The sequence below is a fragment of the Raphanus sativus genome, chromosome 9, assembly GCF_000801105.2.
Source record: "Raphanus sativus cultivar WK10039 chromosome 9, ASM80110v3, whole genome shotgun sequence".
NCBI lineage: Eukaryota > Viridiplantae > Streptophyta > Magnoliopsida > Brassicales > Brassicaceae > Raphanus > Raphanus sativus.
Window position 1 is genome coordinate 8,365,596 of NC_079519.1, and position 68,211 is coordinate 8,433,806.

At 31.8% G+C, this 68,211-nt stretch overlaps 6 protein-coding genes and 4 long non-coding RNA genes across 12 annotated transcripts; 6 read left to right on the plus strand and 4 right to left on the minus strand.

Moving 5' to 3' along the window:
* Positions 1 to 2,573: 2,573 nt before the first annotated feature.
* On the plus strand, positions 2,574 to 3,289 carry LOC130500328 (uncharacterized). The gene is made up of 3 exons (XR_008938933.1): positions 2,574 to 2,846; positions 2,991 to 3,124; positions 3,219 to 3,289. It is a non-coding gene; the product is annotated as an uncharacterized LOC130500328 (long non-coding RNA).
* A 1,590-nt stretch (positions 3,290 to 4,879) lies between these two features.
* On the minus strand, positions 4,880 to 5,568 carry LOC108838679 (putative lipid-transfer protein DIR1). The gene is made up of 2 exons (XM_018611567.2): positions 5,189 to 5,568; positions 4,880 to 5,072 (listed from the first exon to the last, which is right to left on the minus strand). Coding segments are annotated over exons 1-2 (306 nt in total). The 5' UTR covers positions 5,494 to 5,568; the 3' UTR covers positions 4,880 to 5,071.
* A 7,232-nt stretch (positions 5,569 to 12,800) lies between these two features.
* Positions 12,801 to 14,412, plus strand: LOC108832629 (uncharacterized). Its single transcript, XR_008938269.1, has 6 exons — positions 12,801 to 13,141; positions 13,309 to 13,366; positions 13,460 to 13,624; positions 13,727 to 13,966; positions 14,111 to 14,244; positions 14,342 to 14,412. It is a non-coding gene; the product is annotated as an uncharacterized LOC108832629 (long non-coding RNA).
* Positions 14,413 to 18,373: 3,961 nt separating this feature from the next.
* LOC130500357 (putative lipid-transfer protein DIR1) lies at positions 18,374 to 19,063 on the minus strand. Its single transcript, XM_056995331.1, has 2 exons — positions 18,683 to 19,063; positions 18,374 to 18,566 (listed from the first exon to the last, which is right to left on the minus strand). Coding segments are annotated over exons 1-2 (306 nt in total). The 5' UTR covers positions 18,988 to 19,063; the 3' UTR covers positions 18,374 to 18,565.
* A 10,313-nt stretch (positions 19,064 to 29,376) lies between these two features.
* Positions 29,377 to 30,548, minus strand: LOC108826399 (uncharacterized). Its single transcript, XR_008939014.1, has 3 exons — positions 30,175 to 30,548; positions 29,739 to 30,090; positions 29,377 to 29,657 (listed from the first exon to the last, which is right to left on the minus strand). It is a non-coding gene; the product is annotated as an uncharacterized LOC108826399 (long non-coding RNA).
* A 49-nt stretch (positions 30,549 to 30,597) lies between these two features.
* On the plus strand, positions 30,598 to 32,064 carry LOC130500400 (uncharacterized). Its single transcript, XM_056995435.1, has 3 exons — positions 30,598 to 31,072; positions 31,301 to 31,586; positions 31,726 to 32,064. The coding sequence occupies exons 1-3, from the start codon at positions 31,004 to 31,006 to the stop codon at positions 31,764 to 31,766; spliced, it is 396 nt and encodes a 131-aa protein (XP_056851415.1). The 5' UTR covers positions 30,598 to 31,003; the 3' UTR covers positions 31,767 to 32,064.
* Positions 32,065 to 43,921: 11,857 nt separating this feature from the next.
* On the plus strand, positions 43,922 to 48,552 carry LOC108828644 (FHA domain-containing protein PS1). Its single transcript, XM_018602390.2, has 6 exons — positions 43,922 to 44,289; positions 44,383 to 44,558; positions 44,680 to 47,136; positions 47,214 to 47,349; positions 47,663 to 48,027; positions 48,107 to 48,552. Exons 1-6 carry the CDS (start codon positions 43,977 to 43,979, stop codon positions 48,356 to 48,358), a joined length of 3,699 nt encoding a protein of 1,232 aa, XP_018457892.1. The 5' UTR covers positions 43,922 to 43,976; the 3' UTR covers positions 48,359 to 48,552.
* A 788-nt stretch (positions 48,553 to 49,340) lies between these two features.
* LOC108823600 (probable long-chain-alcohol O-fatty-acyltransferase 3) lies at positions 49,341 to 53,628 on the plus strand. Of its 3 annotated transcripts, XM_018596840.2 has the most exons (4): positions 49,361 to 49,460; positions 50,748 to 50,868; positions 51,869 to 52,000; positions 52,100 to 53,628. In XM_018596840.2, exon 4 carries the CDS (start codon positions 52,549 to 52,551, stop codon positions 53,566 to 53,568), a length of 1,020 nt encoding a protein of 339 aa, XP_018452342.1. In that variant the 5' UTR covers positions 49,361 to 49,460; positions 50,748 to 50,868; positions 51,869 to 52,000; positions 52,100 to 52,548; the 3' UTR covers positions 53,569 to 53,628. The 3 variants fall into 3 exon arrangements, with proteins under 3 accessions (XP_018452341.1, XP_018452342.1, XP_056851346.1); XM_056995366.1 differs by having other exon boundaries at positions 51,869 to 53,628; XM_018596839.2 differs by lacking the exon at positions 50,748 to 50,868 and having other exon boundaries at positions 49,341 to 49,460; positions 51,869 to 53,628.
* LOC108823599 (probable long-chain-alcohol O-fatty-acyltransferase 1) lies at positions 49,431 to 50,618 on the plus strand. The gene has a single exon (XM_018596838.2). The coding sequence runs from the start codon at positions 49,431 to 49,433 to the stop codon at positions 50,463 to 50,465; it is 1,035 nt and encodes a 344-aa protein (XP_018452340.1). The 3' UTR covers positions 50,466 to 50,618.
* A 2,772-nt stretch (positions 53,629 to 56,400) lies between the features above and the next one.
* On the minus strand, positions 56,401 to 56,931 carry LOC130500373 (uncharacterized). Its single transcript, XR_008938991.1, has 2 exons — positions 56,715 to 56,931; positions 56,401 to 56,638 (listed from the first exon to the last, which is right to left on the minus strand). It is a non-coding gene; the product is annotated as an uncharacterized LOC130500373 (long non-coding RNA).
* Between the last annotated feature and the right edge of the window lie 11,280 nt (positions 56,932 to 68,211).

Sequence of the window (68,211 nt, forward strand, 5' to 3'; positions counted from 1 at the left end):
GATAAATTTTCTTATATAAATATTTAAAAATTATTTTTATATATTAATTATTTTTAAATTTGATAAACGCTTATATATAAAGTAATGTGTTCTCTACAAATATATTATAACATATGCATGCATTTTGATCACCTATTATATATATTATTTTAATGAATTTATGTATGTTATTTATATTATGTATATTATCTGCATATATTTATAAATTAATATATTTTATAATTAATAACTATTTAAAATTTTATTATTTGTACTATAACACATGCATGTATTTTAATCGAATGTTTAATTTTTTTTTCAGTTTGTCTCTTATATATGTTTTCATATGATTAAACTAATATTATTTCAAATTTATAGATATGACATCTAACTATGGATAAAACGTGAAATTTAGTACACGTATTTGTTTTTCATTTGTTATGTTTGATCTGTGTTTTATAAATAAGTAATAAATATTTTTAAATAATTTAAAATACAAATTTTATAAATATTAATAAATATTTTCAAATAATTTAATATTTCATTATATTTATTAAAGTGACGACATTTATTATTATTTTCAACATGATATTTATTACTTATTTATAATAATTTATATTTTATTTACATACTTAATTTTTATTTTAAAATCAATATTTATTTAAATATAATAATTTATTAATTTAGTTTGATCTGCATTTGTTCTACATGATTTGCATGATATGCATTTATTTTGCTTGATCTGCATTTCTATTTGAACTGCATTTTTTGAACTGCATCACCCATTCGAAGCCTAATTGTCTGTAAAAAGATATATTAAGGAAATTTCCTAAAATACCATTTTCATACGATATATTAAAGTGACTAAAGCTAAATCTTAAGGGATACAAGTTTTGTAACTAAACAAAAAAATAAAAAGAAAAAGAAAGAAGAGATATACATGCTCAAATTGTCATGGGTAAATACAGTAATTAATACATAATATAATTTGTTTTAAAAAAACATACATAATATACTTTCTATGTTCTAACCATGACATTGCAATGTTTATTTCTCTGCTTTACATTTTTATGGCTATTGCTCCTAATTTCCTTATTTTATTTTATATTTTATTTGTTTGTCTAGGTCAGATATCGTATTATAAGTATGAACAAGACTTGGGTTCACCCCCTATGGTGAACTCTTAAATTCACCTCAAGTCTTAACATCAATCAAAGTGCCATGTAGGATTAGTTAAAAAAGAAAATAAAATTAAAAAGAAAAAAGGAAAAAAGGTGAAAAAGACGTCGACTAATTTTTTTTAACGTCATCCATGATTTCTTCTTCACCACTTACACATAATATTGAAAACTTATTTGTCACCCACACAGAATATTGAAAACTTTATTTGTCAAATTAGTATCTACAATCTTATGTCCTTATACCCTAAATCTAAACCCAAAGCACTAAACCCTAAATCCTAAACCCAAAATACTAAACCCTAAGCCCTTGGGTAAACCCTAAACCCTTGGGTAAAAAGATATTTCAAAGGTTTAGAGTTTATCCAAGGGTTTAGGGTTTATCCAAGGGTTTAGAGTTTAATGTTTAGTGTTTATTAGGGTCTATCCAATGATTTAAGATTTAGTGTTTTGGGTTTACTAATTTGACAAACAAAACTTTCAATATTCTGTGTGGGTGATGAAGAAGAAACCATGGATGGAGTTAAAAAATTAGTCGATGTTTTTTCATCTCTTTCCCTTTTTTTCTTTTTAATTTTATTTCATTTTTTTACTAATCCTACAAAGCACTTTGATTGGTGCAAAGATTTGAGGTGAATTTGAGAGTTCACCATAGAAGGTGAGGCCAAGTTTTGTTCTATAAGTATATAAAAAAATTTGGGATATCCGGACATCGGATGGAATCGAATCAGGTAATTGTCACATCGGATCACGATTACAGTGAGATGTAAACTTATGTAACTATTTTCTTCTGTGCCGTTGAGATGTCGCATCATGCATTACGGAATATGGCAATGTTAATGCTTAGTGAAAGTTAACAAATGCGTAGACTCTTGGCTCTCTTAAATCAAGCCATCGTCCAAAATGTGTAAATAAACGGACAAATGTGGGGATCTTAGTTGCATGCACAAGTCTCCCGGTTGGTGAATGATAGGACTTTGTTGGATATTAGTCAATGTCAATATTTTTCGTGTAAAATAAGTCCAACTGTCCAAAAGACTATTCTTGTCATGTCACAACATGTCTTTGGTTTTCTGAACCATCTGCCTCCTATGTTGCAAGTCACAACAGTAAAACACAGAGATAATTTCACTGGAGAAAGTTTCACAACTTTTATGATATCAAACACAAAACTTTGATTCATAATCATGAGAGAGTGAGCAGTTCTCTTCTCTTTTTTTCCTCAGTTTCTTAGTTTTCTTCTCCTTGGGAAAGCCATATCATGCCGGTTTTGGGGTAGCGCAAGAACATGGGTCCTCAACTCCTCGTGTTTTTATCAATATTTCTTTAATATTTTAGGGTCTTTATTTTAGAGCCAGCCAGTAGTTTCATATTAATTTCGCACTATCACTTCTTTTTTTTTTCATATCAAATCCATTATAAGTTTATGTTTTGATTTTTGTAAACTAGATGTGGTTTAAAAGAAGGTTACAGATGTGGTCATTGAAGCCATGAACGGACTTCCAACGTTCGCCACGAGTCAAGGTGGACCGGCTGAGATAATCACTGATGATGTCTCTGGTTTCCACATTTATCCCAACAATGGTGATGAATATGTTTCCAGGATTGGAGATATCTTCAGCAAGTGTAGTACAGATGGTTTGTATTGGGATACTATCTCTAAGGCTGGTCCAAACGTATCTATGAGTGGTAAGTAAACTTCAATTCTAAAATGCAGTCTTCTTTCCTCGGGTTTTCTAATGAGGTCTAAGCATGGTCACATTCGTCTGGCCAAGCAAATGGCAACTGTCACCTTACATTTGCTTATTAATAGGTTTTTATCGTCTTTTGCAGCTACACATGGAAGATCTATGCAGAGAAGTTACTGAAAATGGGAAGCATATATGGATTTTGGAGACAAGCGAATGAATTCAGAAGAAAACTAAGCAGTACATTGACATGCTTTACAATCTCGAGTTCAAACATTGGTAAGTTTCTTTTTTTTAATTAATTATCATCTGAAGATTTACTATTGATGATATCTACAAAACTAACCTTTATCATCGGAGTGCTTTCTTATAGACCAAGAAAGTGACTATCCCGGAAGATAAAGCTCTACCACTAAGATTGGCTTAACTATGTAGCCTTCTTCCCAAGAAACCAACATCTCTTGGAGGAGGAAGTAGGCAGACAGAAGTCACAAAAACGCAACCAAAGAGTAGAGGTGATCAAGAACAAAATGAGGTAAAAGAGGGGTTGCTTGCAGCTGAAGCATCAGAGAGGATGAAAGTTTTAAAGACTTCTGAAGCAACACAGAGGCTAGAGAAGATGAAGATAGCGTACAGACAACAACGGAACCAAGGAGCTTCGCCAATTAGGAACTTGTTTTGGTCAGTAGTGGTTTCTCTCTACATCTGTTCCACCTTGAAGCAGAGGTTCTTTGGAACTTACTCTGTTCAAAATGATCAAGAATTGAAACAAAAAGCTGTAAATTCGTAATGAATGATATTAGTGTATTTTAATAAAAAAACTTTGTGAATTATGATTTTTATTATAATGTTTTTGCTTACCAGTCACCATATTTGACAACTTGAAATAACATGTGTTCATATTCTCTACAAATATTGATTATGAAATTTTTTTGAAGATATATTTGAATAAATTTCTTAAGATTATAAATAAAGCAATGAATCAGTCCATATGATAATAATTTGAGATAGCTATATGGAGCAAACGAATGCAGAGACTGTATGTGAAGTTTCACTTTTGTTCTAGGTCCCAGAATAAATGTGGTAAGGTGGAAAACTGTATATCAATGCTTTAAGACCGATAGTGATTATAAATAGCATCTTCCAAGCAAAGCTTTAGATTGAACAATTAATTCTTCCCCTCTAAATAACACCCGCCTTCCAACACTATATACTTTGTTTAGTCTAACACACCTAGTGATTTGCATGGATTGCCACATGAGTTTCATAAAAACCTTGCTGGTTTTGGTTTTGAAGTTAGAACCAATGTTCGCTCTAGCTATAATCCTAAAATCGTTAGAGGTGTGTATTTTGTTTAAAATCTTGATCTGCGGCTTTAGTATACATTAGGTATGTTTAGTTGCTGAATCTCTTATTAAAATGAGATTTACTTGATCGTTCAGTCCTCTCTTTTCTCTTATTAAAATGAGCTTCTACTTGATCCACCAAACAAGACATGATATGATTTTGCATTCATCAACAAAACATGAAACTTTAATTTTAAAACTACAACAACACAAGTATTTTTTAACATCCCCGCGCTTGCGCGGAGCTTCGCCCCTAGTTTAGTATAGCACAAGGCTCTCGTACTTTTAAAGCCGGGCCTGGCCATAACGATTCACATGCTAGTAGTTCGCCGTTTTCATTTAAGGTGTACAACATAGAAATAGAATTCAAGGATGACTTGGTCGAGACGTTTTCTTTCTTTTCGTCAAGCTTCTTTCATAAGAAACGTTTTTTATCTGACTTCATATATTCTGCAGGCATTTGTGATTTGTGAATCTGTGATAATGTAAATTTATTAGAGATGCATACATATTTGTGTATGTTGCAAATCAGACTCTTAATTTTACGAAGCAGTTAAATTCCAAACGATTATGCAACTATATTGTCTATATATTTTTTTTTCAGTTTTAATTATGATTTTGGATCTGTCCAGGGAAGAGGCATATAGAGTTAGTTTTTGGAAATTCAAGAAAGTATAACACAATGGAGTAAGCCAAAAGCAGTAATTTATTGTTTTTCATTAGTACATAGAACGTGGTTCTTTTATTTAGAAAAGGTGACTGAAAAATAATTGCAAAATCTGGTGGTTTATTCGAATAGAACAACAAAAGACATATTATAACTTAGAGACTTAATCTTGTGGCAGGCCGGAATGTGTCAAGTCCAGCTCAGTTCTTCAAATCTACGTAGAGAAAGAACAAACAAAATCAACGTAAGACTTTCTCTCTTTACTCAAAACATGTTCCAATATTATTAATGTTACTTCTGAATTTTACCAAAAAAGAAAGAGAATTTTACCATGGCAAACAGGAGGGTTTCTTAGTAATGCCACAATTGGCCCCTAGAGTCTTGATTTTTGCTGAGTCAATCCCGGACCTGGTGAAGTAAGGGCAGAGACATTCAAGATTAGCGGTTTTGGCCACCGCGCAGCATTGGGGAGTGGGAGGTGGTGGGTTGTTTCCAGTGACAGCCGGACTGCATTTCTTCAAGTCGTTTGTGTTGACGTTACATATGGGAATACTCTTAGCTTCTTCAATCATCATCGCAGCGGTTACAACCATCACAAGAGCTGCGATGAGGATTTTAGTGTTGTTCTTACCCATTACGTCTTTTTTTGTTTGTTTATCTTTACCCTCTTTTTCTCTCTCTCAAGTTCTCAACTCTGTCGTGAAATCCTTAATCTAATGAGCTTCTTATATAGCAACCGCAGAGCCATGTCACGGGTCTTTTGTGTAGAAAATTAGTTAGCAAAGGGACAAATGTGCTAGACCTTAGTTTCATGCAGAAGTCTCCTCTAGAAACTTCTCCTTTTCTTTTCATAAAAAAAAAAACTTCTCCTTTATGTGACTCAATGGGTTTTGGTCTTTGTATTTTGGCTTGCACTTGTCACTGCAACTCATATAGTATATTTTAAAAATATAGCGAGAAAGAAAGAAGTGATATAGCTGTTTTGTGATGTAACACCAGAGATCTGGTTTGTGAACTTGTATCTGCTTACAATGAGAGGTAAATTTAAGTGGTATTCAAATGTAACGTCAAGTCGTCTTTTGAGTCTAAAATGTGTAGATAAGCCGACAAATGTGGGAGACCCTAGTTGCAGGCATATAGACAACTGGCAAATGTGGGAGACCCTAGTTGCTGGACGAGATTTCTCCAATGTGTTTGTGTTGAGTAACAGGGCCGTCTCAAAAAATTTCAAGGTGATTATTTTAAAAATATTAATTATATATTTAACGGTATAATGAAATAGTTTTTAAAATTAATAATTTTATCTATATATATTTAAAGTTTTTATTCAAATTATAAACTATAAGTTTGAGAATATATCTAAACTTTGAAATTTTAAACCAAATTTATGTATTTAATTTTAAAAATGTCTTAGCATTTTTTATTTTTAGATTCAGACCATATTCAGAGGCCCGACCCTAATAGAAAGCTGTAAAAGCATAAGTTTCCAGCCTTAAAAAAATATATAAAAATCCCGGCCAATTTTTTTTATAAAATTTCATTAGTCTAGTGGTAATTTTAGGATAGTTGGAATCCTTGCAGCCGAACAACGAGTTGGTCAAAAACAGCCTTTTTTAAATAGCTTCTGGTCCTCATAAATTAGGATCGCTACTGCCTGTTCAACCGTTCTAATAGCACATGCTATTAGTCAGTCCTATTGAGTAACAAATGGGAATGCTTTCAGGTTCTTCCATTAAACTAGGGCGACGAAAACAATCACCAGAGTTGCTACAATGGGTCTGGTATTATTCTTATACATTCTCTCTTTGATTCTCCTCCTCTCTCTTGACTCTAGTACTCTACCTTAGAATCTTAAATTTAAAGACCCTAATGTAACAAGTTGATTCTAAGAGTATGATTATCGCTGCCGATTTCTTAAAAAACCTTGTTTTTGTTTTTTGTTTTTCTTTTTAGTTTGGATTTTGTTTTAAAAAAAAATTAAAAACTAATTAATCGCGGCCGTTACGTGTTAATGGGATCCGCAACAGTGCAAGAAACAGACCAAAATCGATTTTTATTTCATATTTTTGTGATCCATCGCAAACCTTTTTGTGGGGTCCACACACTAAATAACCCACCGGTCTAAGTGAAACCTAGAAAGAGCGTGTGATGTGGGTCGTTGACTCTCTGGTCCTAGTCAAATTGGTCTTGAGTTGAAACGTCTGAAAATTGCAATTGGAGGGTTGTGGTAATTACTGGCATCTTTTTCTCGTTCCACACATTTAAATTGAATGAAAGTTTTGATAGGATTGATTGTTCCAATTTTGTATTCGTGATACCTTATATACTAGGTGATTCTCCCGTGCTCATGCACGGGAATAAATACATATAAACTAATCAAATCATAATAATTATTAAAAATTTACATTTGATTTTTTATAATTTTAAGTAATTTTATTACTTATATTTATGATGAATAAAGAGAATTGTATTAGGTATCATTATATGGATATAAAAATCTATATATTTGTTCATAATTTTTTAGTTATTTGAATTTATATCATAAAAATAATATTAAATATCATTATGTTCTCATCTTAATTAGATATGCAATTCTATGTATAGTAATTTGGATCAATTCATGTATGGTATCGTTGAGCTCTATATTTGGTTTCAAAGTAAACAACAATTTTTAATTAATATAAAATTAAATTTTATTTTAATTATATTTAGTTTGGTTCATTCTATTAGATTTGTAAATATATTTATACAAGTTTTTATAATTGTATATATGTTTTCTGAGAAAAAGAAATATAAAGCTGAAATTGCGTTAATAAATACTTCTAATATTTTAATTTTTTAATATATCTTATTTTGGATAAAATTATATAAAATAAATTAATGTGATAATAGATTAAGAATTGAATAAGCAAACCAATTCAGAAATATTTAAATTCATTGATTAATTTCAAATTCATAAGATAGTTACACCCAGAAATTCAAAAGATTGTATTTATACATATGTTTTCATTTTAATTAGTTATCTTATTTCAAACATAATATTTTGGACAGTTCAAGTGTTCATTGTTGGGTATATTTTCGCATCTATTATTTCAAACTGAACACCTTTTTTTTTACTTTAATAAGATTAAAGTTGAATTACAATTTTTAGCTTAATTTAGTTCAGTTCATCTTTTTATATTTCTAAGTATATTTTATAAATCTTATAAAATTTGGTAAGTTTATTTTTAAAAATATAGAAACACACAGAAAATGTTGTAGTTGCATTCATGAACATGTTTTATAATATTTAAAAATTCATGTACATATATGAATATTTATAAAACAAGTAAATCCTAATAATTGGTAAATCATTACTTGTTAATTGTGGATACATTTTTATAATTTTATCAACAAAAATTAGGTAAATTTTAATTTTAATTTATAAATTTTCTTAATGATATTAGATGATCACTTTACGTTGTTTGAAATTAATTTTCTTTAAATCATTTAATCAAAATATAATCATTTTAAAATATGTTTTCTTAAAAAATTGTCTTAACTATTTTCTTTTTTAAATTATATGTATACACCGATGTATTTTGAAAATTATTAGATATTCACTTATTTATGTTTTTAGGGAAAATATAAAGTAAGAAAAAATAAATTCGTTTTTGTATATAAAAATCTATATATTTTTATAGATATTTCCTTTTTATTATATATGGGTTTATAAGATAAATAAACTATAATAAAAAAGATAATTGAAGCTTTATTAATAAAAAGGAAACTAAACAATTTTTAGTAATAGGTATAACTAAAATTAATTCATTAAGGGTATTCGTGTAATCAACCATTATGAGAATCAACGTGAGCGCGACACATAGGAAACTGACTTCTCAAATAATATTATAGAGATTATAATATAATTCATGGCATTTTTTATGCGTGATTTTTTTTAATTTAAACCATTGTTTAGAAATTTTATTAAATGTATCTTATTAAAACTAATAATATATACAATCATTGAAATACTTTAATCATAATATTTTGATGTCTTTTCATTTTAAATATAAATATATTTATTTAAAATATTCTAACAAATCTTTTTAATAATATTTAACAAGATCTTAATTTTCAAAAATTATATTTAAATATTTTCACTAATTTTGAAATGATTTTTGAAATATTATTATACATTAATATATTCAGTTATCGTTTATAAAAATATATCTTATTTTTATCTATTATATAATCATAATCAATCATATTAAAAAAATTAATGTATTAACCTAAATATGATAAAATTGTATTAAATGATAGGTTAGCATTAGCAAAATATAAAAAAATGTATAAAAGTGAAAACGTATAAAATCTTTATAACTCCTTTAATCATGATATCTTATCATCTTAAATACATATATATACTATTTTAAAAACTTCAAATAAATCTGTTGAAAACTATTTTAACAATATCTTAATATATATGCTATATTCCGTGTAATAGAACATAGAAACTAATAATGCGCAAACATAAATCGTACACATTTATATGGTAATAACCAATGGCACATGATGTAATAATTTTAGTAGACTAAGGGTTTTTTAAAAAGGTGTGAGAGTGCTTATGAGGCTGCCACGTATGAAATGACACTCACGTAAATCACATATCAAGTGAAGGTTATTTATTTTTAGTGCTCCTAAAATAATATATAGGGGATAAAAAATGAATAGGATTGCATGCAGGATGAATCTGTGTAAAAAACAATTGTTCCGCAGGAACAAGGAAAAAAGGAGTGCACCATATGCAGAGGCACAATAGATACCGTCTTTCAATTTTCTTTTTGCGTGAACTGTTTTTTTTAGTTATTTTTTTTCTTTTTTCTTTACCTATAATGTATTTATACACGTTATGTTCTATCTAGTATGAAAATAACTACACTAATTTTTATCTTTTAAAAAAAAGACAGATATGTTACAATATATCAGACAAGTGCCTGAAACCGAAGAGTAACTAATGACACTCTCATGACTCTTTTCGGGGCAACATTTTAAATAATAGAAAACATTTTAAGTTATAGTTTTTTATATTGTATTAACTAGATTTTCATATTTTCATGTTGTCTCCTTTACCTATAAATATTTCGTATTAATTTATTTTTTCTTTCACAAATTAAAATTCCTCTTCAAGTGTAAGTTTTTATTGTTTTTAATTGAGAATTCTAAGATAAATTTACTTATATAAATATTTAAAAATTATTTTTAATATATTAATTATTTTTAAATTTGATAAACGCTTATATATAAAGTAATGTGTTCTCTACAAATATATTATAACATATGCATGCTTTTTAATCACCTAGTATATATATTATTTTAATGAATTTATGTATGTTATTTATATTATGTATATTATCTGCATATATTTATAAATTAATATATTTTATAATTAATAACTATTTAAAATTTTATTATTTGTACTATAACACATGCATGTATTTTAATCGAATGTTTAATTTTTTTTTTCAGTTTGTCTCTTATATATGTTTTCATATGATTAAACTAATATTATTTCAAATTTATATATATATGACATCTAACTATGGATAAAACGTGAAATTTAGTACACGTATTTGTTTTTCATTTGTTATGTTTGATCTGTGTTTTATAAATAAGTAATAAATATTTTTAAATAATTTAAAATACAAATTTTATAAATATTAATAAATATTTTCAAATAATTTAATATTTCATTATATTTATTAAAGTGACGACATTTATTATTATTTTCAACATGATATTTATTACTTATTTATAATAATTTATATTTTATTTACATACTTAATTTTTATTTTAAAATCAATATTTATTTAAATATAATAATTTATTAATTTAGTTTGATCTGCATTTGTTCTACCTGATTTTCATGATATGCATTTATTTTGCTTGATCTGCATTTCTATTTGAACTGCATTTTTTGAATTGCATCACCCATTCGAAGCCTAATTGTCTGTAAAAAGATATATTAAGGAAATTTCCTAAAATACCATTTTCATACGATATATTAAAGTGACTAAAGCTAAATCTTAAGGGATACAAGTTTTGTAACTAAACAAAAAAAATAAAAAGGAAAAGAAAGAAGAGATATACATGCTCAAATTGTCATGGGTAAATACAGTAATTAATACATAATATAATTTGTTTTAAAAAAACATACATAATATATTTTCTATGTTCTAACCATGACATTGCAATGTTTATTTCTCTGCTTTACATTTTTATGGCTATTGCTCCTAATTTCCTTATTTTATTTTATATTTTATTTGTTTGTCTAGGTCAGATATCGTATTATAAGTATGAACAAGACTTGGGTTCACCCCTATGGTGAACTCTTAAATTCACCTCAAGTCTTAACATCAATCAAAGTGCCATGTAGGATTAGTTAAAAAAGGAAATAAAATTAAAAAGAAAAAAGGAAAAAAGGTGAAAAAGACGTCGACTAATTTTTTTTAACGTCATCCATGACTTCTTCTTCACCACCTACACAAAATATTGAAAACTTATTTGTCACCCACACAGAATATTGAAAACTTTATTTGTCAAATTAGTATCTACAATCTTATGTCCTTATACCCTAAATCTAAACCCAAAGCACTAAACCCTAAACCCTAAACCCAAAATACTAAACCCTAAGCCCTTGGGTAAACCCTAAACCCTTGGGTAAAAAGATATTTCAAAGGTTTAGAGTTTATCCAAGGGTTTAGGGTTTATCCAAGGGTTTAGAGTTTAATGTTAGTGTTTATTAGGGTCTATCCAATGATTTAAGACTTACTGTTTTGGGTTTACTAATTTGACAAACAAAACTTTCAATATTATGTGTGGGTGATGAAGAAGAAACCATGGATGGAGTTAAAAAATTAGTCGATGTTTTTTCATCTCTTTCCCTTTTTTTCTTTTTAATTTTATTTCATTTTTTTACTAATCCTACAAGGCACTTTGATTGGTGCAAAGATTTGAGGTGAATTTGAGAGTTCACCATAGAAGGTGAACCCAAGTTTTGTTCTATAAGTATATAAAAAAATTTGGGATATCCGGACATCGGATGGAATCGAATCAGGTAATTGTCACATCGGATCACGATTACAGTGAGATGTAAACTTATGTAACTATTTTCTTCTGTGCCGTTGAGATGTCGCATCATGCATTACGGAATATGGCAATGTTAATGCTTAGTGAAAGTTAACAAATGCGTAGACTCTTGGCTCTCTTAAATCAAGCCATCGTCCAAAATGTGTAAATAAACGGACAAATGTGGGGATCTTAGTTGCATGCACAAGTCTCCCGGTTGGTGAATGATAGGACTTTGTTGGATATTAGTCAATATCAATATTTTCGTGTAAAATAAGTCCAACTGTCCAAAAGACTATTCTTGTCATGTCACAACATGTCTTTGGTTTTCTGAACCATCTGCCTCCTATGTTGCAAGTCACAACAGTAAAACACAGAGATAATTTCACTGGAGAAAGTTTCACAACTTTTATGATATCAAACACAAAACTTTGATTCATAATCATGAGAGAGTGAGCAGTTCTCTTCTTTTTTTTCCTCAGTTTCTTAGTTTTCTTCTCCTTGGGAAAGCCATATCATGCCGGTTTTGGGGTAGCGCAAGAACATGGATCCTCAACTCCTCATGTTTTTATCAATATTTCTTTAATATTTTAGGGTCTTTATTTTTGAAATTCTTATAAACTAAGGATCCAATTTCTAAGATCTTTCACTAACAACATAGGTAAAAAAATCATATATATATAATGAGGCATTTTTGCCTCTCCTAAAGGTGTCCACGTATGCGTTTTTTTAATGCTTATGGGCCCCACATTCGGTTTGGTTTTGTGATTTATTTTCGTGTGATGTTCGGTTTGGTTTGGTGATTTATTTCTCGCGTTTGTGATTGAAATTAGGGGTTAGTGGTTTTCTTTTTTCGCCTCTTCCACTTCGACGACTCCGCTGATCTTTCAGTCCAGAGACAATGAAGTCTTCTCTCACCTCTTTGGCTCCCCTATCATGTTCAACGTATTCCTCTTAATTTCGCCAATAAACGTGATTGCCATTTAACCTAAAAACGTTGTGTATCTCTCCGTTTCCTCCACCTCAAATCTAAAAATTGGAGAAGGTTGAGAATTGGATGAACCTTCACAAAAACTCCCAGTTAATCTCCTTTATCAACCGTAGAAATAATAATCCTTATGTTGTCAAGAGGCAGATGACTAATATATGCTTCAGTACGATGAAAAGCATCAGAAGGTACAAACTTTTTCAAAACACAACAAAATCCGATTCTTTACTCTTTAATTAAATCTCATATTCCCTATTGATCTTTCTTCTTTTTCCTTCTGTTTGCTAATGTCTTGTGGTGGTGGCTTTGTCTCGCTGCAATTGACTCTTTGCTCACCATTCACCTCCGGTTACAGCCTTCCTGTCGGCCCTTCTTCCCGAGAACCATCACCGCCGCGGTGGAGACAAAACCTGGTATGATTCCCTATTCAATCAAAATAAGCTTTAATTGATGAGGAGATCTGAACATTTATAAAATAAAAAGCTCGATGTTCATTTTGTGTATAGTTTCAGCAGATCTGAAAAGAGAAAGACAAGCAGCAAGACACAAAGCAAGGATCTACCACAACCAACAGAGACCAAAGTCCGCCGTGAAGGTGGTGTGGGTCGGGTGGAACTGGAGTGTTCTTTCCAGGCAGTCATGGTACTGCTGTGAGTCAAGCAAGAAATCAGGTTAGAGCCAGCCAGTAGTTTCATATTAATTTCGCACTATCACTTCTTTTTTTTTTCATATCAAATCCATTATAAGTTTATGTTTTGATTTTTGTAAACTAGATGTGGTTTAAAAGAAGGTTACAGATGTGGTCATTGAAGCCATGAACGGACTTCCAACGTTCGCCACGAGTCAAGGTGGACCGGCTGAGATAATCACTGATGATGTCTCTGGTTTCCACATTTATCCCAACAATGGTGATGAATATGTTTCCAGGATTGGAGATATCTTCAGCAAGTGTAGTACAGATGGTTTGTATTGGGATACTATCTCTAAGGCTGGTCCAAACGTATCTATGAGTGGTAAGTAAACTTCAATTCTAAAATGCAGTCTTCTTTCCTCGGGTTTTCTAATGAGGTCTAAGCATGGTCACATTCGTCTGGCCAAGCAAATGGCAACTGTCACCTTACATTTGCTTATTAATAGGTTTTTATCGTCTTTTGCAGCTACACATGGAAGATCTATGCAGAGAAGTTACTGAAAATGGGAAGCATATATGGATTTTGGAGACAAGCGAATGAATTCAGAAGAAAACTAAGCAGTACATTGACATGCTTTACAATCTCGAGTTCAAACATTGGTAAGTTTCTTTTTTTTTTTAATTAATTATCATCTGAAGATTTACTATTGATGATATCTACAAAACTAACCTTTATCATCGGAGTGCTTTCTTATAGACCAAGAAAGTGACTATCCCGGAAGATAAAGCTCTACCACTAAGATTGGCTTAACTATGTAGCCTTCTTCCCAAGAAACCAACATCTCTTGGAGGAGGAAGTAGGCAGACAGAAGTCACAAAAACGCAACCAAAGAGTAGAGGTGATCAAGAACAAAATGAGGTAAAAGAGGGGTTGCTTGCAGCTGAAGCATCAGAGAGGATGAAAGTTTTAAAGACTTCTGAAGCAACACAGAGGCTAGAGAAGATGAAGATAGCGTACAGACAACAACGGAACCAAGGAGCTTCGCCAATTAGGAACTTGTTTTGGTCAGTAGTGGTTTCTCTCTACATCTGTTCCACCTTGAAGCAGAGGTTCTTTGGAACTTACTCTGTTCAAAATGATCAAGAATTGAAACAAAAAGCTGTAAATTCGTAATGAATGATATTAGTGTATTTTAATAAAAAAACTTTGTGAATTATGATTTTTATTATAATGTTTTTGCTTACCAGTCACCAGATTTGACAACTTGAAATAACATGTGTTCGTATTCTCTACAAATATTGATTATGAAATTTTTTTGAAGATATATTTGAATTAATTTCTTAAGATTATAAATAAAGCAATGAATCAGTCCATATGATAATAATTTGAGATAGCTATATGGAGCAAACGAATGCAGAGACTGTATGTGAAGTTTCACTTTTGTTCTAGGTCCCAGAATAAATGTGGTAAGGTAGGAAACTTTATATCAATGCTTTAAGACCGATAGTGATTATAAATAGCATCTTCCAAGCAAAGCTTTAGATTGAACAATTATTTCTTCCCCTCTAAATAACACCCGCCTTCCAACACTATATACTTTGTTTAGTCTAACACACCTGGTGATTTGCAGGGATTGCCACATGAGTTTCATAAAAACCTTGCTGGTTTTGATTTTGAAGTTAGAACCAATGTTCGCTCTAGCTATAATCCTAAAATCGTTAGAGGTGTGTATTTTGTTTAAAATCTTGATCTGCGACTTTAGTATACATTAGGTATGTTTAGTTGCTGAATCTCTTATTAAAATGAGCTCTACTTGATCGTTCAGTCCTCTCTTTTCTCTTATTAAAATGAGCTTCTACTTGATCCACCAAACAAGACATGATATGATTTTGCATTCATCAACAAAACATGAAACTTTAATTTTAAAACTACAACTAGATTCTGACCCGCCCTTTGAAAGGGCGGGTATATTTTCTGTTTTAATTTTTGTGAGAAATTTAATTTTTAAATTTTTGTTATTTTTTTAATCATATTTGTGTTTAATATTTTAATATAATTTTTATAACTATATTAAATATGCCAAGTTCCATAACTATACACTTATGTCATATATATTTCAGAAATTAATTTTATACTTTATTTCTAAATTTTGTAACATATTATATTTTCTTAGTAGGTACTTAACATAATTAGTAAAGAATATTCGTATCCAAAAATGATTCGGAATGGACCCGAAAATCAAAGTCCCATAATCTATTATATCTGGCATATATACTCGGACGAATTTTAAAATATTATATCCGAAAACCAATATCAAATCCAACCCGTATCGAAAACTGAACAATTTTTTTGAAAAAGTATTGAATTTTATATATATATATATATATATATATATGTGTGTGTGTGTGTGTGTGAATAGATTAATATGGTCTTCACTAACTTTAAGTAAAAATCACATTTAATAAATATTTTTAATCGAATAACTTATTTGAAACCCGTTAAACTAAAACCCGTAAAATACATTTTTATGAATAATACTTCCATAATAATATCATCTGATCATATTCCTAATTTAATAGAACACATAGATTAAATAATTTAATTTCAATTAGTAGTTTATCACCTCTTTTATCACACTTACATAGGTTTTCTATAAATCTATCTTATAAAAAAAAGGCAAAATTTGTATTTATATGTTGGAAACAACAATATCAATACAATTTAAACACATTATTTCAATTGTGCAGTTTAAAAATATATAAATATACCACTCTAAATACAAAGAAATAAATAGTCATTTTTTACAAAAGAAACAAATACCCAGTTATATTCTTTTTACCCCAAACAATATATGAACTTACACAACAAATCTCAGACAATTATTAGATAAAATGTGTTTAATTTTGGGAACGTAAGTGCTGTTTCGACTCTTTCCAAAACAATCTGGATCTAAATAAAACAATTATGTACCAAAAATTCAACCTATATCATAAGCCATACTTCATGGGACTGAATCTTATCCCTTCCATCACTCTTGTCCAAATCACCAGCCACTTCAATAGACCAAATTGTGTCAGTTGGCATAAAACTCCTGCATATAAAACCAAAGCATGAATAATTATTGTCTCATGAAACCAAACTCCAGTGAGGATTTCTTTATTCTTTCCCCCCCCCACCTTAACCTCACGTAAACAATGGATATAAACTCTATATCTCTGTCTGTTCAGATCCATGACAGTCCCAAAAAACATAACGTGCCAACACCAAAAGACAACCACAATATATTAGTGGACCCAACATATGCCATTACTCTTCTGCACTGCAACAATAAAGAGATGCACTGTGTAGCTTGGGTCGAGCCTACTATACCTTTATTGTCAAAATAAAAACCAAGTACAGATATAGCCTTAAATTGTATAGTAAAACATGATCCATATACCATTAAACATGAACAATATTTGAAATTCGATTCCATCAGAGACCATTTAGAACCATCAATTGTGAACCAATATCTTATTAGAATTATAGCAAATTCAACAGAGAAACATAGTATAAGGAAAGCAATAAAACACCAAAAGGGACCGTACAACTGTACTCCAATACAATGTTGTTCAACAAAAAGAAACTATAGTCCAATACCTGGTAGCTCCTCTTCCTCGTATTTCCTTTGAATTTGTATCTCATGTCCTGCATCAGAAAAAAAAAACAGATTAGAAAAACCTTCGATGTGATCCCGGAAGACATTACATCTAATAGATTTTCTTCCCCCACTTCAATCATGAGAGTGAATAACCAAAGAAATTAAAAATATCAATCGAATCTGTACACTGCTTTTGAATCCCGATTGCAAATCCTTGGAGAATATTGAGTTCAAAAAATTCCTCAGAAAAACTCTTCCTTTACAGTAATTCATCTCTTTAATCACAGATTACATGAATCTCGATTCTCGACAAAACCTACCACAATCCATATCAAACCCATGGATCTTCCGAACCTCCTTCGTTTCTCTATACTGAAGCTAGAGAAATCTCGAGTCACAACCATTCGAAAAGCACAAAAAGTGAACTCCCTTTAACCATACCATCCGAATCGCAACCGACCCATAAAGATTTCAATCAAAAACGAAGATTAAAACGAAGACCTGTCCCCAATCTTCGGTAAATAGTTAATTAAAAGGATTTTCGGTAAATATAGTATTTAATAAAAAGCATATGTTTAAAATGATCCAGTGGCAGAGACATGTAAATATTATTAAAGTAGAAGGGCACTTTAAAAAAGTGACTTCTGTTTTAATAGTATTGATAACACAAGTATTTTTTAACATCCCCGCGCTTGCGCGGAGCTTTGCTCCTAGTAGTTTAGTATAGCACAAGGCTCTCGTACTTTTAAAGCCGGGCCTGGCCATAACGATTCACATGCTAGTAGTTCGCCGTTTTCATTTAAGGTGTACAACATAGAAATAGAATTCAAGGATGACTTGGTCGAGACGTTTTCTTTCTTTTCGTCAAGCTTCTTTCATAAGAAACGTTTTTTATCTGACTTCATATATTCTGCAGGCATTTGTGATTTGTGAATCTGTGATAATGTAAATTTATTAGAGATGCATACATATTTGTGTATGTTGCAAATCAGACTCTTAATTTTACGAAGCAGTTAAATTCCAAACGATTATGCAATTATATTGTCTATATTTTTTTTTTTCAGTTTTAATTATGATTTTGGATCTGTCCAGGGAAGAGGCATATAGAGTTAGTTTTTGGAAATTCAAGAAAGTATAACACAATGGAGTAAGCCAAAAGCAGTAATTTATTGTTTTTCATTAGTACATAGAACGTGGTTCTTTTATTTAGAAAAGGTGACTGAAAAATAATTGCAAAATCTGGTGGTTTATTCGAATAGAACAACAAAAGACATATTATAACTTAGAGACTTAATCTTGTGGCAGGCCGGAATGTGTCAAGTCCAGCTCAGTTCTTCAAATCTACGTAGAGAAAGAACAAACAAAATCAACGTAAGACTTTCTCTCTTTACTCAAAACATGTTCCAATATTATTAATGTTACTTCTGAATTTTACCAAAAAAGAAAGAGAATTTTACCATGGCAAACAGGAGGGTTTCTTAGTAATGCCACAATTGGCCCCTAGAGTCTTGATTTTTGCTGAGTCAATCCCGGACCTGGTGAAGTAAGGGCAGAGACATTCAAGATTAGCGGTTTTGGCCACCGCGCAGCATTGGGGAGTGGGAGGTGGTGGGTTGTTTCCAGTGACAGCCGGACTGCATTTCTTCAAGTCGTTTGTGTTGACGTTACATATGGGAATACTCTTAGCTTCTTCAATCATCATCGCAGCGGTTACAACCATCACAAGAGCTGCGATGAGGATTTTAGTGTTGTTCTTACCCATTACGTCTTTTTTTGTTTGTTTATCTTTACCCTCTTTTTCTCTCTCTCAAGTTCTCAACTCTGTCGTGAAACCCTTAATCTAATGAGCTTCTTATATAGCAACCGCAGAGCCATGTCACGGGTCTTTTGTGTAGAAAATTAGTTAGCAAAGGGACAAATGTGCTAGACCTTAGTTTCATGCAGAAGTCTCCTCTAGAAACTTCTCCTTTTCTTTTCATAAAAAAAAAACTTCTCCTTTATGTGACTCAATGGGTTTTGGTCTTTGTATTTTGGCTTGCACTTGTCACTGCAACTCATATAGTATATTTTAAAAATATAGCGAGAAAGAAAGAAGTGATATAGCTGTTTTGTGATGTAACACCAAAGATCTGGTTTGTGAACTTGTATCTGCTTACAATGAGAGGTAAATTTAAGTGGTATTTAAATGTAACGTTAATGCTAAGAGTAATTTATGTTATTGGTAGGACCTGAGTTGTAGTCAAGTCGTCTTTTGAGTCTAAAATGTGTAGATAAGCCGACAAATGTGGGAGACCCTAGTTGCAGGCATATAGACAACTGGCAAATGTGGGAGACCCTAGTTGCTGGACGAGATTTCTCCAATGTGTTTGTGTTGAGTAACAGGGCCGTCTCAAAAAATTTCAAGGTGATTATTTTAAAAATATTAATTATATATTTAACGGTATAATGAAATAGTTTTTAAAATTAATAATTTTATCTATATATATTTAAAGTTTTTATTCAAATTATAAACTATAAGTTTGAGAATATATCTAAACTTTGAAATTTTAAACCAAATTTATGTATTTAATTTTAAAAATGTCTTAGCATTTTTTATTTTTAGATTCAGACCATATTTACAGGTCCGGCCCTAATAGAAAGCTGTAAAAGCATAAGTTTCCAGCCTTGAAAAAATATATAAAAATTCCGGCCAATTTTTTTTATAAAATTTCATTAGTCTAGTGGTAATTTTAGGATAGTTGGAATCCTTGCAGCCGAACAACGAGTTGGTCAAAAACAGCCTTTTTTAAATAGCTTCTGGTCCTCATAAATTAGGATCGCTACTGCCTGTTCAACCGTTCTAATAGCACATGCTATTAGTCAGTCCTATTGAGTAACAAATGGGAATGCTTTCAGGTTCTTCCATTAAACTAGGGCGACAGAAAACAATCACCAGAGTTGCTACAATGGGTCTGGTATTATTCTTATACATTCTCTCTTTGATTCTCCTCCTCTCTCTTGACTCTAGTACTCTACCTTGGAATCTTAAATTTAAAGACCCTAATGTAACAAGTTGATTTTAAGAGTATGATTATCGCTGCCGATTTCTTAAAAAACCTTTTTTTTTGTTTTTTGTTTTTCTTTTTAGTTTGGATTTTGTTTTAAAAAAAATTTAAAAACTAATTAATCGCGGCCGTTACGTGTTAATGGGATCCGCAAACAGTGCAAGAAACAGACCAAAATCGATTTTTATTTCATATTTTTGTGATCGATCGCAAACCTTTTTGTGGGGTCCACACACTAAAAAACCCACCGGTCTAAGTGAAACCTAGAAAGAGCGTGTGATGTGGGTCGTTGACTCTCTGGTCCTAGTCAAATTGGTCTTGAGTTGAAACGTCTGAAAATTGCAAAGGGAGGGTTGTGGTAATTACTGGCATCTTTTTCTCGTTCCACACATTTAAGTTGAATGAAAGTTTTGATAGGATTGATTGTTCCAATTTTGTATTCGTGATATCTTATATACTAGGTGACTAGGTGATAACCCGCACCTTGTGCGGGGTGAAATACTTAAAATAATGATGTATTTGTAATTTAAAAAAAATTATATTTTTGGAATTTTAAAATTTTCTCTACGAATAAGTATATGTTTCAAATTTAATAAAGCATTAAACGAAATATTAAATTAATGGTTTTTGTTGTTTTTTATTTTAGTGATTTGATAGTGGTTGTTGTTTAAAAATTGAGTTTGGTTTTTGTTTACTTCATCATAACTGATTTTACGTTTATAGAATCTAATATAATTTTATATTTAATTTTATTCAGCCTAATTTATAAATTCTTAAAATCTATGTTAAGCCCAAAACAAATATTGCCTGAACTAAATATTAAACACAATTTAGCTTATTTATATTACCACTATAAATATCAAATGATCTCTACAATAGGTACATAGCCATACTCTCTCCCTCGGTCATTTTTTCTCATCCACCAACTCTGATCCTTTCATGAATTTACGCCACTTGTTAATGTGTAAATAACTATGCTTAATTAAACTGTACGTCATCCATATCCATTGGTACGAATTGTACGTATACCATGTTTCTCAAGTGAAGAAATCTCGCTCATAAAAAACGTAAATGTATTTAATATTATCCAGAATTTGAGACTATGTTATAATATTTTTGGTCAAAAGTATGTGACATATTTTATAAACATTCATTATAAAATAAATGTAAGATATAAACATTCAAAGTTGTTGAATCATTAAAAAAGCAAAATCTTGGAGCATCCTTGTTTCAGAGTATTTATGTTTGATTTTGTTGCCCATTACCATCCAAAAGCGTGGAGCGTCCTTGTTTCAGAAAATAATCAAACTGCGAAACCAAATTCTTTGACAGATATATGGATTTATCTCCCTGAAAAAAGTAACAAAAGCTTCATATAACTTATGCTCTAAGGGTTTAGCTTTATACAATTTACAGGCTAACAACAACTTACTTTTGCATATATACAGACAATTTAAATCGTCTCGCTCCACCAAAAGCGGGAGTACTGCTTCCAAAATCTTTTGACTTCCATTTTTATCTACTTCAATATAGATTTGCACGGTTTCAAGTCGGAGATAAAATTTAGAGAATTCATTTTCTTTGCTAGTTATCACAGTTTTGAAATTCGTTGGTTGTAATAACGTAGCAATAAGTTTAGTATTATATATATAGTCATAATACATAGGGTTTCAGCGCAGAAAATTTGGTTGAAGGAATGTTGCATCGCCAAAAATCAGTGCTTATAAAGATCCCTAACTATTCGATTCCAATTTAAAATTTTGAAAAATATTTTATGCAAGGATCAGAAAATTTAGGAAACAATATTAAATATGATATTGACCAAAGACTTGCATAGATTGAATGATATATAAAAAAGACTTTTTCTTGGGTTCACCCCCTATGGTGAACCTTTAGGTTCACCAACCAATAGGAAGTTGTCATTTTAAATCTAATATCTTTTAATTAAGGAAACAAAATAACTTGCCAAATTATTTTATGCTTTTAAAATAAATAAAAAAAATGAAATAAATAAAAATAACAATAGTTCTAAAAAAAGATAATTTAAAAAAAATATTTATTTATAAGATTTAGAGTTTAGTGTTTAAGATTTATAGTTTAGAATTTATCCAAATGTTTATTATTTTCCAAGGGTTAGAATTTACCCAAGGGTTTAGGGTTTTTACCCAAGGGTTTAAGGTTTAGGATTAGAGTTTAGGGTTTAGTGTTTTGTTGACAACATGTTTAATATTTTTCCAAGAGTTTAGGGTTTACCCAATGGTTTATGATTTAGGATTAGAGTTTAGGGTTTAGTATTAGAGTTTAGGGTTTAGTTGACAACATTATTTTTTTTAATTCGTTTTTATATACTATTTTTATTTATTTTTAAATTTTATTTTGAAAAGATAATATAATTTGACAAGTTATTTGTTTCCTTAATTAAAAGATACTAAATCTAAAATGACAATTTTCTATTGGTTAGTGAACCTAAAGGTTCAACTTAGGGAGTGAACCCAAGAATAACTCTATAAAAAATAATTATTTGTCAATTATTTATGTTGATTTCTTAATTAAAAGTTTTGGAGCTTAAATTAAGGGATTCCATTACATTTAATATAATCTTTCTTTTCAAAGATCTATAAAATCAGTCAAAGTACTATAACTTTTAATTCAAGGTTTTACATTAAATGAATCGTCGTCACCTAAATATGTGCTTTCAAACCATATACCAGATACTATATGTTATTGTTTTACTTGTGATATGGTTTTCTTTTATTTAATTAAACAAAAAATTAAGCTACCTAGAATGTGCGTCTATATTATAATGGTTTGTTTGTTTGTAAAAAAAAGACAAACCATATGAAACAAAAGAAAGACAAACAATATGAAACTTGAAATAAAAATACGTTTTTGTATTGTTAAACATTAAATAAAAGAAATCTCACTTTTAATTACATTTCAATTTGTATTTATGATTCAACGTCTACAATCAATGCCCTAATACCATAAAATACACTTGGATACATAATCAATGGATGATTATCATATAAATCATGTGGATTGTTCAGCAATTAAATCGCTCCCTTTTTTTTGACACAAATTAAATCGCTCCCTTAATCCTGGTTGTTTTAGGAAAACACATAAAGCATATCAATTAATATAATTCACGGTTTGAGACTATTTTAAGAGATAATCACATTTGATTAAAAGAAATATGATTTACAAATGCATAAAAAATTTAAACTACACGTACTTTTTTTACGTACATTGTGGTTTCGTTTAATTATTTATTTCGATCATATATCATATAATTGAATTAATAAGAATAAACAAATACTAATATAATTTCTTATGATGTGAATATAATATAAGTACAATTTGTTTTCATTTAAAAAACAAATATAAGTTAAAAAAAACATATGAAATAGAAAAATAAAACCATGCATAAAAATATAAGAAATGATCATGCTGATCAGCAAGTTCTTAGAAAATGATGTGAATAGTGCCGTGAATAGTATCATCAGTTGAAGCCTTCGTTCGCAATCATATAATGAGGAATTAAATAAACTATCACTTATCACATTGCGAAATTTAAAACATTAGTTAACAAAATATGTGAAAAATGTATTACCTCAGTCTGAGAGCGGCGATTTCTGGAACATTATTGGACTCATATAAACATGTGTATCATAAGACTTACCTAAACCCGATATTCTGATAGAAATTTCCTAATTTTTTTCTTAATTCTATTTTGTAAATGGACTACGCATTGATAATAAATGATAGGTAAATATTGATTATGAAATCAAAATTTCTTACGTGAAACAATCACAATATTTGATAAAAACTACTAACCATAATCGTCTTATTGAAAATGTGCATAAATTAATATCATTAGGCAATTAATGTTGATTGCCTTGGTTACTAAAATCGTGTACATATATGCCTAAATTAATTCAAATGTTCAAACCACATATCATCAGGAAATTAATATTGATTGCCTTTGGTTACTAAAATCGTGTTTAACAAAATATATAAAAGTCGGTAAACATTAAAGTTTTATCAATCACAATATCATATGACCTTGATTGATATGTTTTTAATGCAAATACTAACACAAAAAACTTTAATAAGTGATTTGATTGAGATACGAATGAAATTAGAGCCTACATTAACTATGAATGTGTGAACGTATATAACATTTATATAGAGACGACATTACAGCAACTTTTAAAAAAAAATTGGACTCATACAAAACGAATGCATTCTAATTGTTATAACCATTAGAGATTTTAACACTTTCATAGTAAAAAGGAAAAAATATATATTTTGAACTGATATAGAGACGACATTATATTTACAGATCAAAAAGTTGGACTCATATAAATAAGAATGCAATATATTTTTTTAACACGTTCATTGTAATACATTTTTTTTATACTTTCATAGTTTAAAGATCATAGAATTTTCAACCTAATCTTGATTTCGAGAAAACATTATAATCACAGATCAAAAAAGATGTATTCATACAAAAAGAATGCATTATCATTTCATCATTTTCATAGTAATGCATTATTTTTTTTTGTTATTATTAAGAAAGCTTTTATAATATGATATATGATATATATGTAAATGTAAATGTATGAGGAAAATATAAATAGAACTATAAAAGTACATAACATTAGCGGTGGTCACATGTGTTATATAAAACTATATATGTATGCACGTATTATATATATATATATTATATATATATATATATATATATATATATATATATATATATCATTGCCATCACTAAAATATAGACAATCATATAGAATTGACTATCAACGTTTTTTTATTTGGTTAGAAAATCTCAATGAATCATATATTATAGTTAATGTTATAATGTGACGGGTGATGGCAAATCCTGTAATTATTCTAGCTAATAAAGGGTCTTTAGATTTAAGTGGTGAGAGTGCATGTGGAGTTGCCAAGTGTAAATGGCATCCATGTAAATCACACATGAAGACAAGGTTATTTTTATTTAGTGCTCCTAAAATAATATATAAGGGATTCTCCCGTGCTCATGCACGGAAATAAATACTTATAAAATAATCAAATCATAATAATTATTAAAAATTTACATATGATTTTTTATAATTTTAAGTAATTTTATTACTTATATTTATGATGAATAAAGAGAATTGTATTAGGTATCATTATATGGATATAAAAATCTATATATTTGTTCATAACTTTTAAGTTATTTTAATTTATATCATAAAAATAATATTAAATATCATTATGTTCTCATCTTAATTAGATATGCAATTCTATGTATAGTAATTTGGATTAATTCATGTATGGTATCGTTGAGCTCTATATTTGGTTTCAAAGTAAACAACAATTTTTAATTGAGTTAAAATTAAATTTTTGTTTAATTTTATTTAGTTTGGTTCATTCTATTAGATTTGTAAATATATTTATACAAGTTTTTATAATTGTATATATGTTTTCTGAGAAAAAGAAATATAAAGCTGAAATTGCGTTAATAAATACTTCTAATATTTTAATTTTTTAATATATCTTATTTTGGATAAAATTATATAAAATAAATTAATGTGCTAATAGATTAAGAATTGAATAAGCAAATCAATTCAGAAATATTTCAATTCATTGATTAATTTCGAATTCATAAGATAGTTACACCCAGAAATTCAAAAGATTGTATTTATACATATGTTTTCATTTTAATTAGTTATCTTAGTTCAAACATAATATTTTGGACAGTTCAAGTGTTCATTGTTGGGTATATTTTCGCATCTATTATTTCAAACTGAACACCTGTTTTTTTTTACTTTAATAAGATTAAAATTGAATTACAATTTTTAGCTTAATTTAGTTCAGTTCATCTTTTTATATTTCTAAGTATATTTTTTAAATCTTATAAAATTTGGTAAGTTTATTTTTAAAAATATAGAAACACACAGAAAATGTTGTAGTTGCATTCATGAACATGTTTTATAATATTTAAAAATTCATGTACATATATGAATATTTATAAAACAAGTAAATCCTAATAATTGGTAAATCATCACTTGTTAATTGTGGATACATTTTTATAATTTTATCAATAAAAATTAGGTAAATTTTAATTTTAATTTATAAATTTTCTTAATGATATTAGATGATCACTTTACGTTGTTTGAAATTAATTTTCTTTAAATAATTTAATCAAAATATAATCATTTTAAAATATGTTTTCTTAAAAAATTGTCTTGAATATTTTCTTTTTAAATTATATGTATACACCTATATATTTTGAAAATTATTAGATATTCACTTATTTATGTTTTTAGGGAAAATATAAAGTAAGAAAAAATAAATTCGTTTTTGTATATAAAAATATATATATTTTTATAGATATTTCCTTTTTATTATATATGGGTTTATAAGATAAATAAACTATAATAAAAAGGATAATTGAAGCTTTATTAATAAAAAGGAAACTAAACAATTTTTAGTAATAGGAATAACTAAAATTAATTCATTAAGGGTATTCGTGTAATCAACCATTATGAGAATCAACGTGAGCGCGACACATAGGAAACTGACTTCTCAAATAATATTATAGAGATTAGAATAGAATTCATGGCATTTTTTATGCGTGATTTTTTTTAATTTAAACCATTATTTAGAAATTTTATTAAATGTATCTTATTAAAACTAATAATATATACAATCATTGAAATACTTTAATCATAATATTTTTGATGTCTTTTCATTTTAAATATAAATATATTTATTTAAAATATTCTAACAAATCTTTTTAATAATATTTTAACAAGATCTTACTTTCAAAAATTATATTTAAATATTTTCACTAATTTTGAAATGATTTTTGAAATATTATTATACATTAATATATTCAGTTATCGTTTATAAAAATATATCTTATTTTTATCTATTATATAATCATAATCAATCATATTAAAAAAAATTAATGTATTAACCTAAATATGATAAAACTGTATTAAATGATAGGTTAGCATTAGCAAAATATAAAAAAAATGTATAAAAGTGAAAACGTATAAAATCTTTATAACTCCTTTAATCATGATATCTTATCATCTTAAATACATATATATACTATTTTAAAAACTTCAAATAAATCTGTTGAAAACTATTTTAACAATATCTTAATTTTCAAAAATTTGATGTAAATATTTTCACTAATTTGTAATTAACAATAAACTATTATAATGCATTAATACATATTGAGTTATCATTTATAAAATGAAAAAAAATAAATTATATCCTATTTTTATTACTTTATAACCATAATCATTGTTATAATACAATTATTATATTGAACTAAATATGATTAAAATATATTAAATTGTTAGATTTAAAGATTTGATTACTATAAATATAAACTATTTATGTTAAAAATAAACTTGATGACAGTACGGTTTGAAATTAGCAAGCTATATAATATATGCCTAAAGTTTAACATATCTAAAATTATTGTATATACAATAATATACTATCTAAAACGAATAAGCATAAAAGATATTGGTAAAAGAAAATCCAGATTTGAAGGGCGGATCAGAATTTAGCATAAATTAAATAAAAAAGTAATTTTTAATATGTTCTCTAATGAATATATTAATTTGTTAATAACTAAATACAAATACAATAAGATAAATATATAATAAGAAGTGACAAATACATGTGACAGTTTCAAACAATTAATTATAACATGTAAATTATGAAATTATTGTATTTGAAATAGTTATATAAATATTTAAGTATATGATTAACATTAAAGTATCTATATTATTAAAATAGAACTACAAATATAAATTTACCCTATAATTTACAACTTATTTACAAATCAATACCACTAAACTATTAAATAACCTTAACTTTAAGTAATGAGAAAATTCTATAAAAATACCCGAACTAAATTTTATTAAGCTTTTTAATACCCAAACTTTTTCACTACCCAGTTTAATACTCCAACTAACTATTTTGCTCATTTTAATATCCAAACTTTTAATACTGTACCCATTTTGATACCCAAACTTTATTTATTTAAATTAAAATACTAATAAGTTTCAAACAAAACTTAATAAAATCTCAAACAATCTAAGAAAAAAATATTAAAAATTCTAATTTTATTTTAAGATTTAGAAAAGAAGGTAGATAAACCATGGAAATTTTATTTTTTCAAAAAATAAATGAATTTGAATGATAAAAATAAATTTCATTTTTTATTTCAGAAAACAAACTAAATACAATATTTAAAACTTAGAAATTTTATTACAAAATTTAATATTTTACACTATTTAGTTATTTTTATTTCTCAAACACCAAAAAAAAATTAGAATTTTCTGAGTTTATTTGTAAATTTTAGAGATTTTTAAAACTTTTATTTGAAACTTATTAGTATTTTTATTAAAATAAATAAAGTTCAGGTATTAAAATGGACACAATTTTAAAAGTTTGGATATTAAATTGACCAAAATAATTAGTTGGAGTATTAAACTGGGTAGTGAAAAAGTTTGGGTATTAAAAAGCTTAACAAAATTTAGTTCGGGTATTTTTATGGAATTTTCCCTTAAGTAATCAATGTTTTTTCATATTTTATTAAATCTTTTCCTAAATCAAGTTTGAGAAAACGGTCATTTAAATACCAAACTTGCATCAATTTGCCAAAAAAATTACAAACTTTTCATTAATCCATAAAAATCATAAATTTACATTGACCTAGGGTTTATGCTTCTAAGTGTGTCCACGGGAAAATATAGAAAGTAGACACATTGTAAATCAAGAAAATATTTCAAGATCAAGTTAGAGTCTGAACTTAGAAATTTAAGAAAGTACATAAATATAAGGTTTTAAGTAATTGTAAGAGAACATATATCTCAAGATCAAATTAGAATCTCAACTCGAAAATTCAAGAATGTACACATATTCAGTTGATTTATATTCACTTGATATTGATAAAAGGAGAATAAATATAACTTTTTAAAGTAATTCAATTACATTTTCTGATTTTAAGGATAACTGAGTTGTATAAACGACACAGCTGAGTTATCTAAACGAGACAACTGAATTATAAAAACATTTTCTAATTTTAGAGTATGTTTGAGGTATGACTGAGTTATATAAAAAATACAGCTGATATATATAAAAACACAGCTGAGTTGTGTAAACATAGCATAAGTCAAATACAAAATACACGGCTCGGTTATGTTTCTTATAGATAACACAAAATACAAGTTTGCTGCACTATTCTGTGATAACTCCTCCATGTCTCCAAGCTTCATTGAAATCCTCTGCTTCGTCTCAATTGAATCTGTCACTTCTCTCTGTCTCCTCCATTCTCTTCTCGCTCGAGCTTCTCTGTCATTCAAATCTAGAAAAGAGATTTGGATTTTCCAAATCTGGGAATCAAATCACAAACAATACAAAATCTGAAAGAGAGTGAGAGACATACCTCAATCAAAACAAAAGCCAAAGACACGTTCTTTTTAACAATGCACACAATGAAACCAGATCAACCACATGCAGAAACAAAGAATCAAGCTTTTAACAATATAATCACATGCCTCTTCAATAAGCGTGAGATTGAGATGAATACAGTCATTAGTCCAACCGAGAATCTGTTTCTTCCAAAAAAGTATTGTCCATCATACACTTGACAAACTTCAATGAATACACCTCACAATCGCAAACTTGGGTGTTTTTGGAATGTCTTTACCTTTTCTCCTCGGAACAAAAACTGCTTAAATCTATGTTTTCGGAGATTCGCAGGAAGTAACTCAGCCACAACTGCATATATAAATCAACTGGAATAGACAACTAACTCAGCCGCTACATATATAAATTCAGTCACAAACTCGAAAAACTTAAAGTAAAGCGTCGAAATATACCGGAGAAGACAATTTTAGAAGATTTCAAAGTAGACACTTGCGAAGTTGATGATTTCAGAGAAGATAATGCCGACTCAAATGGTGGTGAGGGTTTAATCGACGAAAGATAATTTTCTTTTTAACAACGGAAAATTTAAGTTGAACATCGTTCAATTGAGACTACAATTATTAGTGACGTGGATTGGAATTATTTGTGACATATATTTGTTAAATAAAACTAATACCAATTAAAAGACTAAGTGAGTGTCTTTAATATAAATTACTAGGGATTAAAAAATATTCTAGTAATTTATAAAAGATGTATGATATTCTAGTCATATAACAACTTTTCTATGCTATTCTATTAAATTTCTCTACTGAATATAGCAATGTTAATGGCTTAATGCTTAGTGCAAGTTTGCAAAGCAAAACGAGAGAAAAGTCCTTGAGAGGCAAGTGGATTTTACACTCATCATCAATTTTTCTCTAATTCATCTTATTGTGGTTTTTAGGGTGGAGCCGCTGCGAAGGTCTCCACCCACTGGAAACTGCAACGAGACGGAGTAAACGAGATTCATAAGCGTCTTATAAGGTACTTCTCTATCAAATTTCGTGAATCGGAAAGGTCATGGTGTTTGACCTCTACGACGGTTCTGTCGCTCTGGTTCCTCAAGGTTGTTCGGCGGCGCTTCTTGTTAGAAGACGAGGAGGAGGTTGTCGGAAGCCAATAGATAGTCATCGGGGTTAAATCTTGTCGTTAGAGAAGTTTTGGTTTCGGTGGATCTTTCTCAACAGATGGCGGTCTCTTCAGTTTGTTTCTCTCCGGCCCAGACCTCTGCCTCAAACACTTATGAAAGGAGGAGTATGCAGCGTCTCAGACTTGAGTGGTGGCGGATCTCGCAGGGACAGTAGCGCTAAGGTTTTACTTTTTATATATCTGCACCTTGTGCGGACTAATATGTATCTAATAATATTTAAATTTTGTATCATGTGTGATAATTAATTTAAAGTATTTTTAATATGGTGTTCTTAAGTTTTCAACTTTAGGAATTTGGCCTTCTTGTACTGTATCATATTTATATTCTTATTAACAAAGGTTAGAAAACGTATTTCTTTGTAACTAACTATGTATAAACTGTGAAAAAAGCTCTGCGGCGATTACGATGGCGAAACAGTAGGGTTCATGTCCGATTGGCGTTGGAATCCAGGGATCGAAGGAATTAATGATAGGAAGGAAACGGAGGATCTATGGGATTGGGAAAAGGGGAAAATTAAGATTCGAAGGGGCGATGAGGAAAGAGGATCTCGGGGTGATTCGCGAGAAGATCTCCCCGGTTCAAGATTGAGAAATCGGATATTAGGGAAATATCAAAGATCTGGAGATGATATGGATAGATTCGTCTGCATTATTACAGAGTCTCAACAAATCAAAGGTAAAGGTCTTGTTACCATTAAAACAAGATTTTTATTTACCGATTATGGAATTCAAGAGTTGGAGAATTGGTTGGCGATGGTGGAGATTTGGAAAATGGGTTTACCTTTTCTTTATGGTGTTGTGTTATTTTTAATAAGCTCTTGGAGCATTGCTTTATTCGCAAGCGGGCTCCGGTTAGGGCAGGACAGCGTCCAGGAGACAATAAGCATCAGCAGGAGACTAGGGTTGCTTCAAACCTGCTGGCTGTGCATCAAAAGCCTTAGATTTATGGATCAAGCGAGTTCTCTTGAGAAGTTTACAAAACAGGAGTTGGATCCTGGTTTTGGGTTTTGCATTATGTTTCTAATAAGCTCTATGAGCAAGTGTTTTTTCTTTGAGTTGTTTGGTCTTTTTGTGTTTGAGTTGGTAGTCGTGGTTCACATATTTTTATGTGACTATTCATGTGTTCAAGTTATGAATGGGAAGGAGTCTGGTTATTTGTGGTGGTGTTTTGCAATCTATCTCGACAGGTACACTACAGGTTTTACTTCTGGAAATATTGGTACTGGATTGATGGAAACAGGAATAAGATATGGTATAGAAGAAAATCTATGGAACCTAGGGGTTTTGGTTTCTCTATGGCATCATGGGACACGAACCAGGAAAATAATACAGAATTTTATGACAATTTGGCGACTTGGTGCTACTGGTTTGGTAGGGACTAGTGAGTGGGATAGGTTATGGTCGCTGCAATATTGGATTTTAATAGAAATTGTTTTCTCCGAATGGAGGTGTAGATATCGTTTGGCACATAATTTGGCAATCACTGGCATAATTTGGACAGTTAAAATTGAGATTTTAAAATACGCAAGGTTAGGACTTAATGATAGGTGGAGGTCTTTTAATTGGGGTTTAGCTGGTGTAAATTGGATAAAATAATATGGATTATGAAGTGGTGGATGGTTGGTTTATTGGCTTCTAAGAGAGATCAAAATATCATTAAATCTGTATCTCCTAGCTCAATCGAGCTATATAAAGAATTTTTAATATGAAAATTCTAAATTGGAATTTTAGGGGTGTGGGAAGCAAATGGACTATGAGTTATCTTAGAGATATTTGGCACAAATATAAACCAGAGTTTTTTTTTTTTGTCAGAAATAAAACAAGATGCAGAGTTTGTACAAGGTCTTCATGCACATTTTGGATATGATAATTTGGTTACGGTGGATCCGAATGGGCGAAGTGGCGGCTTAGCACTTTTCTATAATAATGAATTTCAGGTTCAGGTTTTATATACGAGCAATAGAATGGTAGATGTTGAAGCGGTTACCCTTGGTAAAAATGTTTTTTTAACCTTTGTATATAGCGATCCGGTACAGAAACTAAGGGAACAGGTGCGGGAGAGATTGACGCGGTATGGGTTGGCGAGATCGGACCCATGGTTTATAATTGGAGATCTAAATGAAATCACGGGAAACCATGAGAAAGAGGGAGGAGCGTTACGGAGTGCTAATTCTTTTATTCCCTTTAATGACATGATAAGAAACAGTGGGTTACTCGAGTTTCCGGCACGAGGAAACAAAATGTCGTGGCAAGGCAGGCGAGGAAAGAGTAAGGGGGCTTTAACAGTCAGATGTCATTTGGATCGTGCACTAGCAAACGAGGAATGGCACACTCTTTTCCCAGTTTCGTATACCGAATATTTAGGAATGGTAGGATCAGACCATCGACCGGTGGTTGCATTTATTGAAGATAAAGTTCGTAGAAGAAAAGGACAATTTCGATTTGACAAACGATGGATTGGGCAAGAGGATCTCTTGGAATCAATAGCCTCGGGATGGAAAGAATCAGGTCCAGGTATATCAGAGGATATGTTTCAAAAATTAGTAACTGCAGACATGAGATCGCGGCCTGGAGGAAAAATAACCCATCATATGGAAAGGAAAAAATTGCGGAGCTTCAAAAAGCATTGGAAGAGGTACAAAGTGATGATTCAAGATCACAAGAGGAGATTATTGAGGTTTCTAAAAAATTGCAGGATGCATATAAGGATGAAGAGGAGTATTGGCATCAGAAAAGTAGGAATATGTGGTACTCATCGGGGGATCTAAATACTAATTTTTATCATGCACTTACACGGCAAAGACGGATTCGCAATAGGATTGTGGGCCTCTATGATGAGGCAGGTACCTGGATAACAGATGCGGATGGAGTGGAAAAGGTAGCCGTGGATTATTTCGGGAATCTGTTCACGACTACTAATTCTTCCAATTTTGATAATTTCCTGGAAGAGGTAACACCAGCTATCTCAGTTCAGATGAATCAACGACTTCTCCGGGTGGCAACGGAGGAAGAGGTGAAACAAGCTTTGTTTATGATGCATCCAGAAAAGGCACCGGGACCGGATGGAATGACTGCTCTTTTTTTCCAGATGTCTTGGCACATTATAAAGGAGGATCTGGTGGAATTGGTTAATAATTTTTTAACTACAGGGGAGATGGACCCAAGGTTAAATCTTACAAACATTTGTATGATTCCAAAAACTGAGAGACCTACAAAGATGACAGAGGTGAGACCCATTAGTCTATGTAATGTGGGATACAAAATAATATCAAAAGTGCTTTGTGAGAGGCTGAAAATATGTCTTCCAAGACTTATATCGGAAACACAATCGGCTTTTGTACCAGGGAGGTTGATTTCGGATAATATTCTGATTGCTCAAGAGATGTTTCATGGATTGAGGACAAATAAATCTTGTCAAAACAAGTATATGGCGATAAAGACGGATATGAGTAAAGCTTATGATAGGATGGAATGAGATTTTATTCAAGCACTACTCAATAAATTAGGTTTCGATACACCTTGGACAAAACTAATGATGAAGTGTATTTCTTCGGTTCAGTATCGGGTATTACTAAATGGTCAACCAAAGGGTCTTATAACCCCACAAAGGGGTCTTAGGCAGGGGGATCCACTATCTCTATATCTTTTTATTTTGTGTACAGAGGCTCTGATAGCGGATATCAAGAAAGCGGAACAAGGAAAACAATTGACGGGAATGAAAGTAGCGAGAGCTTGCCCATCGATATCTCACCTGCTGTTTGCAGATGATAGTCTTTTCTTTTGTAAGGCACAGAGAGATGAATGTGAGACTATTCTCAGGATTCTAAAGAAGTATGAGGCAGTCTCGGGTCAACTGATTAATTTCCAAAAATCATCTATTCAATTTGGGCATAAGATTGAGGAATCTAGGAGGCAAGAGATGAGGGATATATTGGGGATTCAGAATATAGGAGGGATGGGGTCATATCTGGGATTACCAGAAAATATAAGTGGATCCAAGGTACAAGTATTTGGATTTGTACAAGATCGGGTTGACACAAGAATCAATGGGTGGATTTTTTGGTTTTTTACCAAAGGAGTGAAGGAGGTGGTTATTAAGTCGGTGGTTACGGCTTTACCAAACCATGTAATGTCCTGTTATAGACTACCACAAACTACTGTAAAGAAGCTTACGAGCACGGTTGCGAAATTTTGGTGGAGTCCTGGGGAAAGTACGAAAGGCATGCACTGGAAATCATGGGATAAGGTGTGTCTTCCTAAGGAGGAGGGATGATTGGGTTTTAAGGATATATTGAATTTTAATACGGCACTGCTTGGAAAACAACTTTGGCGTCTAATAAATAAACCGGATACTCTATTCGCTCGAGTATTCAAGGGTCGGTATTTCAGGAATGCTTCGCCCCTGGAACCAATCCGTTCTTACTCCCTATCATATGGCTGGAGGAGTATCGTATCTGCTCGATCTCTGGTTAGCAAAGGACTAATTAAAAGGGTGGGAACAAGTTCATCTATTTCAGTATGGAATGATCCTTGGCTCCCAACCACTCGTCTGAGACCTGCAAACAAAAATCATCACAATTTATTCCCAGAACTCACGGTTGATTCTCTCATTACTCCAGGTTCTAGGACTTGGAACTCACAAGCTATTCGGGCTTTGGTGGATCCATTGGATGCAAAGATTATTGAAAGCATACCTCTTAGTAGGTTTTGTATAGAAGACAAGGAGGGCTAGCATTTCACCAACAATGGAAAATATACGGTTAAATCAGGATATGAGGTGGAAAGGGTTTACCCTGACAAAGAAAAACAATCAGTTTTCTATGGTCCGACAGTAGATGTTTTGAAAGCTTTTTGCTGGCAGGTTAAGTGTCCACCAACGATAAAACACTTTCTTTGGCAGATTGTATCAGGGTGTGTTTCGGTCAAAAAGAATTTAAAGTCCCGGGGAATGCAAGGGGAAATTGTTTGTGACAGATGTGGGTGTGCTAAGGAATCTTTGAATCATGTATTTTTTGAATGTCCTCCAGCGCGGTAAATATGGGCATTATCAATAATATCAACAAATCCAAATGTTTTCCCCTCGGAATCATTATTTACTAATATGGATCATTTATTCTGGAGAGTTTTACCCAAGATGAATGATCATCAGTTTGCATGGATTTTATGGTATATATGGAAAGCGAGGAACAATAAGGTTTTTAGTAATCTAGATGTTGATGCCAGGGATACACTAAAGTTGGCTGAAACGGAATCTACTATGTGGGATGCGGCCCAAGAATTGACTATCCGACATTCCATACCATCGCAAGCTAATCAGCCTCCCTCAATTCCAGGGAGATGGTGCTTTATAGATGGTTCGTAGAAGGATAAGGACTCTTCTCGGGACAAGGTTGGTTTAGTACTCTGGAAGGGTATGAGTGATTAATGGGGGCACAAAATGTTCGGGCAACTATGTCTCCCCTTCATGCGGAGGTGGAAGCATTGATTTGGGCAATGGAATGTATGAGGAATTTACGTCAGTTTCAGGTTACGTTTGCAAAGGATTGTTCTCAGTTGGTGAAGATGGTTTCGGAACCAGAAGAATGGCCGGCGTTCGCAAGTTATCTGGAGGATATCAAGAGTCTACAAAGTAGTTTCCATAACTCACAGCTCATTCATGTACCAAGGACGGCAAATACAAGGGCGGATCGTTTAGCACGCAGTGCCAGACAACAATCGTCTTTTGTCATTCACATGGATGTCGAGCAACCAGTTTGGTGTGCAGAGTCAATATGAGTCTGTATGTTTGATGATAAAAAAAAAAACTATGTATACATAATATAAATAACATACATAAATTCATTAAAGTAATATATATATATAATATAAAAGTAAATAGGTGACTAAAATGCATGCATATGTTATAATATATTTGTAGAGAACACATTACTTTATATATAAGAGTTTATCAAATTTAATAATAATTAATATATACGTATATAAAAATCATTTTAAATATTTATATAAGAAAATTCATCTTAGAATTCTCAATTAAAAACAATAAAAACTTACACTTGAAGATGAATTTTAATTTGTGAAAGAAAGAAATAAAATGATACGAAATATTTATAGGTAAAGGAGACAACTTGAAAATATGAAAATCTAGTTAATACAATATAAAAACTATAACCTAAAATGTTTTTCTATTTATTTAAAATATTTCCCCGAAAAGAGTCATGAGAGTGTCATTTAATATATCTGTCTTTTTTTTTAAAGGTAAAATTTAGTGTAGTTGTTTTTATACTAGATAGAAGATAACATGTATAAACACATTACACGTAAATAAAAAAGGAAAAAATAATTTAAAAAAACAGTTCACGCAAAAAGAAAATTGAAAGAAATATTTCTATTGGGCCTCTGCATGTGGTCCACCCCATTTTTCTTTGTTCCTGCAGAACAATTTTTTTCACACAAATTCATCCTGCATGCAGTCCTATTCATTTTTTATTATTACTAGAGCCTGTTCCGGGCTACGCCCGGGTTATTTCATTAATTTTTGTTTTAGTCTTATCTATTGTATATATTTATTTCTAGTATATATAAAAATATTGGGACTATAAATAAAAATTGGTGAAGAAATCTTATATGTTTTTTATGGTTTTTGTACTTTCTATGTTTCATTTTAATTGATGTTTTAAGATTTGTTTTCGTTTCAATTTAAATGATGTTTTCAAAAAAATTGCAAATTTTTAATGTTGGTTGGTGTTTTTGACCGATTGTATTTCTCTTATAGAGACCCAATGTTATAAGCAATGTATCACTAATTTCTTTACGGAGTGTACTGTTTTATTCCCTTTGTTCTGTGCATATAATAAAAGAGCATTCTTGAGTTTGTGATTGAATACAGCTGCCACTATTACCAGCACAATTTGAAGGTAAGGCATCTAGTTAAGAAGTTTCAGCCCCATCAAAATATCCTTTCGTGATCTTAAGCTTCTACTTTCCAATGTGATTTCTTTTTTTGTGACTTTCCAATGTGATAGATACCAAAAATATATCTACAGATGTGGAAACTCAGGAAATTGCAAACTCTATCACGAAGCCCATGTGCAACAAATCCAAATCAAACTCTTATGTGCCCCTATCACTTCGTTTCTGCATCTAAGAAACTAAAGTGCATTTTAAACAAACACTGCATTAAAGAAACTAAAGTGGATGCTCAAAATACTTCCCCTGAATCAAAGTAACACATTTGATATCTAACCCTAAAAGCAGATTATATGATTTTTGAACAGTCTCATTCTGACTCTTTGTGATTCGAACATATGTAAGTTAATATAACTAAAAGACATATAACTAAAGAGGTTGGCTAAAAAAGGTTTACTGGATCATTGAACGGTAAGTTAATATAACTAACAGACTTAGAGATGAACTGCTGATGAATATCTTATTGTTGTATTAGTCACTGCAAGATTCCATCACTCCATTAATACATTTACAGTAGACCAAGAACCCTAATCGCAAGAACAGCAAAAACACATAGAGTAAAGAAAACAGAACAATAAAGAAAGACAAATACGTTATGTACGTTTAGTTTTTGAATGTATTAATGGGACCTTTGGAGTCTCATACATCTCTGCTGTCCACTCTTCTCATCCGTCTCTTCATCTATTTCTAATAATAAAATGCAGACAGCTTAGCCATTTCACCACATGGCTGTAGTCCGTGCCCATCGCTGGCATAGGTGAAACTCTTGACACTCAGATCCCATATTCCATTACTCTCAGCTTCTTCTACATGTACACATAACTTACGCATATAGAGAACGTTTGTACTTAACAAAAAAGAAAGTAAGTTTTTTTTTTTGTAAATTGGCATTCATATTAATTAGCAAAAAGAAACAAAATAGACAAGCCAAAAGGCTTAAGTAAATCCGCGGCCCAAGCCCAGTTTAATTAAAGAAACACATACTTTTAGAACTAATTGACCCAAACCATTAGTTGCAGAGACTGAAAGAGGCCCAATCGTAATCTGAGAAGTTAGTCGATGAGGACGAGGAATGGTTTGAAGAGAGAAGAGGAAACGGTGGAGTTGAGCAGAAGCTACTCCGTTGCGAACCAGTCTTGCATCATTGAGGAAGAGAGCGCCGGTCTAGTGTATCGTATGGACTGAATCCGATTTCTGATCTGTCTATCAATCTGGCGCACTAGAGAGCCACAGTCACGAAATACCCTCCTATGTAGTCTCTCATTCCGTTCATGCCACAGCCAATAGATCACCGCCTGAAAAGCAAGAAGGGAAAGTCGTGTTGATCGGTTCCGATGGGGAAGAGCTTGTAGCTGCTGCATAGTGTCCTCCCACGTCAAAGTTGCTTGGATCCTGCATCTCCTGGCTATAGAAGACCAGACAGCAAACGAGAAGGAGCATTCGAAAAAATTATGGTTCCGGGACTCGGTACAGTTGTTACAGAGGAGACATAGGGGATCGACAGTGAGACCCCATCTAAGTAAATGGTCCCTGGTAGGGCATCTGTCAAGGAGGACCAACCAGGCAAGGAAACTCTGTCGAGGGATTGCAGGAGAGCACCAAACAACAGAGTGCCAGGGAACTTCCAGAATCAGACCAGAGGAACATCCCACATAACTGATTGATCCGATTGATGCATGCTTTAGGTAGTATGAAGGTAGCAATGCCCTCAATAACAGTTTTGATGAGAAGAAGACGACCAGCAAAGGAGAGCGTTTTTACAGACCAAGAGGATACCCGAGATTTGATTTGCTGGATCAAGGGCTCACAATTGGCCAGAGTCAATTTCTTGGTGCACAAGGGAACTCCCAGATACTTCATCGGAAGAGATCCACAAGGCATCCCTGTTGAGAATTGAATGGCATCGATCTCAGCATCCGAAAACCCTGAAGCAAAAAAGCTCGACTTCTGCAGACTCACCGCAAGCCCAGAGCGTAGTTCAAATTCATGGAGGACTTGCAACACCATCTGTACCGATTCTACAGACCCATCAATAAATATTAGAAGATCGTCCGCAAATGAGAGATGGGTGAGCTTTGTAGGAGCACAATGGCGATGGTAAGACAGTTTTCCCTCCCGTGCCGCTGCATCTAACATCAGTGATAGGTTGTTCATGTCTATTACAAAGAGATAAGGAGAAAGAGGATCCCCTTGTTCGCCCTTTGAAATAGCCATTAACAGTACCATTATAACCCAATGTGAAAGTTGATGTACATATGCAGGCTCGCAGCCACCGACGAAACAGCTCCGGAATGTCTAGACTTTCAAGGCAGGAAAAAAGAAAGTCCCAAGAGAGGGTGTCAAATGCTTTCGCAATGTCAACCTTAATGGTAATCCTTTTTTCCCCCTGATTTTTATGATAGCCATTCACCAGTTGACTAGCCAGAACCGTATTCTCCGCTAGAATCCTCCCTTTAACGAACGCCGTCTGATTACGGACAATTAAACCTGAGAGGATAGGCTTCAACCTTGCAACCAGTAGTCTAGAAATTACTTTGTAGGTAGTATTTAGACATGCCACCGGCCGGTAGTCCTTGATAGTAGAAGCACCAATGAATTTAGGAACGAGAGCCAAGATCGTTGAGTTTGTAGCCGTTGGGAGGAACGCAGATTCGAAGAATTGCGTTATAGAATTTACCACCTCATTCCCTATAATGCTCCAAGCTGATTTATAAAATGCAGAAGTAAGCCCGTCAGGGCCTGGGCTCTTGTTTGGGTTTAGTCTGAAGAATAATCTCGTAATCTCCTCACTTGTAGGCAACTGGATCATCTGGCTTCTCTGGTCATCATTGCAAGTGAAAGAGTTGAGATCGTGGAACCAAGAAGTAGGGGATGACAGTCTGGGAGGAAGCAAGAAGTCAGGCCCAAGGACCGATTTGAAGTGATTAATAGCATGCAGACTCATCTCAATGGGATCCGTGATCAAGATTCCAGTATCAGCAAGGAAAGATCTAACTGCATTGAAGCTCGCTCTAGCCACACAGATGCGGTGAAAGTAAGTTGTGTTGAAAGTAAGTTTCAACTTGTATATTTGTCTTTTTTGTTGCAAGGAAAAAAGAAAAAGAAAAAGAAAAAATATATTGACCTTTGTTTGTCGTTTAAATATTTAAACCCGTTTTAATATTGTACTACACATATGCATTTTAAAAAACTTTAATTTATGTATGAGAGTTTTAGTTGAAAAGTTCTTTTGCTTTACAAATGTTTTTTTCAAACTAAATGATATAAAGATTGACTAAGATACATAATTATTGTGAGAATATAGTTACATATTAGTGTGAAAATATAAACAAAGAAACAACATAAGTTTGAAAAAAATATTATCTTGAAGTTTAGATTTCATATGTGCTTTTGTAAGTTTAACAAACATTACCCCACGTGTAAAATAGTTGTGAATATGCTTTCTATGTTATACCCTCAAAATTGTCTTTATTGTAGCATTGCTTAGTGCGTTTACCCGAATTTTGTTCGGTTTTTTTTTGTGTTTATGGTTGCCTCGGCACCAAATATAGCATGAGTAAGTGCAATGTGAAATTGAGATTGCTTAACGCAAACTCTTTGTTCACATTGTTAGTTATATTGCTTTGTGGTTATCTGTTTTTTCACAAATGTTTCACTTAAACAAAAATCAGTTCAACCCAATGTATAAGTGATTCTCGAGGTTAGAGTACTGTACTTGGCAACTCCGGCGAGGCAACCGTTGCCAAATTTTGGGCACATTAACGAAGTAGGGCCTCTGTGGCCTTTGTTTTACGACCGCTGGCAATATAGTACCAAGCAGAGTCACGGTCAACATCATCTATCATGGCTATGCATAAAAAACGGCTCTTGCAATAGTTCAAAACCAATTAATTTACATGGTCAGCACTCAGCAGGTCGTTTTCAGTGGCTTATCTACAGCTGTGAATCCTCCCTTGGCGGACCTCTGCTTCATTTAATCCAAGATTTCCACAACAGTCATTGACTCAGACTTTGTTACATCTTCCGCATTAACCAGGTTAGCAGTATACGGGTTACAACCCAACCTGAAATAATATCTAAACAAATAGGTTTAACAGGTCTCTGAAGGTGTATTTATGCTCCTAACTAATAGCTGAATATAAAACATTGTTCAAATTGTGTAGAATAAATGAGTTGCCACAACAAAGACTCACCAGTTTAAATAATCTAAGGTGGGTTGGACATCTATGTTCATGCACGAAGACACGCAACGATGACATAGAGCTTAGGGTAAGGGTTCTTGTTGTTTTTTTTGGGGTAAACATTACACATGGTTGTTAGATAAGAATCACCTGAGCGAGTATTGACAAACATTAATGTCAGAAACTGTAAATGTTTAGAAAATATTTAAGTTGGTTAAACAGAAGCGAAATGATTACCACCAAGTAATTTTGTGTTTACAGTCGTCACTAAAAGTATGAAAGGAGTTCGGCACTGACTGTAAATTTCTTTTGACCTTAAAAGGTATAAATCAGTACACAAATAGCCTTCACTCTTATAGCTAGGTTGGTCTGCGAAGGCACTATATGTGCAACGTGTGACGTTTTTGATGGTCGAACAAGGCACATTGAGAAGAAAGAAAAAAAAAACAGTACACAGATAAGCAATTAAGTTAAAAATGATGTAAAATTTTAAACAGCTAACCATAAAGAGCAACCCCGAGTCCACATTTGGCTTCAAAATCTTCATGTAAGTGATACATGAACCGGTCTCCATCAATAGAGAGGCTCATCTGGCCAAGGTCGCAGAGAAAATAGCTCTGTCTGAAACAAATGGTCAAAGAGTGATCAGAAACGCTACAGATAGCTTTTCTTTTTGTAGCAGAGAAATTCCTGAGACTGTGGTTCCTGGTTTGAGGCGAGCCTCGTATCGTGGAGAACGATTAGAGGAGACGAAGCCTTGCACTGACCTGTTGGGAAAAATCTGTGAGTTGTCAAAGAGATGGGGATTAGAGGAATCTATAAAAATAAACAATTGTACATGTTCGTAGATGTGTAGCATCTCAAAACCAATAAAAATCCCCCTTTTGCAGTGTTTCTAGCCTCCCAAAAGTGGATCATAAAGAAGCCTAATTCACAATCCGCTGACCCAGAGAGATGTCACGGCGACTTGGACTTGGCGGAGTTCAGAACAGATTTCATGGCCATCGCTTGTTGTTCTTCTCTATAGGGTTTTGGATATTGACCAACTAACGATTCAAGAAAGATGATTATATAAGAGAGGTAAAAGTAGGAGATGGAACAACAACATCTGTAATGAAAGGAGTAAATAAAGGAATTGAATGGTGAGAGTGGGTTGTGATTATTACAGAGATATGAAACAATGAAGATGAAGTGTAAGAGTCAGGGGGGATAGATCGACTCAAAGCTTTTCAGGAAAAAACGTTTCTCGGGCTTTGTAGGGTGACATCTACATCAATGGAAATTAATGGGCTTACTAGGCCACGAAAATAACACCAAACAGACCAAAAAAAATAAAAGTCCAAACGCAAAGCAATGTCGATCTGACGTGGCGAATATTCCTTCTCCTATGGGCTTATTTAATTTGAGGACGTGGACAGCCTATCTATGGAGTATATTCTCTTTTTAGTATTGTATATTGATTATTTCTGCATTTTTAATATTGATTGGAAACTAAATGCAGATCAATCTGCATGTTATTTTCTCATGCCTTTTTTCTGTATTTGTCCTACTCTACATTCAGACCCTTCATGTTGCAGAGAGTTTCTCTCTCTCTTTCACACACACACATTTATGTCTACACGCTCCTCTCTCACTTTGCAACCAGTCATTTTCTATTTTATGTATTTCGTTTTGAAATGATTCGAACCAAACAAACATAACCAAGGGCCATTAAAATTCAATTCCGGTTTAGTTTTTGAGACCCAAATCGAAAGATAACCCTGACCGGGTATTTGATAAACCGGAACTGAATTCGAAAGAGAATCTAACGCGGAATTGTAACCGTTACTTATCGCCAAGAGAGTACCAAATTTGAAATTCTAAATTCGATAAATCTCTCTCTCTCTCTCTCTCTCTATCTGGCTCTTAGGGTTTTATCGATGAAGGAGGTCAAAGAAGAGAAGGCGATGGAGAACCAACGAGTCCGGGAGAAGATGATCCCCGTCTTCACTGTGCTAAAAAACAGCGCGATTCTCAAAAACATATTCGTCGTCAACAGATCCGATTCCTCTTCGCCGGAGAGAAACGGTAACGCTGTTTCCGATGACGACGACGAGGTGGAGGAGATTCTGCTCGTCGGTCGTCATCCAGACTGCGATATTCTTCTAACGCATCCTAGCATCAGCAGATTCCACCTGCAGATCCGCTCTCTCCCCTCTCGTCAGAAACTCTTCGTCACGGATCTCTCCTCTGGTACCAAAACCATTTCTTCGATTTCTAAATTTATTCGATTAGGTTCTCGGTGTATGCGTTTCTGGTTGTTGATTTGGATTTGTTTCGATTTAGTTCATGGGACGTGGGTTGCGGATCAGAAAGTTGAGGCAGATGCTTGTGTTGAGGTGAAAGAAGGTGATGTTATTAGGATTGGTGGTTCAACTAGGATCTATAGGCTTCATTGGATTCCACTGAGTCGTGCCTATGATACTGACAATCCATTTGTTTCACCCATGGTTGCACATCAGGTTCGTTCGACCTCTTTTGCTAGTTACTTAACTGCTCTGAAACTGTATTTTTTTTTCTTATCTTGCTTGCCTCTCATGTTACTTTCTTTGCCTGGATGTGTAATCTTTGCTTTTGTTGCAGTCACTAACGCAGTCAGGTGATGATGGAGATGGAGGAAGTGGTTCATCAGTAGTCCCTAGTGAGGATGAGGATACAACAAGGGAAGTTTTGTTGCCAGTTGCACCTCCAAGTGTTTCGTCACTACCTAGAGATTCTGTCAATACAGAAAAGCTACAATCCAGTGAAGATTTGCAGATTTCATCAAAGTGGGAGTTGGATGTTGAAGATGCTGCAGCAGAAATGCCAGTTACTAGCTGTGATAGCTACCCGGAGGCCTTGGCTTGTTCTGAACCTGAAGTTTCTGCAGAGGCTGATAAATTGGGTGTCAGAGGAGACGGTGGTCTGCTTCTGGATGTGATGTCAGAGATGATTGAGTCACTAGTTGCTAATGCGGAGGATGATCCATATCTAGCTGCAGAGGAGACTTCTTCGCTTCCACTCCCACGAGATTCTACTGAGACAGAGGATCTACAGCTCACAGATGTTTTCCAGGCTTCACCAGAATTGGACGTCAATATTATAGAAGCCAACACAGAAAATTCAAGTAGCTGCAGCTCCCTAAAAATGCCAGTTACCAGCTGTGATAGCTACCCGGAGGCCCTGGCTTGTTCTGAACCTGAAGTTCCTGCAGAGGCTGATGAACTGGGTGTCAGAGGAGACGGTGGTCTGCTTCTGGATGTGATGTCAGAGATGATTGAGTCACCAGTCGCTAATGGGGAGGATGATCCATATCTAGCTGCAGAGGAGACTTCATCGCTTCCACTCCCACGAGATTCCACTGACACAGAAGATCTACAGCTCACAGGTGTTGTCCAGGCTTCACCAGAGTTGACCGTAGATATTATTGAAGCCAACACAGAAAATTCAAGTCGCTGCAGCTCCCTAAAAAAGGCACAGATTGATGGTGTCTTTAAAGACTCAGGTTGTGCTTCTTTTGAATTGGCTGCAGAGGCTGAGACTTTGAGCCTTTGTCAAGAAGTCTGTGGAGAAAATGAGTGTGACACCAAGCAAGTAATGGAAGTATATGCTGAACCACTAACCGAGGCTGAAAATCAGATTCACGTACACAATGGAGAAATTGAGGTATCTCCCAGTTCCTCTTCTCAATCTGACCGAGTTTTAACTGAAGATGGTATAAGCGATGATGCACTGTCTCAGATGAATAGCTCTAGGAGCGGTAAAGCTGCTTCTGTTCCATTACTTGAAGCCTCAGGTTGTTCTGCATTTGAACTGGCTGCAGAGGTTGTGATTATGAGCCCTCGTCAAGAAGTCAGCGAAGAAATAGGTTTTGTGACAGAGAAAATACAGGAAGCATCTTCCGAACCACTAGCTAAAGCTGACATTCAGAGCAACGAAGAGGATGAAGTTACTGAGGTCTTTAGGCCAGTGCCAGTTATTGAAGTATCTTCCTCTCCTCAGATTGAGCCAAAGTTAATAAGAGATGCCCGAGACCACTTAGACTCTGAAGTAGCTATAGAGACCGACAGTCAGAACCTACACAAAAATGGCAACAGAGAGACCAGGATCAGTTCAAGTGAAGTCAGTACAGTACCTGATTGTTTGTTCGCTGGCAAGACAGGAGATATCCAAAGTCTATGGTCGAGTTGGCAGATACTTCCCGAGAGTGAACTCGTCGATCTATCTGACATCTTGAGTGAAGTGAACCTTGCAGGAGATCAGAACAAAATATCAGCGACGAGCAGAGAGACTGAACAAATAGATGATGATGGGAGAAGCTCGTGCCATTCGGAGGAACAAAAACAGAGTGGTACACAAAGTTTCTTGTTAACACAAAATCAGGAATCCAAAACAGAAATTTCATTTGGCTCTGGGACATCTGAAGACTCTTACGGCCTAATTAGCGAAATAGAGGGAAAAGGAAATACCGATAAGGAGGATACAAAACTGACTGAAAAACTGCCTTCTGATTATACTGAAAGTCAAGAAAACCAGAGCCCCCAAACACTAGCTGTACTGTCTGAGATGGATAGCTCAAGAAGCTCCGCGAGAAGATTGAGCACAAGCAACATTTGGTCTAGGAGGGGGAAAGCTGCTTCTGTTCTTCACGTCCGGACCGAGAAGAGTGAAGGAAAGCAAAAACAGATGGGGAAACCAAAATCCCAGTTGCAGAGAAAACAGGCTTTAAGTGATAAGCCTAGTTATCTGAAACTAGAACCAGAGATCTTTACTCCTGACAAGGAGAATCTGACCCCAAACTCTCATATGCTTAAACGCTTGCGAGAAGTTGGTGAGATTAAGGATACTAAAGGTTCCTCGGTCAAACAGAAACAAGATGTTCACTGCATGAGCAGCAAGTCAAAGGTAGCGCATGAGCCCGTGGCACAAAAAAAGAAAACTGAAAGAGCACCTTTTCAACATCTGCTTGACAAATCTTCGTCCCAGAGCCTATCATACACCGAGGCTTCTTCTACTGCAGCAGCACGAAACAACATTTCAGGGGGCGTTCGTTTTTCTTCTGTAAGTCATTGTCATTTTGATCGTCTTTGATGCTTTGTGTAGTCCTTATCCTAACCATAAGTCCCCTGTATTTTTAGAACCTTTCTGATGGTAAGAACAAGATGAAGTGGACCATTGTGTTGGACACTTCTTCCCTCCTCAACAAGGAATCTAGGAAGCCATTGCACCTACTACAAGGTCTCAAGGGGACACATATTGTCGTACCAAGAACAGGTAAAAACCTTAAACCCTCTGTCTTTTCATACACTGATAATAATTTCTGTCTTCACTTAGCGCCTAAATACATAAAACCATTTACATTTCTAAACGACAAGTCTGCATATGCATATGGCAAATGAAACGAATATACATATCTAGAAGAGTTGTCTCCGTGATAACGTTAGTTCTAGTAGTCTTAGGATAAAACCAACATGCCTGACTCTGAATTTTTTGATCATTCAAATTTATATTTCTCATATGAATCAGTGACTTCTTGACAATATTTTTACTATTAGAAACATAGCTAACTTTCCGTGTAATTGTTCAGTGTTAAGGGAACTAAATGAGATGAAGCGCGCTCGCTGTCTGCTGTTTAGTAGAACAGCTGAGATGGCTTCCTCGGCTCTGGATTGGATTGAAGAGTGTAAAGTTAGTACCAAATGGTGGATTCAACTCCAAAACCCATCAGAGGAAACTAGAGCAACTGCACCAACACCACCGGTCACTTCTCAGTCAAATGGAGATTCATTTCCGTTTTCACTTGACTGCAATAGTTATGCACCGGAGATCGATTCTCCTACATCAGAAGATCAAGTTCTCGAATGTGCACTTCTTCACAGAAACCGTAACATAGATGCCCAACTCGTTGTTCTTAGCAACGATGTAACTCTCAAGATCAAAGCCATGGCAAAGGTGATTTTACTAATCTATATTAAGTATTTTTATAACAAAGCAATTCTGTGTATTAATAATGCTTTGGTTTTCGATTCAGGGTGTAATGTGCGAGACGGCTCATGAGTTCTACGAGAGTCTGAAGAATCCGTTCTCGGAGAGGTTTATGTGGCCAGAGAGTTTGCCGAGAGGAAGGACTTGGAGTCACGCAGACGACACTGTGTTGAGAGAAAGGTACGACAACCGAAAGCTAACGTTCAATGGAGGAAGAAGAGGAGAGAGTGGTGCAACAGCAGCAAAAGGCTTGAAGCTCATACTGCTCTATAACTCTCACTATGGCCACAGTCGTTGATGCATCTCTCTTTCTCTTTTTCGTTCTCAAATTTCCTGGAAGCCAAATCATTTCAACTCTATTACACATGGGATTTTTTTTTTTTTTTTAGAATAATGACATTTTCATATCATAGTGACCTTTTGTTGTTGTGGAATTACATTTGTCTTCCAGCTATGGCTATTTTTATACCGACGAAAATTAGAATGCTTAAATATTAGACCATATAGTTTGGGAATGTGCTTTGAAAAATAATTTTACACATTTACTGCTTTTTTCATAAAACGACTATTTTATTCTTAAAGTTCGGATAGCGGAATTAAAAATAGTGGTGTGGATAGATCATAACCCACTATTTTCAGTTCATATATTTACATTTTACAATATAGTAACTACATATTAATAATTTTGATAATTACTTAAAAAAAGATAACATAATTTATTGGAATTTTGGTAGTTAAGCAGAAAATTAAATGAATTTTGGATGTTAAAAGAATTATTATTGGGATCCATTTAACAAGAAAAAAATTAAAACATTAAAATAGTTGATTATAATAAAAAAAATTGTATCCAAATAAAATAAGAATAGTGTCTATTTATATATCATAGATTCGTGAATTTTAATATAATTTTTGTTCTTCTTAAAAAAAATTTACTATATAATAATGAATTTGAATTATTGGATGAAAATAAAAATAAATAAAAATCTGCATAACCAATGAAAATACTGCATTGACTTGACCAATATTTCTACCCAACCAATTTTCTCCACTTGGTTATGCTGGGCCACAAATTGTTTTTATTAACGTGTTAAAACTTTATAATCCACCTAGATAAACTACAGTATTTCAACAATCTCATTGTGAGATATCCAATGGTTGAAACTTGAAACCAAGTATTAACATTCCCATCTTGGGTGGTTTAACTCTGTCTTTGGCGTGTGGGCCTTTCGGCTCTTTACTAATAATATTATAGAAAAGGAAAGCTACCAAACGTATTTAAACTTTATGTCATATCTTGTGGTGATACTTCAATCATGGATCACGTCCAAATCCGATGGTTTCACAGAATTAGCAGAGGACAGATCTAAGAAATGGAAGAAGAGTTGAGAAACTTAAGCAAGGTATGGATCTATGCCTTCATCTCCATCTCTTACTGTTATTTCATATCATCTAAAATCTCCAAAGGTGTTCTTCGTCTCCTCTCCATTATTCCAGTATGCATTCTGTTTCTTGTTCTTCCTCTGTTCCTCTATTCTTTGCACTTTAGCGGCAGTTCAACTCTTTTCCTCTCATGGCTCGCAAATTTCAATCTTCTTCTCTTCGCTTTTGATCAAGGACCTTTGTGTCCACTTCCCTCAAATCTGTGCCGTTTCTTCTGCTTTGCTTGTTTCCCCATCAAAGTCAGACAAAAACAATCTCCAAATGAGATCAAAAATCGTAAAAATGATCCTATGCCTAGGTGGGTTTTGGCTGTCAAGGTTTTGGTCTTTGGCGTCTTGTTACATGTCTATGAATACAAGGACGTTTTGCCTCGGTTTGTTGTTTTGGCTCTATATTGTCTCCATATTTACCTTGAGGCGGAACTTGTTTTGGTGTTTGTCGGAGCAGTTGTATCTACTCTTCTCGGCTGTGACATTGAGCCGGTTTTCAACGAGCCCTACCTAGCCACATCTCTACAAGACTTCTGGAGCCGCAGATGGAACCTCATGGTTTCAGCTGTCCTACGCTCAGCCGTCCACATTCCAGTTAAGCGTCTTTTCGCACGCTTTTTCAGTCCAAACACAGCTGTTTTGGTCGGGGTCATGGCCTCGTTCCTTGTCTCTGGACTGATGCATGAGCTGATCTACTTCTATGCAATACGTTTGCCTCCAACTTGGGAGGTAACTTGTTTCTTTGTGTTGCACGGTGTTGCCACTACTACAGAGATAGTGGTGAAGAGAACACTGCGGTGGAGACCACCTCACCGGGCTGTTTCGGGTCTCATGGTTATGGGGTTTGTGAGCGTGACAGGTGTTTGGCTCTTCCTCCCTCAACTGCTCAGAAATAATGTTCATGAGAGAGCGACTAGTGAATGTTTGCTGGTTATTGAATTCGCAAAACACAAGTTTTTCATTTCTTCTTCATGATCCCTTTTTTGTTTTATATAGCTACAAATACTAATAGCAAAGCAACCAAACTTAAAAATTGTATTCAATGTGTGAAAATGTACTTGGATGTGTGAGACAGATTGTGTAGTTCACTTCTTACAAGATTTTTAACACGTTTGCTTGATTTGATAATTTGCGGATTCTTTAGATTTGAGCTTTCTCAATTCAATATTATATTGTGTGCTTGGTGAAAAAGATAAAAGCCATGGACAGTACTTTAGTGGATTTAATGGATTCATTTGGATGTTTCATGTGATGCAGTAAAGTAGTTCAATGTCCAAGTGAGAAACATTTGTTAACATGAGATCAAATTCAACCAAGCGCAACCAATCTAACAATATGGTTTGCAGAAGTTAAAGAAACCTTATGAAGTCAAGAACACGTGCGTAAACCTCCAAGGGTTACCTAGTATTGTTTCTCGAAATAGTTATCTAACAAATTAAATAAATATTTTAAAGTACGGACGATTGTCTATCAAAATCCTTGATTTCAACAAAACCCTCAAATTCTTAAAATCCTGAAAACCTTCTCAAACCCAATGTTTTGAAAACCGACCCGGACACTGAACCGGACGATTTACCGGGCCACTGGATCACTGGATCGACCGCGGATGAACCGCGGGTGAACCGTGAATTAATAAATGAATTAATTTGTTATATAATAATATATTAGATTATTAGCTAATAAAATAAAAAATAAAAGTATAGAAACTAAAGTTATTACTTTCTAAATATCTTTAAAACATAAAATAATAGTTTGGATATGTATATATTTTATGTTTAATAAACATTTAGAATACTTAACTTAACTTTTTAAATTTTTATTTTTATTTGATATACAAAATATCAAAAATAGTTTAGACTATTTAAAAAAAATGTAACTAGTTAAGAATTATGACATCTAAAAATCAAGAATAAAATTCATAAATATTTGTGTCTAATGTAAATAATAAATTAAATTTCAAATCCAAAATAAACTAAAAGTAAAACAAATTGTGATAAATTGTAAGTGAACCAGCAGAGGTAAGGAGACGAAGAGGAAAAAGAAGACGGCAATAAAAACCTAAAATTTTAGTTGCAAGCTTAGAATATAAAACATAATTAAAATATATAATTAACAACTAAAAAAAATTATCTATTGGTTCAACCGGTGGTTCAACCGGTGGTTCAATCGGTACCGGCTTTTGGGTTTTAGTGAGTTTTAGCGGGTTTTTAAATTTTGGGTTTTTAACAAAACCCAACCCGGATTTATTTTGGCTCATCGGATTTACCGGTTCAACCGCGGGTCCGGGTCGGATTTTAAAACACTGCTCAAACCCCTAGTTCAATAAATTTGAGTTACCTGCAGCTTCTCTCATTCACCTGGTGTTTAATGTATCACAGTTGAAAGTTTTGGCGGGAAACGTTCATACTAGTCAGCATCTTTCGACTGTGATTACTGACGTGTTGACTAGGACACCGGACAAGATCTTGGCTAGTAAGATGGTGAAGAGGCAAAACAGAACTGCGATTCAGGTATTGGTGAAGTGGGTAAATCAAGGTGAAAAAGAAGTTACGTCAGAGTTTCTAATTTTCAACTTTACATCTTTACAACTTTCGAATTTTGTGGTTAAGTTTGTTTTTGGAGGGGAGAATTTGCTTATAATAAATGGATGGACACGTGTAGTCAAAGCTGTGAAGGATGTTAGTACATGTTAGTAGTCGAAGATGACACATGTCAGGTTGTTAGTACATGTTAGCTAGCAGTTGAGAAGTTTGTTGTGAAGAAACAGTGGTGGGAATAAAAGGAAGAAGAGAGGATCATTTTTTAGTCATTCAGAAAGTGTGTGTATTGTTTCTTCTTGATCTTTCTATGTATAGGTTTGGGTTTATCCTTTCAAAGTTTTAGAGTTGTTTCTTCCTGTAAATTCTTGGTTTTGGTAAGGTTGATTTTTGTATTCTACATTGGATCGAGTGATACAATCTATATTTAAATGATTATCTAAAACATTTAATAACCAAACCAGAATTTAAGTCAAAGCCTCGGAGATCGGAAAAAAAAAACAAAAAGAAGATCTAGAGAGATGGAACAAGAACTCGAGAACTTCATCAAGGTTTGGTTTTCTGCAATCATCTCTGTATCTTATTGTTACCACTTATCATCCAGAATCAAACCTGGTGCTTTACGATTAATCTCTGTTCTTCCTGTTTGTACTCTGTTTCTTCTCATTCCTCTGTTTTTCTCCTCTGTTCACTTCTCTGGAGCCTCAGCCTTTTTCTTCACATGGCTCGCCAATTTCAAGCTCATCCTCTTTTCCTTCGACAAAGGTCCTCTTTACCCACTTCCCCAAACTCTCTCCAGGTTCATCTTCTTCACTTGCTTCCCCATCAAGCCTCAGCAAAACCCTAAATCTCAAAACCAGATCCCCAAATGGGTTTTCTCCATTAAAGTTTTCATCTTTGGTTCGTTGTTACATACGTATGATTACAAACAACACTTGTCTCCCACTATGCTATTGGTTCTATATTCTCTGCATATATATTTGGAGCTTGAGATTCTCTTAATGCTCGTCAAAGTTTGGGTTTTTATCTTTCTTGGATGCGATCTAGAGCCACAGTCCAATGAACCATACTTAGCAACATCTCTACAAGATTTCTGGGGTCGCCGGTGGAACCTCATGGTCCCGGCGATCCTCCGGCCAGCTGTCTACAACCCGGTGCAGCGAATAGCCGAGCGTAAAGTGAGCTCTGATCATGCTAGGTTTTTGGCGGTTTTGGCGACGTTCTTGGTCTCCGGTGCGGTTCACGAGCTGATTTTCTATTATATTAACCGTGAGATGCCTACAGGAGAAATCACTTGGTTCTTTGTGTTACATGGAGTTTGCACGGCTGCCGAAGTAGTGGTGAAGAAAAGGACGTTTGTGGGGCGGTGGAAGATGAGTCCAATGGTTTCACGACTACTTACGGTAGGGTTTGTTGTTTTGACAAGTGGTTGGTTGTTTTTCCCTCCTCTTGTAAGGGGTGGCATGTTTGTGAGACTCCCTAACGAAGCCTCGTTGTTTATTGATTCTGTCAAGCATAAATTCTTTACGTTCGAGTCATAATTCGTGGATGTATGTGTGATTACTTTGTCATAAATTATATTACTTTGTCGAATTTCATAATACACTAATTGTGATTCGTGGTTTTAGTTCTGTTGATAACCTAATAATGTAGACGTCCTGTCCTGGAAACGTCTCTGGTCTTAAAATATATAATTGATGAAATTTATGGTCAGAACATGGAATCTTATGTTTAAAACGGGCAAAATATCATTCTAAATTGAAGGATTGAGCATCTGATAACAGATATGTTACTCTTATTCTAGTAGAACATCTAGTCCACAAAAGGGCATATGGTTCGTCACAACAGCCATAGCCTCTTTTAATACCATATCAGTTTCTCTTTGCACCATATCTGAGGAATGGTCTCAACGAGATGTTTGGTCATCGAGGATACTATGACCTCGATAAAAGGGTTGGCCCTGAAGAGTACCGGCAGCAGTATTTGTAAATTCAAAAAGATTGAGACGCACAATGAAAAATACTTGTGAAGCAAGTCAGTGAAGAAGACTTGATCAGTGAATGTTTTGTGTTAGCGAAGGGGTGGGCATTTCGGTTTAGTTTCGGGTTCGGTTTGGGTTCGGTTTGGTTTGGGTAATTTGGGTTTTATAAAACTCAAACCAATTAAAACCAAAGTAGCTTTGGTTTGGGTTCGGTTTGGGTTTAATTAAGTTCGGTTCAGTTCGGTTTGGTTTAGATTTAGTTCGGTTTACATTATTATGGTCTAGTTTGGTTCGGTGTAGTTCGGGTTGGTTATAAAATATGAAGGCATCAGTTTTATACTTTTATTAAAAAATAATCAACTCATAAACGATAGAGTGATAATATAAAAACTTATGCAACATGATTTTATATATAATAGTATTATTTGAATCGTATTTATAATTTTTTTTAAAGATATGGAAGTTACGAAAAAATGAAAAATGAAACTTTAACTAAAATTTATAAAATGTTAATACATATATATATATATATATATATATATATCATATATATTTTACTATATATATATTGGATTATCGGTTTGGTTCGGTTTGGTTCGGTTTAAATCCAAACCAAACCAAACCGTTCGAGTTGAGTAAAACATGAACCAATTGGGTTATATAAAGAGCACGGTTCGGTTTGGTTCGGTTTAATTTCGGTTTGGTTGGTTCGGTTCGGTTCGGTTTGGGTTTTTTGCCCACCCCTATAGCGAGGTAATAATTTTGTTCAGGTATATATCAAGAGACCAAAGCATGATCCTGATTTGAAACTTCGTATCGTATTTGAAGTTTTTTTTAGTCCTCATTCAATTTGATATTTAAATGGCATAAGAATATCAATATGCCCCAAAAATCATTATTTTATAATGGTAACACATAAACCAATGGGTTTATAAAATGCACATGTATATTTGTGTGTTTGTAAATTACATTTAAAATATAATATTATTTTATAATATAGATGTTTGATAAAAAAAATTATTTATAATATTATATTTAAAATTTTATAACTTGATGCAATTTGATGTAATTTTATAATTCATATATTAACTTCTTTCGTTTTAGTTAAAATGAAATAACATACTAATTAAAAGTTTAATTTTTTAAAAATGAAATAATACTATGAACTATTATTAATTTTATGATATTTTTTCACAAAAAATTTATGTTTGACTAAACTAAATAAGGTAATACTATATAAATATTGTTTTATATAATATATATTTCAGTTTGTTTTTTTTTAACCACAAAGAAAAATAAAAATAATTCTGTTATAGCCACTAATAAGATAATATCGGTTTAATTAAAATAATTAACGGTCAAGATTATGAAATATCGATCTGATTAGATAAGTTTTGGAATTGTAATTAAATACTTTAATTTGATTTTAAATGTTGTAGCAGAATCTGTAAAAAAATATATAAAAATGAAGTATTTAATTTATTCTAAATGCAGTCGTTAAATCTGTAAATAAAAGAAAATCTAAAAGTATGAATAAAATAAATTATCAAAAGTTTCTCCAGTTTTTTAATAATATAGATTAATTTTAAATGTTGTGACATAATCTGTAAAAAAAATAGAAAAATGAAATATTTACTTTATTCTAAATGCAGTATTTAATTTATTCTAAATGCAGTGGCTAAATATATAAATAAAAAAAATATAAATCTGTAAATAAAATAAAGTACCAAAACGTACTTCAGTTTTAATGATATAGATTCAATCAAATATATTTTCTTAGAATTAAATAAATAAAATTTTCTGTTTATCAATTTTTATTAGCATTTTTTAGGAACTGTTTTATTAAATATCAGTTTAGGAGTATGCACACAAATTTTTTTAAAAAATTGAAGTCATATCTAATATTCAAAATTTACCATGATTTGGTATTGCTCTCATGACTTGCATCATATAATTAACTAGGGTTTAGACGTTATATTTGTTCGAGGTTCTGAATGGAAAATAGTGTAAATGCATGTTTTTTGTTATTATTTTGTTTGAAGTAAATTGTTTGTTAGGAAAAATCAGAGTGCAGACCTTGAATTTGCGTAAATGCATTTTTGGCCACCTGCTGATGAGTTTGAATGGTAAAATACTAATCGAAGTGGTGCGGAATTCTTTTTGTTCAGTACAAATTGTTTATGATAAAACATAAACAAACTTTTAAAAATCAACGAAGATGGTTAACATATAACGTGCAAAATAAACAAAGTACATATTTTGTGGTTGAATCTTTAACGGAATTTGATAACGGGAGGCAATACATATGGGATTATTACTTTTCCCAAAAAAGTAAGTTCAGAATAATTTAAACTCTATTTTAGATTAACTTGGTAGACGTATTTTACCAAAAAAAAAAGCAACTTGGTAGAAGTATTATAAACTCCGCTTGGTCTTTAAAAAGTTAGTAAATAAAAACATAACTTTCTATCTCTGAGTAATGTAGTGGACAAATTTCTCCATTCTTAAGAATTAATAACAATTCTTGCATAGATGTTGGACTTTTGGGAGGTCGCAACTTCGTGGTGGTTTGAGTCTTGCCATGTTGTTTAGATACATGTCCTCCAGAGCAATACATGTCCTTTTGTTAGCTCGAACTCAAGTTAATATAATGAAGTGAGTTACAGGATCATGGTTTAGATCTTTGATGATTTGGTGGGTTACTACCTCGCTCTGAGTCAGCAACATAGACGTTGTCATCTTGAACAGGAAGGATAGTGTCTTGGGTGTATTGTATGTCTTGCTGGGATGCCTTGCAACTTGCGTGGATTATTATTCGTTGCTGACGGGCAAGTCTCCCATTAGATTCTGAGAATATTAATTATAAAGTAAGAGCCAAAACAGTAAGATATAACTTGTTAAATAAGCCTCAGTAGTAGGCAGTGTTTTGAAACCCGACCTGAACCCGCGGTTGAATCGGTAAACCCGGTGACCCAAAATAAATCTGAGTTGGGTTTTGTCAAAATCCCCAAAATTTAAAAACCCGCTAAAACCCACTAAAACCTGAAACCCGGTACCGGTTGAACCGCCGGTTAAACCAATAGATAACTTTTTTAGTTGTTAATTATATTTTTAAATTCTATTTTATATTCTAAATTTGCATATTTATATAAGTCTCTTTTTGTGTTTATATAAGTCTCTCTTTTCTATCGAATGACATGTTTTTAACTAAATATGTTTTGTCCTGTCGTGATCGTGAATGAAAGACACTGATTTTATTCTAATTTTTTATGCAATAACCATATTGTTTTGTCGTTAAGTTAAGTTAAGTATTTATGAATTTTATTCTTGATTTTTTTAGATATTGTAACTCAAATGAAAATAAAAATATAAAAAGTTAAGTTAAATATTCTAAATGTTTATTAAACATAAAATATGTACATATCCAAACTATTATTTTATATTTTAAAGAGAAAGTATTAATTTTAGTTTCTATATTTTTATTTTTATTTTATTAACTAATATATTATTATATAATAAAATTCATTCATTTATTAACCTGCGGTTCACCCGTAGTCGACTCAATGATCCGGTAAGTCGTCTGGTTCAGTGTCCGGGTCGTTTTTCATGATGGGCTTAGTATCGTGTGAGATAGAGAATCTAAAAGCATGAGTCTTATCTGAAGGAAGATGACGATATATACAAAACAAATACGCCAGGATAATTTGATTGGGAAGCATAATTGAGGTCAGTTACTCCGGCAGGAAGTGGAGAGGATGATGTTAATGCAGATCGCATGCTTTCCGGAATCCACCGTAACTTGAAGCCTCAATTAGGTTTTCTCATATGGGTTTATGTGTTAAGTTAAAGTTTGGGCCAAACGTTAATTGTAAATGAGACTCAAAAACATATCGTAAAACACTATAAAAACACGATGACGTGTCACGAATTCCCCCTACTTACTTGATGTCGTGGCCGCTTGAGCATCCAGATTATTCAACTTTATATATACAGATTATCTAACTAACTATAATTCACTTAATTAATATAAAAAATTTATGTAACAAAAAAATTAATAGGTTAATATTAAAAACTGAAGATATCATCTCATAACACAAAATCGCTAAAAAGTTAAATATTAGAAAACCAGGAATTGAATGTCTATGCATATACTATATACCACATCCCTTTCTTATTAATATCTATCTTATTAAAATAGAAACATTACAACTTATTCTACGTGGATTTTAAAGTTGGACCTTATGTAATTAATGTTATATTAATCTACTTATGATTAGACATGTCTTTTTATAAATAATTAATATCAACCATTACCATAGATTTTCACTTCTTACCTTATTATTATATCCATTACGCATGTTTCCTTATATTGCATATATTTTACTATAAGCTAGATACATCCACTAGCATATTATACTATAAGATAGATTATTAATAATACATCTACTAACATATAATACTATACGACAGATTACTAATAATATAATACATTATATGTATTCATTAACTTGCATCTATCAATATTAACAATACTATGAAGAGGTGAGGGGAAAACGGCCATTTCATACCCAACATATCGCGATATGTTCAATTCATACCCGACTTATATGACCGTGCCAAAATATACCTGAACTTATATGGCTGTGCCAAAACATACTCAACTTATATTTTTTTGGTAAAATCATACACCAGTCGACACATCAGCTGCCATGTCATCTATTTTTACTCGCGTGGATGCAACGTCAGTTAATTTTGCTAACAAATATGCCATGTATAAAATTAACAAAAATAATTAATTAATTAAATTCTAATCTTATATAAGAGATTTCGATCATATCAAAAATCGTCCTTATAAGAGTTATATATGTATTTTAATGATTTAAATCCAATGCAAGTGTTGCAGACGTGTTATTCTTGATTAATCATAGTTGTGTTAATATAAATTTTTAAATGTAAATCATATATCCATGATTAATAAAGCGTAAAAATGAATCATGTTACGCTTTATTAATCATGGGTATGTTATTTATATTTAATCTAATTTTTTAACTGTAAATAACATACCCATGATTAAAAACCGGAAAAATAAATGATATTACGCTTTATTAATCAAGCGTAAAAATAAATCATGTACGCTTTATTAATCATGGGTATGTTATTTACATTTAAAAAATGTAGAATAACACAATCATGATTAATCAAGAGTAACACGTCTGCAATACTAGCATCGGATTTGAATCATTACAATACATTATATATTGTACATATATAACTTATATAAGATTTTTGATGTGATCGCAATCTCTTATATCAGATTAAAATTTAATTAATTAATTAATTTTTGTTAATTTTACTAAATAATAAAAAAATATAAAATTTTACATTTTCTAAAAATTATTTTTATAACAAAATTATTTAGTTTGAAAAAAAATTATATACATGGCATCTTCGTCAGCAAAATTATCTGACGTTGCATCCACGCGAACAAAAGTAGATGACATGTCACCTGATGTGGTGAGTGGTGTATGATCTTGCAAAAAAATTATAAGTTGGGTATGTTTTGGCACGATCATATAACTTCATGTATGTTTTGACACAACCATATAAGTCGGGTATGAATTGAACATATCACGATATGTTGGGTATGAAATAACCGTTTTCCCACTATGAAGACGACTAACTCTATACTTTGAACCTATAAACTATGATATACTAATTTATAACAAAAATGATATTACTGTTACAAATTAATTTTTATAAAAATTATTTATAGCAGCAATTTGTTATATAAAATAAATTTAATCAAGACCCAAATCTTTTTTTTTGTTCAGAAAAAAAAGAAACCTACGAATATATACCATTAAGTTAGCCAAAAATCTTCCGAATAAATAGTAAATTTCACCAACCCAAAAATGAATTAAAAATATAACAAAAGATACTATGTTTGAAATTTAGCTCACTAGGTCGGGTATAAATCTGTTCATTTCAGGTATAAGTTCTTCGAGTTCTCAACATTTGGATCTAAGTAGGTATTTGATATTTTTTTGTCCGGATCGATTTTTTTTGGTTCTGGATCATTTTAACTTTTTATATTATAAATCTTAAATAATATACAACATATATATAAAATATGTGAATCAAAAGATAAATCCGCGCAGGCGCGCGGATCATGATCTAGTTTCTTATTAATAGAGAAGCAAATTTGGGGAGGAACTTTTGTTTTGTATTTTAGGAGGGTGTATTCAACCGAAAATTTCATGTGATTTGTATTAAAATGACAAATCTACTGTTATTCAAACATGAATTTTAAAAACTCATTTAAAATCCACTGTTATTAAACTTGACATTTTGTAAAGTACTCTGAAATCCACTGTTATTGAAAATATTTTAAGTTGTGGAATTTTAAAGTTTTGAGGTGATTTTAGGGTGTTTGGTTGGAGTTTCTTAGTTAAAAAAATTAGAACTCAAATTCCACTGTTTTAGGTGATATTCTAGAGTAGTTTAACAAAAATCACCTAAATCTCTACAACTTATTAAAATCACTTAAAACTCCATTAAAAATCAAATCACATCAAATGTTAAATTGAATACATCTCCCTTAATTAGATCACTGCCATGCTGATGTGTCACATCCACATGCATCCTCAACCTATTCTACTAATTACCCTCTTTTAACTAGACTATTTACGTCTAATGCCATTGGTACCACTAAATAAACTTATTGTAATGTATGAAATATCTTTAACGTGTTCGTATATTATTTCCCTTTTTTACTAACGTATATTGTTTCCACGACATCGTTTGAATTCCTCCGCCATTTATAACCTGCCAAATAAAATTTAAATGATTAATTAGTTTGGTTTGCTCTTCTATACTGTTAACATTTTCATAGAAATGTTTCCCTTCACACATGAACATCGATATCACCACATAATATAAAGTATAGTGTTTCTAATTAGTTATTCTTTGATATTGTAATATAGATTGTATGATACTCTCTCCGTTCTTGAAAGTAAGATTTTCTAGAGTTTTCACGTTTATTAAGACTACATTAAATATTTGCTAGCTTTAGTTTATTATTTATGTTTTATACAATTTTCAATAACTATCAACCAATAAAATTTAATCAATTCAAATGTTTTATACATTTTTCATTTTTCATTGATAATATAATCCTTCCTTCATCATATGCATAGAACGTGGTCACTTGACATGAGAACTTTAACATCTCCTCAAAACTTAAAAGGTTAACTTATCTGATTATTAGTTAATTATCGAGAAATTTTTTAAAAATTTGAAACCTCTTTTTTAGGTAACTAGACTGATTATTAGCTAACCCAATATAAAGTTTCCATATAAACATGATCTTAAATATTGCAGTCATATAGACTATCACGCAATTAACTATATCTTGACTAACGGCCGAAATCAATACCATTAAAACAGGATCATTCCTAAATTATACCCTTAATGAATATATTAAATTTTCTAAAAATACCCTTATTTTTACAAAAGATTAATAAAATTCATTAATGGCATTTGAGTCTTTTAGTTTTGGGCCTGCAGAAATATATTTTAATGGATCAACAAATAATGGGCTTACACATATTTATAAAATTTGTTACTTTTATTTAATATAAATATTTTATGTTCAAATATTAGACATATATATTCTGAAACTAAATGAATAAAAAAACATAATGACACTATAATGTTATTTTCTTAAATCTATGTATCATAAATTTAATTTTAAATCTAAAATAAAAAATAGAAAAATACAAACTTATAATAGGTCATTAATAACAAAAATAAACTAATATTGTCATATTAATAAGTTTTTATATTATCTTTTTTATTTGGATGACATAATAAAAATATCATCAAAGTTTAAAGACCACAAATTTATGTATTATTAAAAAGTATATGATTAATTTAATAAAAAAAACAAAATACTATAAGATATTTTATGTTTTATTTGATCATTGGTATTAGATCACAGGTTAATAATGAATTTTTGGGTTTTACCGGGTTTTATCGGATTTTTAATTAACGATTTTTTCATTAAATCCGAACTAGATTATATACATGGTACGGGTCTTCCAGTTCAACAGATCTAGGTCGAATATGAAAACACTTCTTAAAACTCAACATTATTTTCAAAAAAAACTTTTAAATTATATGTTCTTTCATAAAAATTATAAATTCATTCGAATCACTCTTGACCAAATATTTGTTTTATTTATTTTTATTTTGAAGAGAAAAAACAAATAATAAAAATATAAAATTCAATTGTTATGATTTGAAACAAAAATAATAGTAATTTGTAAATTAATTTTCGGTTAATAAGTGAAAACAACCCGCGCTTTTTAGCAAAATTTTATATAATTATAAATCTTTAAAATTATATAATAGCCCAAGTAAGAATTTCGGATAAAACATTGTTTAACTTATTACAAACACAAAACGGTTGTATGACGCATTTTAAATTTCGCCATACTGTATACACTATTACAAACCCACATAATTGAAATTTGATCATGTTACGGTTTATATAATTAAAACAAATAATAGTTAATCTTTGTACTGAAAAAACAACAAAAAAAAACACCGCCCTTTCAAGGGCGGGTCAAATCTAGTTTATTCATTATCATAAATATTAGTTGAATTGGATAATAAATGTAATTTTACTCTTGCAAGCGTGATTATAGGAAGTTATTAAAAACAATCACCATAATTCCCCGATATTATTCCCTACGATCTCCATACATTTAATACAAGTATAACACATTCTGTTTCTAATTTTTGCTCATTAACTTTTCTACACGTTTGTTATACTATATAATTGATCTAATTCATTATTCCAACCAAAACCCATACCATATCTCTATGATTAAAATCTTAGTTTACTATGGCTTTTTTCTGATTTTAATCCTTTCAAATCTATGTAGAAAATTAAGGTGAAACATATTTTTTTCAGGAAGCAATATTTGGATGGGTGCTGCAAGAGAGATTATTGAGATGGTTACATAGATAACTGTTTACGTGGGGGTTTTCCAAAATTTTGTTTGACCTATAGGATATTCCATAAATTTAGCCCTTCAAAATGAAGTGTAATAGCCATCTAATAATATTTTTAACTTTTTTTGTAATTGATCTGATATATATATACACTGATATTTTATCTTAATTTGTTTATATAGGATACCAAGTGAAGCATATTGAAGACAACATCCAATAATTTCTTTTTCTAATACATTTGTTATATCATATATACTAGATGACCGATCCGCACCCTGTGCGGGTATAAAAATATTATATAATATCGATTGAGTTCAAATGTAAGAGAAGGTAGAACAAGTGAGAGTTTCAATGCTGAGACATGATTTGCGCAAATCTCCAAGATGCAGTAGGGGTGGAATTCGTTACTTTTTCGGTTCGGTTGGTTTGTTTAGTTAGATTTTAATATTTTTTTTCAACTGAAGTAAACCATATTTAGTCTAGTTCGGTGTGCTTTATGTCCAGTTTAGTTTATATTCGGTTCGGTTTGTTTTTTGGATCGGTTTAATTAGGCTCTTTGTCGCTTAATTTTTTAAAAGAAAAATTATGTTTTAAAACATAAATTATGTACACATAAATTATGTGAACTAAATTCAATATAAAACTGAAATAAAAACTTAAAAAGTCACAAAAAGTATATAAGAATAAAACAAATGAATGTTAACTAAAGTAAAAAAGATATCAACATCATTAGTATATTTTTAATAAAAGTTAACTAATAAAAAAAACAAATGTAAGAAAAATATACAGGAAATAGTGATGTATTAAAAAAATGTGATAAAAATCTCATAGGTATCACAATCCCATAGAAACCTGAAAAGAAAATGTGATAAAAATTTTAAATATAATTCATAAGTAATATAAAATAAGAAGAACAATTATGAATTAAAAAAATCCCATAGAAACCTGCAAAAAATTGTCAAATTTTGTTAGCAATTGTACAATATAAAATAATTCGATATTATACAATATTTTTGGATATACCGTAAACACTAATCTCTCTCTCTCTCTCTCTCTCTCTCTCTCTCTCTCTCTCTCTCTCTCTCTCTCTCTCTCTCTCTCTCTCTCTCTCTCTCTCTCTCTCTCTCTCTCTCTCTCTCTCTCTCTCTCTCTCTCTCTCTCTCTCTCTCTCTCTCTCTCTCTCTCTCTCCCCTCTCTCTCTCCCTCTCTCTCCCTCTCTCCCCCTTTCTCTCCCTCTCTCCCTCTCTCCCTCTCTCTCTCCCCTCTCATCCTCCCTCATCCCTCCTCCCTCCTTCCTCCTCCCTCCTCCCTCCGCTATCCCTCCTCTCTCCCTCCCTCCCTCCCTCTCCCTCCCTCCCTCCCTCCCTCTCCCTCTCTCTGCCTCTCTCTCTCTCTCTCTCTCACCTATTAATAGTGAGAAATATCTTTATTATTGATTTATATCATCGAATTCCACAAAAGTAAAACAAAAAATTTAATTAATAGAAAATCTAACAAAAGCCACAGCTTAACCAATAGAAGAGTATACTATTGATAACACATTTCAAAACTTAAACAACGTCAATGAGCTTCCGTTCAAACGCATGATTGATTCAATCTCCTCCAAAGATAAACTCTTAATTTGATCTTTTGATAAACACAAGCCTGAAAGAACATGTAAAAGTTAATTTGATCAACTAACATTTTATTTTGATAAAAACATGAGCTAACTTGGTTTATCCGTACCTTTTCTTTGGTTGCATAACATATCTTATGAGTTTTTCCCAAGTAGCAATTGCAAACGTTTTCTGGATTTGTGATACTATGTGTTAGCAATAGGACACAAAACAACTTGCGTAGATCTTTTTTTGCTGATGCCCAATAACATGCTTCTTTAATAGTTTCAATATTTTCTTCATCATCGTCCTTCCGGATAACAGAAGAATTTATATTTTTTCTAAAAAATGTCATTAGATTAAGTTTTGAAAATAATAAGCAACTTTAAATGTAGACCATAAGAAAATGTAAGATATATATAAATATACAACAGTGTTGATATGGTTGCACGATAAGTTAGTATCAAATATTATATTCGTACAATTTATTACATTTTTTATTGCTATATAGATTTTTTGAATTTAATGTGTTAACATAAATCATTTTTAATTATTACCAATCAATCTTTTGAATTAAATATGATGAATATATGTTACGTGATGTTGCAATCATCATTAATGTGATAAATATGGACATATTTTTCAGTCAAGGCAAATTGTGAGAACTAAATAATAAATAAGTAATAATATAATTGTTAAATGACATAGTGTTGATCTTCAAGACTACTGTCATGATCTTCTTGGATTTTTCTTTTAGACAAAGGAGTTCCTGAAAAATCAAAGAACCAGAGGAAATATCACCTAATGACTGCAACATCAGGACCTGCAAAAGAAAAGGTTCATCTCATTAGTATGCTATTGTAACTATAAATAATAAGCAATTATAAAGGATAATACATGTTTAGAAGGAAAAGAAGAAAATATTAATTTTTCATAATAAATATTTAAATTGAATAAAGAAAGTTATTAAATCTACAATATCATAAGCTGATTTGAATTAAATATTAATCTTCTTGCACAAGTTAGATTTATTTAAAATATTCTTTAATAAATTCTCAATAAATCTTACTCATAAGGTAATTTTATTTTTGGAATATCTTGTTGATAAAGCTAAAGGAGAACATCTCGTGAATAGATTGCACCAGAATTTTGGTTGACAAGTATCACCATAAATATTAAGTTTTAAATGCATGATTTTTGGAGAGAAAATATTTTGTCAATTAATTTCGTTTCTCTGACATCTAAAATATTTAGTAGGTATTTAATGAATTAAACACAGAAAGAGTCTCAAAAAGATGTTCTTTGAATCGAGAAAACACAAAAGGTAAGTAAAATGCTAGACTTTACTAAAATATTTAACTTTCACAATAAGCTATGTACCAGAATATTCTCAAATTAACTTTAAAATTTATCTACCTATAAGTTAGGATTATTTATGGAATATATCTATATTATTAAAACAGAAGTATAAATATAAAATATCCCTAATTTTCCAACTTGTTTACAATGACATGCCACTGAAGTAATTAAATGAATCTATCTTTAAGGAATCATTTTTTCCTATTTATTAAACTATTTCCTAAATCAAACTTAACTTAATTTTCGTATTTAATATATTTCCTTAAACCAATTAACTAATTTTTAGGGATATTCAAATTTAATATCGATTTTAACTATATAAAACTTGGATAATGTTACCATTAATTATTTTGAACAAAAATCAAGTTTAAATTAGATATTAAACAATATTATGAATATTCCTAAAATATATGTTTAACTTACCATTATTATTTTGAACAATAAAATTTATATATGCTAAGATTTAAATATCTTTAAACAACTTATAGAACAATATGAAATATTTGTAAGTGAATATTATTTTTAATATAATTTAATCTCACTTAAGATTATATATATTTCAAAAATTTCTAACATATACGTGTAATCATTTCAGTTACTATAAATTATTTTCAACAAGAAAATTTAAATATCTTGTATAACAATGTTTAATGTTTATAACCATATATTTTTTTCTAATGTATCTAAATCTCACCGTAATATCTGACCAAAATATTTAAAATTTTTATTACATTTGAAAAATAATTTCATGTTAAAAGAAATATTATTCAAACATATCAATAGGTCAATATTTTGTCAAAAGTTTAGTAGCGGGCACGGCTCACTATTTTCTTTGTTGTATTTATAAAATATTTAAAATATGATGAATATTTAAATATAAAACTAATAAACATTTAAATAATATTCATTTATATAAAAATGAAAATAACAATCCGTGCGGACGCACGGGTCAAGCTCTAGTTGTTATTAAAATTACATTTTAAAAATAAAAAAGAGAATATATCGGGAATAGTTTACACTAATGATTTAATTAAAAAATCTTACCCTTACAATTTAAATATTAAAGCATGAGATTAGGAAATAAGATTTACTAGATTTTGACCCGCGCTTTTAAAGCGCGGGTTTATTTTCCTTTATTTTTTTTTTTAAATTGACAAATATTTAATAAATGTCATTTTTCATATATTTGTTTTTTTTATAAAAGATTTAAGCTTTTTATCTTTCTTTATCGTGTTTCATTTTAAATGAGTATAGACCTGATCACAATATCCGGACCCGAAGAACCAACTCAAAACCGACCCAAAAATCAGGGTCCCGAACCCGATCAGACCCGGGGTAAATATCCGAATGAATTCTAAATTGCTATATCCGAAGAACCGATCCGATCCCGATCCGAATCGAGAATCAAATGAGTACCCGAAGATATCCGAAATGTGAATATATATCTAAAAATATATGTTATAATTATATTTATAATTATTTTAATATTTTAAATTAATATCATAAGTTAACTATAGTAGTCATTTTTAGTACTTTTGAGTATTTGGATAAAATATGATAGTTTGGATCAAAGTTTATCCAAAAAAACTGTATAGAATGGATATTTTTGGTTACTTTTGAGTAATTTGGATACAAAAAATTGAATCGAATCAGATACTTTGGTTACTCTGAGTATAAATAACCGAACCCGTTTTAAATATTTTGGTTATTTGGTTATTTTTCAGGTTCTTATGCATGAGAACCGAACTCATCCGGACCCGGAAAGATCCGACTCGAACCCAATCCGAAAAAAATAAAAATTGAATGTGATTTGTTAATCGGCCCAAATGGCCCAAAAAAGATGATGTGGGCAATGGGCTGGATTTTAAAAAAAAATGACCCAATATAGATTTGTTATTAATATTACTTGATTACCCTTAATGAAATATGCAATGTTATTAAAGAAATGGGTATTTTTAGTAAAAAAACCAATAGGATCCTGCTTTAATAGTATAGATTTCAGTAGAGAAAATACCATCCTACTAATATTTTAAAAATATAATGTGATTATCCAATTTTGATGTACAATAGAGAAAATACCATTCTAAGCGCACATCTTTTGCAGGACCGAATGGTGAACTCTTAGAGGTCTGAAATATAATTCTAAACCAAAAAACAATATGTATATATATAAGCTTATAATTCTAAACAATAATATAATTATACTAATAAAAAAAAAGTATTCGCAACAC

What these genes read in the sequence shown, in the direction of transcription:
- LOC108838679 (XM_018611567.2), bottom strand. Translation starts at nt 5,493, where the DNA reads ATGGGTAAGAACAACACTAAAATCCTCATCGCAGCTCTTGTGATGGTT.
- LOC130500357 (XM_056995331.1), bottom strand. Translation starts at nt 18,987, where the DNA reads ATGGGTAAGAACAACACTAAAATCCTCATCGCAGCTCTTGTGATGGTT.
- LOC130500400 (XM_056995435.1), top strand. Translation starts at nt 31,004, where the DNA reads ATGAAAGGAGGAGTATGCAGCGTCTCAGACTTGAGTGGTGGCGGATCT. An exon ending in GCAGGGACAGTAGCGCTAAG is followed by an intron (nt 31,073 to 31,300) that starts GTTTTACTTTTT and finishes CTGTGAAAAAAG; the next exon opens with CTCTGCGGCGATTACGATGG. An exon ending in AGAGTCTCAACAAATCAAAG is followed by an intron (nt 31,587 to 31,725) that starts GTAAAGGTCTTG and finishes ATTTTTAATAAG; the next exon opens with CTCTTGGAGCATTGCTTTAT.
- LOC108828644 (XM_018602390.2), top strand. Translation starts at nt 43,977, where the DNA reads ATGAAGGAGGTCAAAGAAGAGAAGGCGATGGAGAACCAACGAGTCCGG. An exon ending in TATTGTCGTACCAAGAACAG is followed by an intron (nt 47,350 to 47,662) that starts GTAAAAACCTTA and finishes GTAATTGTTCAG; the next exon opens with TGTTAAGGGAACTAAATGAG. An exon ending in AGATCAAAGCCATGGCAAAG is followed by an intron (nt 48,028 to 48,106) that starts GTGATTTTACTA and finishes TTTTCGATTCAG; the next exon opens with GGTGTAATGTGCGAGACGGC.
- LOC108823599 (XM_018596838.2), top strand. Translation starts at nt 49,431, where the DNA reads ATGGAAGAAGAGTTGAGAAACTTAAGCAAGGTATGGATCTATGCCTTC.
- LOC108823600 (XM_018596839.2), top strand. Translation starts at nt 52,549, where the DNA reads ATGGAACAAGAACTCGAGAACTTCATCAAGGTTTGGTTTTCTGCAATC.